This window comes from Triticum aestivum, chromosome 2B (genome assembly GCF_018294505.1).
Source record: "Triticum aestivum cultivar Chinese Spring chromosome 2B, IWGSC CS RefSeq v2.1, whole genome shotgun sequence".
NCBI classification, from domain to species: Eukaryota; Viridiplantae; Streptophyta; class Magnoliopsida; order Poales; family Poaceae; genus Triticum; species Triticum aestivum.
Window position 1 is genome coordinate 336529520 of NC_057798.1, and position 72089 is coordinate 336601608.

General features: G+C 46.9%; 1 protein-coding gene across 9 annotated transcripts; it reads right to left on the bottom strand.

Annotated features, from left to right (window-relative positions):
• Positions 1-2880: 2880 nt before the first annotated feature.
• On the bottom strand, positions 2881-44000 carry LOC123044879 (protein GRIP). Of its 9 annotated transcripts, XR_006420665.1 has the most exons (22): positions 43285-43999; positions 42194-42309; positions 41715-41884; positions 32174-32267; positions 31647-31733; positions 31470-31550; positions 31110-31235; positions 30480-30588; positions 30328-30407; positions 27987-28115; positions 27802-27902; positions 26661-26794; positions 26475-26572; positions 26272-26391; positions 23636-23663; positions 23448-23500; positions 20486-20639; positions 7361-7457; positions 7198-7245; positions 3992-4097; positions 3854-3912; positions 2881-3215 (listed from the first exon to the last, which is right to left on the bottom strand). XR_006420665.1 is itself a non-coding variant. In XM_044467751.1 (21 exons), exons 1-21 carry the CDS (start codon positions 43796-43798, stop codon positions 3235-3237), a joined length of 2454 nt encoding a protein of 817 aa, XP_044323686.1. In that variant the 5' UTR covers positions 43799-43999; the 3' UTR covers positions 2881-3234. The 9 variants fall into 9 exon arrangements, 8 of the variants coding, with proteins under 8 accessions (XP_044323686.1, XP_044323685.1, XP_044323687.1 ...); XM_044467751.1 differs by lacking the exon at positions 20486-20639 and having other exon boundaries at positions 2881-3306; positions 7329-7457; XM_044467750.1 differs by lacking the exon at positions 20486-20639 and having other exon boundaries at positions 7329-7457; positions 43285-43998.
• Positions 44001-72089: the final 28089 nt, after the last annotated feature.

The following is a 72089-nucleotide window of genomic DNA, read 5'->3' on the forward strand; positions in this document are numbered from 1 at the left end:
AGGGAAGAGATAGAACCAGTCACTTGTTGAAGACACAGGATTTGTTGGACCAGTTCCACTTGCTGTGACAACTGTACGTCTGGTTAGGGAGGCTGAGATTCAACTCAGAAGACCGCATCTTCACCTTATTCCCCTTGAGCTAAGGACACACAGTCCTCGCCCAATCACTCTGGTAAGTCTTCAAGGTAGACTTCCGAACCTTCACAGACTTCGTTCATTGGCAATCCACAATGACTCTTGGATGCTCAGAACGCTACGCCTAACCGGCTGAAGGATACACAGTCCTCAAGTGTAATAAGTCTTCAGGTCACATAGACAGAAAGACTTCAGTGATGCCTAACACTCTTTGGCTCTGGGTGTTTGGGCTTTGTCCACAGATGGCTCGATGGTTTGGCTCTGGGTGTTTTGGCTCTGGGTGTTTGGAAAAGCTAGGCTCGATGTCACCTGTGGAAGTCTTGAGATATGGTTATTGAGTTAAAGGGCATGCAATATTTTTTCTTCCGTTGTAACGCACAGGCTTATGTACTACAATAGAAGTACTCTAATGTCCTTTGGTGATGTAGACTGATCATATGTTCTCACTCATAGTACAAGATTTGTTTCATTGTCCATGGGTGGGCGGCGTCATTGGAGGTCGAACAAGATAAGTCTCTAGGATTCCATAGTCCACATTTCTCCCTTTCCATCCCTATAGAGTTGATTGGGTTTTTTTAGCATCTCCCATTAAATATAAGTCTGTTGTTTTTCGATTCATTGGTACTCCCTCCGTTCGAAAAAAACTTATCTCCAGTGAAACGAAGGACTGAATATGACAGTTCTGCAATTCAAACCATCGAGCCTAGCTTTTCCAAGATGCGTATTATTTAGTATGTCACTTTCATACGTCATTATTGCTGCTACAGTTTACATAGTCGACATATAAACTTTCATAATCCTACTAGAAGTTGTGCTTCCCTATTTTATACACCTTTTTGTTGTGCCATGCTTCCAATTAAAACATTGACTGCAACATGCTCTGGCGGATGTCTCAACTATGTAACGAAATGAAATGATTTGAATACAAATATTACAAGTCCTGTTTTTTTCACATGGATGGGTTCATGTTATTATTGTTTGGCAGATTAAGGTTGACAATTTTCCATTTCTATGATATTGTAATGGCCACAAAAATCCATTTAGTTACTTACAGATCTGAACTATAACATAGTGTGCACATTAGTTGGAGAAGGAACTGCCTTCCAACTTATAAACGATTTTGTCTTACGGGCCAGCCAAAAAATCTTCAACCCTCATAATTTTTCTTCAACTTATACATAATTTTTCTTCATGTTGAACATAATTGATGAGAGATTAATCAAATAATCATTTTTGTTTTAGGTCATTCTTATCGGGTTAGGAGTATAATGTTTTTTCCCGTTGCAACGCATGGATAGTTTTTTTAATTTTACTAATATTCAGTGCTCATTCTAGAAAACACACATAGGCCACTAAATACAAAATTTCCAGATTAGCATGATTCTAGAATGCTCATACGTGTACGACAGTTTGTACAAAAACCATGACCTGCGGATCCTACCATTTCTTTTCTTTTTTTGACTACCTTTCCTTTTTTTTTTGAACGGTCACAGGAAGAGAGAGCTTCCCCGCCTGAATATATTATGGCTCATAGTTGTTACTCCATCCGGTCAATAATATATGGAAATGTTAACGCCGACACGTGTGGGCGTTTGCATCTCGCCCACACGCGTGGATCCGCGTCCGTTCGCGAGCACACGAATCTTGACATATTTCTAGTGCCACGTAGGACTGGCCTGGTGTGTGGGCGTTCATCCGGTCGCCCACACGGCGGTTTCAACACACGAGAGGGGCTGGTGTGTGCGCATTCAGCAGTTCGCCCACACGTCATTTTCCATGCACGCACAAGGGCTAGTATGTGGGCATTTGTCATCTCGCCCACACGCTCGTCTCCTCTCCCACACCCAAGCTGCTAGTTGCCATATGTTTTGCAGCGCACATGGCAACTGCCCTAGTGTGCTTTATAAGCAGGTGGCAACTCTCTTTTTACCCGAGTTGTCATATGTTTTACAGGGTACACGGCAACTGCCTAGTGTGCACGTAAGCAAATGACAACTCTCTCTTGACCGAGTTGCCATGTGTTTTTGCATGGTACATGGCAACTGCCCTAACGTGCACGTAAGCATATAGCAACTCGTCCTTTTTACATGGCAACTGCCCTATCATGCTTGTGAGCACATGACAACTCTTTTAACTGCCTAGTGTTAGTATGTGGCAACTCCTAAAATTTTGAAATCATGGCAACTACAGTAGACCAGACCATACATGACAACTGTAATTGGGCAACCATGGCAACTGCAGTTGTCCGACATGGCAACCGTAGTTCAGCGACATGGCAACTGCAGTTAAACGAACATGAACGAAGGTCTGGACCATGGCAATTGCAAGCGCACGATGACTGTCACGCATAACGTGCGGGACCGCGAGGTACGAGGCCTGACATACGGGGCATGTGGGCATTATCTACTTCGCCCACGCACGCGCGTGAGAAAGATCGGGAGGGGAAAAAAAGTGTGTGGGCATTACTTGTTTTGCCCACACGCAGGTGTGTGGGCTGTTCCTCTTATACACCATACAAAATATATGGACAATCTCTCTAACGCCCACACGTGTGGCACTTAATGGCGTCCATAATATAAAACATTTTCATAAAGGATGTACTCCCTCCGTCCCATAATCTTAAGACAGAGGGAGTACATTACGAGAGGGGATCAAGACTAGAGGAGAGATAATTAAGCCAGGATCTGTCAGCGTCTCTTAGTGCAATGTCTTTGAATCTAAATATCCAGAGCGAGAAATCAAAAATAATGTTCCCTTTGAGAATGAATGCTTATATTGAAAGTACATACATAGATAGTTATGGTTTTCTATTTTTATAATATACACTGCTTTACGAAAGGTAAGAGATGAGAAACATGCAAACAAAAGAATCACAATCAGTAAAATCGCTGGGATTTTGAATCACCCCATGAATGTAAATCTACCTCTGCTAAAACATGGATAATCAAAACCAACATCTTGCACCGCTATTAGAATGTGAATCTTCCAAAGAATGAGTTTGGTGTCGATCCACCATCTGACAATGCTGTAGCTGGTAAGGAAGCGACATTTGAGAGGACGCCATGTTGGCATTTATTGAGCTGCGAAGGCTTAAGAATGTCAACTTGGCATAATTGGTATTTTAATATCAGTGTTATAACAGTCATTCCTGTTGCAGAGAATTTCCAACCACTGCATTAACAATATCATTGAAAACCTTATACGGGGCATGGAAGCAAGATAAATTCTTAGTACTTCTTGTAACAACAACAAAAGAAGCACTCCCAAAACTGAACCCATGACAGCAGGATGGAAGCAGTAATCCATAGATGATAGATCCAGGTCCTTGTTCAAGGTGATTAGGTGAACAACTCTACCATAATCATGATGACAATTAGTTAATGCTTATATGCTGAGAGTACAAGTTTGAGAAGGATGGGGTTTTCCTAAGTGTGGCTTTTAATATCTATATTATGCTATAGGAATTATAACTGTCCAGTCTAGAATGTACTCTACAATTCTACACTTAGACATGTCACATGATGCTTAACAGTGTTATCCGAATAAAACACTTCCCTGTGACCTTTTCAATATTTGAGTAACTTAACCATGTGCTACTATAATATAGGATCTAAGGCCTTCTAGAGCTAATTTGTACTAATTAAACACCATATCACAGGTTACAAGTTAGGACACTAAGATAAAACATTTTTTATATACTAGTACGAGTTACAAGTACCTCGTCAGGGCTGAACTGTAGTAGCATCGCAACCACAGGCAGCAAGGCCCCCACCTCCCCTGTGTAAAAGATACCAAGTCAATGTTTCATATCATCTGTCAATCAACAGAAAAATAAGCAATAAAAAGTTCCAGATACCTGTTTCAAGAAGCTTTAAGATCACATTTTTTAGGTATGTCATATCTACTCCTTCTCGCTTTTGTGATCTCTCCATATTCCGAAGCTCAGCCTTCAACATTGCTTCCTGAAATACAGAATTTCAATAGATCAGGCATCCAACTGAAGGCCTCGCACCAATAACAAGTCATGTAAAGATTACAAATTTCATCGGAACACAAAAAGGGTGAAAGATATTTTTGTTAAATATAAGGTCTTAGTTCTGTATTTTATTCAACTCATCACTGCATTGACCGCATAGCAAAAGGGGAAGGGGGCACAAACTATATAAATATAACTTTGTGAAATGCAGGAAGCATGTGTCTAGTTCAATCAATTATAAATGATTATACAGTACACAACACATGTACATAAACTGTTGTTACATGTTCATGACTTCACTGACTCCCATCGCTGGATTCCACGAGAATCCCACAGAACTAGGACTATTGTGCAACTTAATGGCCTAAAGACAAAGCTTCTATTAGCCTACTGCACTCCAATGTTCACGTGATAAAATAAGAATAGGACATCTTTCATACTTCTAAGAATGTATCACAAAGAATAATGACCAGAAAATTAATCACATCACGAATAATGTGACAACAGTTCATACCAAAGTTTTCACTATCAGTTTCAGCAAGGTTAGTTAGATAAATAAAATTTGACCAGAACAGCATCAAGGAACAGATGATATAGGAGCATGACTTCCATATCACTCGAGTGCAGCACACGAGTAATAGCGGTACCGGAGTAATAGTTACTGCAGAACTACTGTTGGAGACAAATAGGCTTGAGCGGTACTTCAGAATTAGGAACAACAGTATAAAAATATGATTAAATTCCACAAAAAACAACACATATAATGGAAAACTCCTAGGAGGTACAGAAGTGATGATGAAAAATGGGTAATCAGTGCACGTCCCAAGTCTGGGGGATGATGTCGCGAAGGCCAGCAGCTCCCGCATTGGCCCAGAGCGACGCCTCTTCCTTGATCTTCACAACAAGGTCTTGCGCCGAAGGTGGGGCGCCCTCAAAGACGCAACTGTTGCGGTGTTTCCAGATCATCCAGGGGGGTAACAAGGCCATGGAAGCTAGGCCTTTGCGCATGGACTGCAGCGTCCCCTGCCTGGCAGTGTGCCACCAGTTCAGGAGGGAAGGTTCATGGCGTGGTGGCGTGCATGGCATGCTTAGCCAAGCGATGATGGCATGTCAAACTTGCATGGAGAAGGGGCATCGAAGGAGCAGATGGTCCATCGTCTCGGGGTCCTGGCAGCACAGGAGGCAAGGGTCATGGTGCTGCAGCCCACGGCGTGCCAAGCGGTCGGCGGTCCAGCACTGGTCTTGGTCGGCGAGCCAGTGGAAGAAGCGTACCCGGGACGGTGCCCAACTCTTCCATATGAATTTCCAGGACTCGCTGTGGATTGATCTCTGGAAGGTAGCCCTGTAGCAGGACTTCGCGGTGTATGATCTGCTCGTGGTCGACTAGCACCCACCTCATCCGCAAAGAGCATACACCATGGGATATCTCCTTGTATATTCCTTGTGACCTCATCCATCACTAGAGCAAAAAAGATAAGGGCTCAAAGTTGACCCTTGGTGAAGTCCTATTCTTATTTGTAAGTATCAGTGTCGTCATCACTTGTTCGAACACTTGTCACAACATTATCATACATGTCCTTGATGGGGGTAATGCACTTTGTTGGGACTTTGTGTTTGTCCAAGGCCCACCACATGACATTTCACTGGATCTTACCTTAGGCCTTCTCCATGTCAATGAACACCATATGCAGTCCTTCTTTTGCTCCTTGTATCTCTCCACAAGTTGTCGTATACCAACAAAACAACTTTCATGTCAACCTCCCAGGCATGAAACCAAACAGATTTTTGGTCACTCCTCTTATTAAGCGGTGCTCAACAGCTCCCATAGCTTATTGTATGGCTCAACAGCTTAATTCCATAGTAATTAGCACAACTTTGAACATCCCCCTTATTCTTGAAGATTGGTACTAATATACTCCGCCTCCATTCTTCGGGCATCTTGTTTATCAAATGAGGTTGAAAAGCTTAGTTAGCCATATTAATTGTATTCAAGGCATCTCCACACCTCAATTGGGATACAATCATGACCCATCGCCTTGCCTCCTTTCATCCTTTTTCAAGCCTCCCTGGATTCGTCACATGTTGGTATCATCAAAGGAGTAGTCTAGCTCAATGGCGGAGCTCTCAGTCTCTCCACTGAACAGTTTGTTAAAGTACTGTCGCCACCTATTCTTGATCTCCTCGTCCTTCACCAGAAGTCGATCTTCTCCATCCTTGACGCATTTGACTTGGTTGACATCCCTCATCTTCCTTTCTCGGATCTTGGCCATCTTATAATATAGATGTCCCTTTCGCCCTCCCTCATGTTTAAATGCCGGTAGAGGTCCTCATATGCCCTACCCCTTAGCTTCACTCAGAGCTCGCTTTGCGGTCTTCTTTGCCACCTTGTGCTTCTCTATGTTGTCTGCACTCATATCCAGGTATAGGTGTCTGAAACAATCTTTCTTCTCCTTAATAGCCTTCTGGACATCATTGTTCCACAGATGTCCACCACCAGGTGTCTTTAGCTTCGCTTTGACTTTTCCCCTGGTTACCCCAAACTCCTCTGAAGCCACCTTCCAAACGCAAGTCGGCATCTTAATCGACATATTGTTTGCATCTCCTCCTTCCTCCCAAGAGTCCTCCTTAGTAACGCTCTCCTTGAAAGCCTGAGCTGCCTCACACGTAAACTATATGGAAAGCCTGAGCTGCCTCCCCCTCAAACTATATGTTATAATATGGTCGTAGATAATTGATTTCAATTCCTGCCCTGCCCACCCCGTGACTGATGACAATACACTCAATAGCATGCACCAGCCATGAGGGGTTCACTGATAAAATCCATGTATAATTTAGTGAAATGAAAACTTCAATGTGCAGTTTTGTGATAGTTCATTATACATGTAGTTTTGCTGATTTTACTCCATGAATAAAGTCAACACGCATACCACACTATATTTGGGAAATACGGTACACATTTTGCAAAACTAAATCATATTTAACATACCATGACTAGAATGATCATCTTGTATTTTTAAATTAATCAGCACATCCAATCAAGGCTACACAACTAATTTAGGTGTGAAAAGGGAAAGATTCAAAGTCACCTGTTGATCATGAAGACGGTTTTCACGCTCAAGATCTTCAACTTCTTGCTGAACAATGCAAAGAAAAATTTTAGTTCACACCAAAAATGAAGAACAGAACCACCGAAAATGTCTGCTAAGCTGAAACTGACTTGAAGCGCCAAGATATGCCTGTGTGACTGACCCAATTCTTCTTCCCTTTGTGCTTGTTGCCGTGCAAGAAGCTGAAATGTACACAATTGTAAGCTGAAAACTGTGAGATGTCGTATCCCAGTTGTTATCTGTTTTCATCAAAGTATTGTTGATTAGCGAGGTGTTATAACTTGAATGGGTAACTGAAAAGAAAGAATGGGTAAAACATTAGGACATCATCACAAGGGTGCAAAATTACAGATCAAATGTCCAATTAAATACATGTAACTAGTTCGGACTTTGGTTTCTTGGGAGTTTGCTGGAGCTCGTGTGAACCGGAGAGGAAGATGGCATGGGTGCTGCCATTCAAGATTAACGTGGTCTGGTTCGGCCCATTGGCCCTGGTGAGCTGCACCTGGGTTTGTTGCCAATAGGGTAACCTTCTGGCTCGCAAAACCAGTAGGTTCCAGTAGGGACTAACCCTTATGACCCCAGGGTCAAACCACATGCCAGCCATGTCAGATTTGAGCGAGAGAGGGAGAGAATGGTTTGTGCAACTCATACTGTTATTATTCAGAGAGATTACACGTATATGTAGTTACAGGATCTCAACTAACTCACACACTACCAGCCTGAAGACTAGGACCTAGATAACGTTACAAAGTACACCACTAGGAGCACTACCTATACATGCATAAACATACGTTCGCTAACACCCCGCCGCAGTCGAGTCGTCGTCGCCGGAAGAGACACAGAGACTGGACCTGAAAGCTTGGAACGAGCTTGTTGGCAAACCTTTAGTCATGATGTCAGCTAGTTGTTGAGTAGTTGGAACATGAACAACACGAAGCTCACCAAGGGCTACTTTTTCACGGACAAGGTGAATATCCAACTCGATGTGTTTAGTCCGCCTATGATGAACTGGATTGGTGGAGATGTACACAGCTGAGATGTTGTCACAAAAGACAACGGTGGCCTTTGGAAGAGTGCACCCGAGCTCGGCGAGGAGCTGTCTGAGCCAAACACAATCGGCAACTGCATTGGCAACCGCCCTGTACTCCGCTTCCGTGCTCGAAAGCGAGACGATGGCCTGCCGTTTTGAAGACCAGCTGACTAGAGCACCACTGAGATACACACAGTAACCAGAAGTTGATCGTCGTGTGTCTGGGCAGCCGGCCCAGTCCGCATCGGAATAAGCCACAATATCGGTCGACACGGATACAGGTAGGAGCAGGCGAGAAGTGGTGGTGCCGCAAACATACCGCAGGATCCTTTTGATGATGGCAAGATGGCAGTCCCGAGGATCGTGCATATGTAAGCAAGCTTGCTGAACCGTGTAAGCCAAGTCAGGGCGTGTCATGGTTAGATACTGAAGACCACCGGCGAGGCTTCTGTATTCGGATGGATCGGAGACAGGACTGCCAGAATCAGCAGCTACCTTGGGCTGAGTGTCCACAGGAGTTAACGCAACCCAGGGAACTTGGAGTGCACGTCAGGGGAGATACGGGCTGCCCACGAGGGTGGGGGCGCGCCCACCCCCCCGGGCGCGCCCCTGCCTCGTGGGGCCCCCGTAGCTCCTCCGACATACCCCTGCACCCATATATACTCTCGTACCCTAAAACTTCCAGAACGGAGATTAGATCAGAAGTTCCACCGCCGCAAGCCTCTGTAGCCACGAAAAACCAATCGGGGCCCTCTCCGGCACCCTGCCGGAAGGGGTCATCATCACCGGTGGCCATGGAGGAGGAAGCACAAGGGGGAGAACCTCTCCTCCTCTCTTTCGGTGGTGCCGGAGTGCCATCGGAAGGGGAATCATCACCACGGTGATCGTCTTCATCAACATCACCATCATCATCACCATCCTCATCTCTTTTACGCGGTCCACTCTCCCGCACCCCGCTGTAATCCCCTACTTGAACATGGTGCTTTATGCCACATATTATGATCCAATGATGTGTTGCCATCGATGTGTTGCCATCCTATGATGTTTTGAGTAGATATCTTTTGTCTTTGGGTTGATTGATGATCTAGATTGGTATGAGTTGTATGTTTTACTTTGGTGCTGTCCTATGGTGCCCTCCGTGTCGCGCAAGCGTGAGGGATTTCCACTGTAGGGTGTTGCAATACGTTCATGATTCGCTCATAGTGGGTTGGTGAGTGAATGAAACACAAACCCGAGTAAGAGGATTGTTGCGTATGGGAATAAAGAGGACTTGATGCTTTAATGCTATGGTTGGGTTTTACCTTAATGATCTTTAGTAGTTGCGGATGCTTGCTAGAGTTCCAATCATAAGTGCATATGATCCAAGTAGAGAAAGTATGTTAGCTTATGCCTCTCCCTCATATGAAACTACAATGATGATTACCGGTCATGTTAACAATTACCTAGGACAATTCCGCACACCGATCCACCATTATTCCACACTCGTTACTTATATTATTTAGTATTATATTCTAACTTTATGATAACAGCACCTACTTTTATATTTTAGCTCTCCGATATCATGCAAAGTTATCCTCTCCATACCCACAACGTAGTTTTATTTCTCGTTGCTAGTTGAAAGCAAACGTTCTGTGCGCGTAGAGTCGTATCAGTGGCAGATAGGGCTTGAGAGAATATTGATCTTACCTTTAGCTCCCTGTGGGTTCGACACTCCATACTTATCACTTCCATCTTTGGAAAGTGCTACGATGATTCCTTGCACTTGGGGATTATCAAGCTCTTTTCTGGCGCCGTTGCCGGGGAGCAATAGCGTGGGGTTGATATTCTTGTGTGTGCTTGTTTGCTTTCTTCATTAAGTAGATTTTGTTTTTCCTTTTTTGTTTCTGTTTAGTTGTGGGTGAAACATACAAAAAAAATTAAAAATAAAAATACAAAAAAATTATTACTTGCCTCTCATGCCTAAAAAGTTTTTCAAAAAGAGAAGCGATTGGAAGGTTTTGCATTGAAGAAGTGAGGGTCGACCTTGAGCACTTGTGCTCATGCTCACGGAAATAGTGTAGAATTTTTCATGGAAGTTTCTTTGTAAATAATTATCCCATTGTATATATTCATTGTATTACAAAAATAATGTGTCAAGCCTTGGTTTTAGGATGATTAGATTGCTTGTTTACTATGTGCAAAACAAAAACAGAAACTTAGGCTGTAGTGCATGAATTTACATTTTTAACTGGAAGGTCAAATGGTTTTGATTCTTTTTGCACATTACTTCTGTACAAATTGTTCAAATTGTCAAATTTAGTTTATAATTTTAGGAGTTACAGAAGTTTGCCAAACTTCCAGATTACTACAGACGGTTCTGTTTTTAACAGATTCTGTTCTGCATGTGTTGGTTGCTTATTTCGATGAATCTATGGCTAGTATTGTTGGGTATGAACCATAGAGAACTTGAAATACAGTAGGTTTAACACCCATACAAATAAAGAATGAGTTCATTACAGTACCTAAAGGTAGTGATTTGCTTTATTACACTAACGGATCTCACAAGTTTTTGTTAAAGTTTTGTGTGGATGAAGTGTCCGAAGGTCGAGGAGCTATCAATATGAGAAGAATAAAGAGAGGCAAGAGTTCAAGCTTGGGGATGCCCAAGGCACCCCAAGTAAATATTTCAAAGTATACTCAAGCATTTAAGCTTGGGGATGCCCCGGTTGGCATCCAATCTTTCTTCTTCAACAAATATCGGTATACCTTGGTTTTTGTTTTGCTCACATGATTTGTGTCCTTTGTGTTTTTCCTTTTTTTCAAGAACCATGCTAGCATGAGATAGCCCTTCATTGATTTATAGAATACTTCATGTGCTTCACTTAAATCTTTTAAGTATGATCTTATAGAATTGCTTTTTGTGCTTCACTTAAATCTTTTGAGTATGGTTTTATAGAATGCTTCATGTGCTTCACTTATACATTTTGAGCTTGGATATTGGTCAGTTGTAGAATGCTCCATGAACTTCACTTATACCTTTTGGAGTATGAATAATACTATCATTTAAAGTGGGTTTGGAAGAGTGTCAACTTTAGGAATTAGTGATCCCACTATTTTGGAAGATATTGAATTTTAGTGTGATATTTATGGAAGTGGATTCGGAAGAGTGTCAACTTTAGCTAGTAATGATTCCACTATTTCGGAAGAGGTTCCAATTGAGTATGAGAACAAAGTTGCTATTCATGATGCCTCTGAAAATTATTATGAGGGAGGAATACATGCTTGTAGGAGTTGCAATAATATTAAGTTTCCTCCCTATGTGCTTAAAGTTTTGAAAGTTATGCTTGTTTTGCCTTCCTATGCTAGTTGGTTGTTGTTCTTATAAATTGTGTACTCACAAAATCCCTAGGCATAGGAAGTGTGTTAGATTTAAATGTGCTAGTCATATTCTTCAAGATGCTCTCATTGTGCTTTAATTCCTATTTTTATGTGCACATCATTGAAATCATCATGCCTAGCTAAAAGGCATTAAAGAAAAGCGCTTGTTGGGAGACAACTCAATATTTACCAATACTATTTTTGTGTGTCTACATGATTAAGCTACTGTAGTAATCATGTTTTATAGCTTTTGTTTCAATAAAGTGCCAAGTAAGACCTTTGGGAAGACTTGGTGAAGGTTAAAGTGATCTTGCTGTAAAAAACAAAAACTTTGCGCTCACGAGAATAGATGTCATTTTTTACAGAAGAGTGCTTTTGAGTTGATTCTTTTTGCAGAAGATTAATAGACAAATTCCTCACGTCCACCAATTTATTTCATAATTTTTGGAGTAGCAGAAGTATGGTTATTGTTCAGATCATCACAGACAGTTCTGTTTCTGACAGATTCTGTTTTCATTGCATAGTTTGCTTGTTTTCTAGTTTCTATGACTTATATTTCTCAATATAAATTATAGAAATGATATGATACAGTAGGCATTGTGTAAGAACAATTATGAACCTTGTCTTTGACAGTACCCACTACCCAAGTGCATGGTTTACTCTTTAATTCTTTATCATACTAACCTATCTCACGAAGTTTGGATGAGTTTTGTGTGATTGAAGTTTTCAAGTTTTGGGTAAGATATCGATATGAGGAGAATAAGGAGTGGAAGGACCCTAAGCTTGGGGATGTCCGAGGCACCCCAAGGTAATATTCAAGGAAGACTCAAGCGCCTAAGCTTGGGGATGCCCCGGAAGGCATTCCCTCTTTCGTCTTCAAAACTATCGGTACACCTTACTCGGAGCTATATTTTTATTCGTCACATGATATGTGTTTTACTTGGAGCGTCATTTTCTTTTGTTAGTATTAGTTAGCTGCTATTTAGAATAGTGTTTTGCATCTTTATTTTCAATAAAATTGTCAAGGATAGCCTTTATCATGCTTATTTTGCTAGTATACATGTTGCTGTTTGAAAACAGAAAGTTTATCGTTGTTGCAAAAATTCCCTAAAAAAGTCAGAGCATGATATAATGTTGAAACTTTTTGCATAATGAGCTCTGATAAATATACTACAGTGGGAATTTTCTCTCACAATTTTTGAAGATAGGGAAGTATTGATACTCTTGCATTCTTTACAGGCTGTACTGTTTTGACAGACTGCTGTTATGTTTGCATATGTATGCTTGTTTAATGATTCTATTTGAGGATAGGAGTGTTAAATATGCAGAGGCATTTAGTATGCAATGTTGAATAATAATTTTAGTAAATTGTTACAGTAGAAAATGATAAGATTTTGCATTGGTTTATACTAACCTATCTCACGAGTTCTTGTTGAGTTTGGTGTGTATGAAGCTTTTGAGATTTAGGAAACCGGCGAATAAAAGGAATTAAGGAGACACAAAAGCTCAAGCTTGGGATGCCCAAGACACCCCAAAACATTATTCAAGAAGTCTCAAGCATCTAAGCTTGGGGATGCCCCGGTAGGCATCCCACCTTTTCTCTTCAACAACTATCGGTTAGTATCGGTTGAAACTAAGTTTTTGCTTCTTCACATGAGTTGTGTTATCATTGCAATGTCATTTTATTTTGTTTTGCTTGTTGTTTGAATAAAATTATTGGATCTGAAATATTGAATGAAAAAGAATTCTCCCATGGCTAGTTAATGATTATTTGCCTACTCAGTGCCCTTCACTCAAATCTTTTGGAGTAGTTTGTCCTTTACTCTTGTGCTTCACGTATATCCTATGAGTAAATGGGGAATGAATTGAATGTCATAAATCTGAATTTTTATATGTTTCATATGCTTATAACATGGTTAGTGATGACTTCACACATAGAAAGTATGAGGCATAAAAGTTGTTGAGAGTTGGCAACCGTAGTTTTGGTCATCGTTGCAATTAATAGGAAGTAATAAGGAAAGAGAGGTTCACATACAAATATATTATTTTAGACATCTTTTATGATTGTGAAGCACTCATTAAGTATGACATGCTAAAAGAATTGACGTTGGACAAGGAAGACAACGTAATGGTTTATGTTTTCCGACATCTCAGTTAAAGTATATTGTCATTGACCTTCCAAACATGTTGAGCTTGCCTTTCCCCCTCATGCTAGCCAAATTCTCAGCACCAAGTAGAAATACTACTTGTGCTTCCAAATACCCTTAAACCAGTTTTGCCATGAGAGTCCACCATATCCACCTATGGATTGAGTAAAATCCTTCAAGTAAGTTGTCATCGGTGCAAGCAATAAAAATTGCTCTCTAAATATGCATGACTTATTAGTGCAGAGAAAATAAACTTTGTATAAATTTGTTGTGGAAGTAATAAAAGCGACGGACTGCATAATAAAGGTCCACATACAAGGGGCAATATAAAGTGACGTTCTTTTGCATTAAGATTTTGTGCATCAACCTTAAACGCACATGACAACCTCTGCTTTCCTCTGCGAAGGGCCTATCTTTTACTTTATGTTTTTACTTTATGTTTGAGTCAAGGTGATCCTCACCATTCCCTTTTTCATTTTATCCTTTGGCAAGCTCCTTGTGTTTGAAAGATCATGATATATATATCCAATTGGATGTAAGTTAGCATGGGCTATTATTGTTGACATCACCTAAAGGTGAATACGTTGGGAGGCAACATAATAAGCCCCTATCTTTCTCAGTGTCCTGCTGAAACTCCATAACCACAAGTATTGCGTGAGTGTTAGTAATTGTAGAAGACTATATGATAGTTGAGTATGTGGAGTTGCTAAAAAGCTCTATTCTTGACTCTTTCTGATGTTATGATAAATTGCAATTGCTTCAGTGACTGATATTATAGTTTGTTAGTTCTCAATGAAGTTTCTGAACCATACTTGACATTGTGAATAGATTGTTACTTGATCATGAAAAGTTTTATGGATAAGCTGCTATTATGACACTTATTGATGCTAGAAAAAGTGATTGGAATTATCATTGATCAAACTTAAGCACTTACTAGCATTCCGCATCAAAAATTATCTTTTTATCATTTACCTACTCGAGGACGAGCAGGAATTAAGCTTGGGGATGCCTGATACGTCTGCAACGTATCTATAATTTTTTATTGCTCCATGCTACTTTATCTACTGTTTTGGGCAATATTGGGCTTTATTATCCACTTCTATATTATTTTTGGGACTAACCTATTAACCGGAGGCCCAGCCCAGATTTGCTGTTTTATGCCTATTTCAGCGTTTCGAGGAAAAGGAATATCAAACGAAGTCAAAACGGAACGAAATCAACTGAAGAAGTTATTTTTGGAAGGAAAGCAACCCAGGAAACTTGAAATGCACGTCAGGGGAGATACGGGCTGCCCACGAGGGTGGGGGGGGGGCGCCCACCCGCCCCGGGCGCGCCCCCTGCCTCGTGGGGCCCCCGTAGCTCCTCCGACGTACCCCTGCACCCATATATACTCTTGTACCCTAAAATTTTCAGAACGGAGATCAGAAGTTCCGCCGCCGCAAGCCTCTGTAGCCACGAAAAACCAATCGGGGCCCTCTCCGGCACCCTGCCGAAGGGGGCCATCATCACCGGTGGCCATGGAGGAGGAAGCACAAGGGGGGAACCTCTCCTCCTCTCTTCCGGTGGTGCCGGAGTGCCATCGGGAGGGGAATCATCGCCACGGTGATCGTCTTCATCAACATTACCATCATCATCATCATCCTCATCTCTTTTATGCAGTCCACTCTCTCGCACCCCGCTGTAATCCCCTACTTGAACATGGTGCTTTATGCCACATATTATGATCCAATGATGTGTTGCCATCCTATGATGTTTTGAGTAGATATCTTTTGTCTTTGGGTTGATTGATGATCTAGATTGGTATGAGTTGTATATTTTACTTTGGTGCTGTCCTATGGTGCCCTCCGCGTCGCGCAAGCGTGAGGGATTTCCACTGTAGGGTGTTGCAATACGTTCATGATTCGCTTATAGTGGGTTGGTGAGTGACTGAAACACAAACCCGAGTAAGAGGATTGTTGCGTATGGGAATAAAGAGGACTTGATGCTTTAATGCTATGGTTGGGTTTTACCTTAATGATTTTTAGTAGTTGCGGATGCTTGCTAGAGTTCCAATCATAAGTGCATATGATCCAAGTAGAGAAAGTATGTTAGCTTATGCCTCTCCCTCATATGAAACTGCAATGATGATTACCGGTCATGTTAACAATTACCTAGGACAATTCCGCACACCGATCCACCATTATTCCACACTCGTTACTTATATTATTTAGTATTATATTCTAACTTTATGATAACAGCACCTACTTTTATATTTTAGCTCTCCGATATCATGCAAAGTTATCCTCTCCATACCCACAACGTAGTTTTATTTCTCGTTGCTAGTTGAAAGCAAACGTTCTGTGCGCGTAGAGTCGTATCAGTGGCAGATAGGGCTTGAGAGAATATTGATCTTACCTTTAGCTCCTTGTGGGTTCGACACTCCATACTTATCACTTCCATCTTTGAAAAGTGCTACGATGATTCCTTGCACTTGGGGATTATCAACCCACGAACAACCCATCTGGCCTTGTACCATTCCAATGATCCGTCGGCCTTCATCTTATGCGAAAAACCCACTTGCCAGTCACCACATGATTGTGCGGAGGGCGAGGAACGAGCGTCCAGGTGGAGTTGGAGATGAGGGCATCATATTCAGCCTGCATTGCAGCACGCCAATTGGGATCACGAAGGGGAGAGATGGGTGTGGCGGCGAGGTTGGAGTCGGCATAGCGTGGATTAGGTTGGAAAATCCCGTGTCGGGCGCGCGTAATCATCAGGTGACGAGCAGGAAAGACAAGGGAGGAAGGTTGCTCGGTGGAGCTGGAAGAGGGATGGGTCGCTGGGCCAGATGGGGGCAAGGGCGGCCCACGCGCAGCGGGTGGAGAACGTGGGCCATGCGAAGAGGTGGGCGGGGATCCAATAGATGCGGGCGACGCGGCCGTTGGGGAATGGGGTGACGTGCATGGCGCCCATGCAGCGTGATCAACGTAATCCAGGATCGAGGGATCGGCAACCGAATCAGACGTGGGTGGAGGGGATGTACGCAGCATTTTGAACGGGAAAATTGTTTCCACGAAAGTGACGTGCCGAGAGAAAATAATGCGCCGCGTGACTGGATCGTAGCATCTATATCATTTTCATTCATCGGGGTAGCCAAGAAAAACACAGACAACGGAACGAGCAGAAAGTTTGTGAGGGGCTGTTGCGATGATGTTGGGGTAACATAAGCACCCGAACACGCGGAGTCGTCGAAAGTCTGGGACGTGTCCGTGAAGGAGCTCAAACGGTGTGGTAAGGAGATGGGGTTTGCACGGTCGCCGATTGAGGAGAAAGGTAGATGTAGCTAACGCTTCATCCCACCAGCAGGGAGGCATGGCGACATGGATGAGCAGAGTGCGGACGCCGTCGTTGTGTACGAAGGATTCGCTCGGCCTTGCCGTTCTGCTAAGAAGTATACGGGCATGTGAGGCGAAGAAGGGTGCCATGGGACTCGAAAAGCGCACGGTTCACGATGTTGTCGAACTCATGGCCATTATTAGTTTGCAAGGCTATGATGGTGCGTGAGAATTGAGTGCGAACGTAGGCGTAGAAGGCAGTGAGGAGACGATGAACCTCGGACTTGCGACGAACGGGAAAGGTCCAAACATAATGCGTGAAGTCATCAAGAATTACCAAATAATATTGATATCCAGACACACTAAGTACAGGACTTGTCCATAGATCACACTGACAAAGTTCAAAAGGAAAAGACGTTTTGGTGGTAGAAGAAGAAAAAGGACGCCTAGTGTGTTTGTCCGTTCGACAAGCATCGCAGTGCGTCAAGGAGCTTCTATTAAAACTAAGCTCGTAGGAGGAGGAGGCCTTCACGAGGACGGCAGCACGGGGGTGACCAAGCCGCTGATGCCACAAATCAGCGGTGACAGAGGCAATGAGGCAGTTGCGTGGGCGCACGAACGGGTAGAGCTCGCCGATGGAATCACATCGGAGAAGAACCGTCTTGGTGGCCAAGTCCTTGACAGAAAAACCATATGGATCAAACTCAACAGAAACGGAATTATCAGAGTAAAGGCACGAACCAAAACAAGATTCTTAATGAGAGATGGAGAAATAAGAATGTCAAGAAGGGAGAGGGGACGAGAGGTAGTAGGAAGAGTGGCAGAACCAAGACCAGTAACGGGCAAGGCACTGCCATCAGCGACGATGGTAGATGATGGGGAGGATGGAGGGGGAGGAAACGAGGTTATACCGGAGCCCGATCCCATGTGAGAAGATGCACCGCTGTCGAGGATCCACTCGCCGCCCAGAGTAGAGGGAGGCTGCAGCGACATCTGGTTGAGGGCGGCGATCAGCGCAGCTTGATCCCACTGTGGGTCGATGAAGGAGCGGCCGCCTGGAGAGCGTGCGGGGCAGCAAGGGCAGATGGGCGAGCGCTAAGAAGCCCTGGAGCAGACCACGCCTGGAACGTGCCGGCCACGGCGGGCTGGGGCGGCACGGGGGGGCAATAGCCCATGGGGTGACCACCGGGAGCGCCGCCGTGATGAGGAGCCCCGCCGGAGGAAGAAGCGCCGCCCGAAGATGAACTGTCGCCGTTGTTCTTCTTGAGTTTCTTCCAGCCAGAGTTGTTGGAGGGGCCAGGAGAGGCCGCACCGGCGCCGAGCGCGTCCAGGTTGAAGTAGGGGGCCGCGGCGGGTGGCGGTGGCGGTGGGGGCGGCCGCACCGCATAGAACGCCTGCGCCTGGGCGAGCAGAGCATTGCGGGAGGCCACCCGAGCCTGGCGAGCGAGGCACTGTTCCTCGAGAAGGAGCGGAGCTTGACGAGGGGGGGGGCGCCCGCACGTTATGTGAGGGATGGCATGCTGAAGGCGTTCGTCGAGGCCGCGAAGGACGTTCTGGACGAGGTCGCGTTCCTTGACGCGGCGGCCAAGATTGCGGAGCTGGTCAGCCATCTACTCAGTTTAGAGGTGTAGTCCACGGCCGAGAGATCCCCTTGCACAAAGCTGTGGAATTCGTCGCGGAGGTAAGTGGCGCGGGCATCTCGGTTGCTGCGAAACAGGGAGCGAAGGGAGCGCCAGAGCGAGTGCACCGTGTCGCGACGCTCCTCGACGATCTCCAGAGCCGAGGGCGTCACCGTGGCGTTGTACCAAGAGACCACGGCGAAGTTGTTGAGCTGCCAATCGGAGGAGACCTGCGCGCGGGAGCCATCAACGTGGTCAACAAGACCGAACTTGGCGAGCGCGGCGAGAAATTGACGACGCCAGAGACCATAGTTCTCTTTTTCATAGTCGAGAACAACGAGAACATGGCCGCGGATCCGCAGGGATTGGATGGTTTGGGTGGGAAGAGTTTGAGTTGCGACGGACAAGCCAAAATCCTCATCAGAGTCGGAGCTGCCGGAGGAAGAGTGGGAGGAGGAGCTCATGGTCGATGGAGGGCAGCGGAAGGAATGGATCTAAAGGCCTGATACCATGTCAGAACCAGAGCGAGAGAGGGAGAGAATGGTTTGTGCAACTCACACTGTTATTATTTAGAGAGATTACACATATATGTAGTTACAGGGTCTCAACTAACTCACACTACTAGCCTGAAGACTAGGACCTAGATACGGTTACAAAGTACACCACTAGGAGCACTACCTATACATGCATAAATACGCGTTCGCTAACAAGCCACACACACACTTCTGCAACACACAACCGCCGCCGCCACCGTCGCAAGATGCAGATCGCAGGTAGCCGGCCGGCCACCGGAGTAAGCACACTGGCACACCCCCTGCAGGTTTTTTACCATCTGCCTCTCCTCTCTCCCGTCGGCACGTCCCTGCTGGTTCCTCTACCATCTCTGCCTCTCCTCTCTCCCACCGACATGCCCACCTGCTGGTTCCTCTCCAATTCGCCTCTTCTCTCCCGCCGGTCTGCAAGTCTTTCCCATAGCTATTGACATCGACCGGCACGGGATGCAAATGGCAAGCCAAGAGCAGAAAGATGTCATTGACCATGAGGTGTTCGTTTTCTAAATTCAAATTCAGCACGAGCACCTTTTAGCCCTGTAGCCTTCTTTGTTTTGTCTTTCGCCCTTAATCCAGGTCATGATTTAGTTGTTGCACTCCCCTTTTTTAGCACAAGCACAAGCTGTTGTACTGGTGTATTGTGCACAAGCTGCAGGTGGTAGGGCTGAACCTAGAACCTAAATGTTACCCTTTACCCTACCAGGGAGGTGCAGGCCAAATCTTTAACCTGACATTTTCCAACAGGTTCTGAGGTCCAACCACTTGAATAGTTGAATATTGAGCTGCCATCCAAAGCCAACGAGCTGCAGCCACATCCGCCCAAGTAGCAGCTGCCCAGCGAAGCTACGATAGAACCAAGGTGGGGTACATTAGGCCTGGGCATTCGGTAGAAACCGAAATTTCGGTTAGTATATTTCAGTTTTTTTTTATTACTTCAGTTAGCACCAACGATAACCGAGAATAGCATCAAAAATAAGAAAACCGAAATTTTGGTTAACCAAGTATTTCTGTTCGGTATTCAGTTAATACCGGAATGATTGTTCAGTTGTGTGCCGTTAACCTCTTGCATCCCACATCATTATATCCAAGCTCTCTTCGCCTTCTATGTAGCCAGGCGAGGTGGGTCTAAAGAACGAACAGAAACACACATTCGTGCTGCGTTGGCCGCTGGGCACGCGCACGTACGCTACCAGCAAACAGGCTCACGCTTCATAAAAAAGCCCATAGAAGTTTGGGCCTTGCTTACAGCTGGTTGGATCGGTGCACGGGGGTGAGGCTCCTGTTGCACGCACGCTTAGTCGCGATGTGACGCGCAATATTTTATCCTGGCGTGGGAGAACAAGCTCGTTTGACTGCTCGTTCAACATCTTCAGATATGCTTGGTTTTTTGTTCGGTAGACCTGGGTAATATCAGACCGAGAAAACTTAGTTCGGTTAGCAAGTGTGAAAACCTAATTTTTCTGTACTAGCCAAAAAAAAACGAAATTTCGGTTTGTTCGATTTCGGCATCAGTTCAGTCTTCGGTTCATCGGTTTGTTAGTATAGTGGTGGCTGCATTTTACAAACTTGCTTATGTCCAGGGGACCAGGGTTCTCTGCATTTATAGCAGATTCCTTTCTCTATTGCTTGCTGTATAGTGGTGGCTGCAGGTGTGTTAGTATACCCAGTGTTTTTAGTAGTTTCAGCTGGGATCTGTTTCCTGTAAGATGGAGCAAAAGACCTAGCAGGAGTAACAGTGAGACAGGATTTTTCAATTCTTCTGGCAAACCACATAGCTTTTTGTATGTTGACTGGTTCCAAACATTCCAGATGACTCTGAATGTAGGGGTGCGGTCCAGAAATGAACTGTGCTTGTAGTATTTATCAGGAATGGCAGGGTTATCTCTCCTCATGAGGTTCATTTGTTGCTCAAAGTTGGAGATGTACTGTGCTACAGCCCCTGTTTGTTGCAGGTTATTGAAGGATCTCACATTTTCACAGATAGAATTGTGGCAAACCTATCAGTCAAGTAAGAACAGAATCTATGCCATGGTACATTCAGGACTGCGAACCCGGTTCCTCTCCAGCAATGAATGGACTCTCCCTTTAAATAAGACACAGCAAACTCTGTCCTTTGTTCTAAGGGAGTCCTGGCAGCATCGAAGTACTGCTCAATATTTTGAATCCATGAGTCTGCATCTGTCCCATCAAACTCAGCAATGTTAAGTTTGGCAGGTTTGACAGAAAGCAAGTTCCTTCTGACATCAGGTATGTTAGGTCTAGCTCTTTGGATCTCTCTTCTCTGTTGGTCTTCAGGTAAATCTTCAACAGTGAGCACATGTCGTGCAACCTGCGCTCGCTGTTGGTTTTGTGGAGTGTGAAAATCCTGCTTATTTGTGACATGATTTGGATGTCTCTAGGGACCTTTTGGAGTTCCATCCAAGTTCAGTTCCTTGCCAGTGTTCTTGTCCACCAGTACTGCAGACAGCCATTGCTACTGCATGTTTATCTGCTGCAAGGTGATTGTTGGGTAGCTGTTTGGGGCGCCCCTGTGGTGCAGCGATTGGTGTTACTTCTGTGCTACCATGGGCAGAAGGAGGGGCTCTTCTTCTTCCTCTCCAGACTGTCCCTCCGTGAGCTTCTGCAAACTGGCCTGTATTTTCTTGAAATTTCTCTGGATGCTAGCAAAAAATTTGTTAACTGTTTCGGTGAACTGACAGAACTCCTGTTTATCTTCTTCACAATTCTGTCTCAGAGTCTTGATATCCAGTTGTAGAGACTCCAATTCAAGAGATCCCGTGTCTTGGGTTTCATCAGGATTTGTCATCTTCTTGGTCACTGTCTCCTAGCACGGGGTGATGTACCACGTCTCGGGGCACAACTGGGTAGGAGAGGAAAAGACTTTACACCGGCTTACCGGCAACCAGTCCTCGCCTGACCAGTTCTTCCGCCGCCACGCCGACGCCAACGCCACCCATCACCAGAAATAGCACTGGAAGGGAGGGTTGGGTGGATTTCACACTGAAGCCCGAACCTTTCCTGCTACCGAGCTGTCTAACACCGCCGTTCGCTGCCATGCTTTCCGCCGCCGCCGTGGACCCAAAACCAGCTCCGATCTGGATCTCGCGACGCCTCCAAGGATTACAACCGCGCTCTGATTACCAATTGACAGGATCAAGCAAGGACTGTCACTAGATTCCGACAAACAGGGGAAAAACACTCAATTTCTCCGGGAATTTTGAGATCGATTTCAATCAGATCTGAGGTAGGTAGCTAGGGTTCGCCAGCCGGAACACGGCGGCTTCAAGGGCCAAGCCCAGATACATCTAGAATGCCCTCTCCACAAGCCAGAGGAGGGGTTAAAAAGGTTCAACGACGAAAAGGAAGACAGCGACATGTTCAGCACGCTACAGTGCTTGCGGTGAATTCAAAAGTAATTGTTACATCCACGTGAACCGTTCATCCGGAGATCTGCGGCTGAGGATGCGAGAGGCTTGAGCGCGAAGCGGTACGCGACTCCAGCTTCCGTTAGATCGTAGTTCGACGGCTGATAGGTGCTTGAACAAACTGAAACGGTACTGTAATATATCAGGCCCTTGTCGAGACAGGTGAGTGCCCTGGTGAGTGCAGGCTCAGCAGCGGTCCTGGTCTAGGTGGGCAGGGGCTGAGCTTGTGGAACCATGCTGGTAACCCTTGTGTGGCTACTCCTGTGGATCTGGTTTGTGTTGAAATATATTGCCCGCCGTTCTCTATCAGTTTGGAGTTTTGGACTAATTGGCTGGTGCATGAATTCAATAGTTTGATTGGATTAGCTGTGTGTGAATATGTGATGGATTCTTCAGCTAATTTGATTAAGCTGTGTGATAGATTCTTGACAAAGTTTTATTCGACTGTTTTTCCCTTGATGCCATTTTAGTTGATCATTTTTATGCAAATTGCAGCTGATGACCAGCTCTTCACAGTACCTATCTGCCCCACCTCTGTGGCCACGTGGCACACACACATGACCAATAACAAGACCTTGAAGTAATTAGTCGCCAATGTGAGATGGAGAACATCCAATGATATAGAGGTCGTGCTTAGCTACCCACTGGGTAGAGAATCCACTCGCATAGCCAAGTACGGGAACAGTGGTTAGAAATTTATAATCCACTAGATTTTTGCAACATTTTACTAACAATTTCCTACTGAACATTTAGGAGAATAGTTTATTTGAAACATAACATTACCAGAATTTGCTGCTCAGCCAATTCAATACTTAGTGCATCCTGTTTAACATATCCTGCAAATACAAATAGTGTTAACAGTGCAAAACATCCGCAAAAAAAAAAGTTAACAGTGCCAAATTTTAACCATTCAACTGATGGGGAAAACAAAAGAGATTAGGAAATGACATAGTATTGAGAAAACCAATTACCTGGACTTAGATTGTCACGTTTGCTGACCTGTAGCATCAATACAGTACTCTCATCAGCAGTTTCAAAACATAACTCCATATATTTACAAGTAAGGCAACGTCAAATATGAGAAGGAAACTCTCACAGTTGTGAACCTTGATTCACAATGGGATTAACTACCGTGCTGAAGATAGCCAGACGGCGTGGCTGCGACGAATTGGGTAGACATAGGTTGGGACTGTTACAGTATATGTGGATTGTACTAGCCCTTTCCATCAGTTCGGACTTTTGGTTGCGTTGGCTAGTGCATATCGGAGCTAAGGTCTTGAGTTCAAGTCCTGGTTTGCGCAATTTATTTAAAAATTGCTGATAGCCCCCCTTTGTGTCCACGTAGAGGCCTCTTGAGTCATACGTGAGTTTCTCGCGGCGTCGCTCTCTTCCGGTTGCACGTGTTGACTTGTCTTCCCCGTCACACGTGAGAGGGGGTGTTACAGTATATGTGGATTGTACTAGCCCTTTCCATCAGTTCGGACTTTTGGTTGTGTTGGCTAGTGCATGAAGCTTAACAGGGACAAGAGAATAAACTGGAGAGATAAGATTGATTGTTCTTGCTTGCCTTAACCCTAGATATATGTCATCCTTTTATAGTGGATGCTTAGGCCACTGACCTTTCGTAACACAATATGACTTCCTAATGAATTAGACTCCTAGTCCTAAACTTCCTAATACACTGCCATTCCCTAAAGGACTCTTCTCCTTTCCTTCCCCAGCACATGAACTGCTGCTGCTGCAATATCCCTGGCCCTCTTGCCGGCCGCATCCACCGTACTAGCGTCCACAACACTACACCCTTCCCAGACTAGCAGCTTGTCCTCAAGCTGCAGGGTGGCGGCCATGGTTGAAGTTCAATCACATCACGCTGAACTATTTGCTCGGCAGTATATTTTGTTGGATCAATCCCTTGGTCTTCCCTCGGCTCCTTTTCCTTTGTATGCACAATTGAACAGCAACCCCATACAAAATTTGAAGCACAACACCTCTGCAAGCTATTTTTTAAAAAACTGAAAACTGTTGAATGTGTGGCACATCACTGTTGGCCCAAGAGGCCCAGGTCCATATCCCATAGAGGTATTCGACCTAGAAGGAGAGGAGCTCGATCCTGCCTGGAGCTAAGCACCGCTACACCACACTGAAGCCACGGGATACGCCTCTCCTCCTCTCTTAACATGGTATCGGACCAGGAGGCGGCCTAGTGGCGGGCGACAGCAGGGCCCTACGGGAAGGGGGAAGGCGGTGGCGGACCTGCACGACGGCGGGGCAGCTGCGGCATGCAGCAGGCAAGCTCGGGCAGGCGGCTGGTGAGGAGCGCACGGCGTGGCTGCACGCGAGCTGTGGGGAACGCTGGTGGCTGTGGCCCGACATCTTCCTCCTCTTCTCTTCTCCGGTGGCTTGAGATTGACTCGTCTTGTTGCTGGAGCTGTGGTGTGTGTGAGGAACTGCTGGAGCTGCTGAGAAGGTGATGCAGAGTATCCTATGGACATCACCATGTCAAGAGTCAAGAGTCCATTTGGCAAGTGACACGTGCGACATCTACTTCAAGATAGTGTTTCTTGGAAAAAGTGCACTGACATAGCCACAGGCCTTGCCCGGGCACCAAAGACTGGCTGGCTCCAGCACTGCTGGAGCCCGCACCACAGGCACCATCTCCATCCCCATTGCAGATCTGGCGCCAGTGGTGAGTTGGCAGCCACATGCCAGATCTGCAACACTGGTTCAAACTTGCAGCCAGCCACCTCCTTCAATCCCAGGAAATATTAAGCCCAGCATCAGAATCTCCATCCTAATCCAACAGTGCACCTGAAACAGACACCTGCTGTGACTCCGGCAACGATGGCATCAATCTCACTTCGCAGTTACATGGTCTCCTCCATGTGCCGGCTTCAGCTCCGTCAGAAAGGACACGATCAAGTTGAGAGAGACTAGACCTCTTCGTGAGAACCTAGACCTGTTCGTGGAATGTGGGCATCAACCAGATTAGCTTCATGGGGAAGTTTCTCGATCGGAGGCAACAATGAAGGTGCGCAAGGCTCCGGTTTTCCTCGGACTCGAGGTCAGAGAGCAGAATGTGGTTCCACTCGATCAGAGCGAGCGAGAGAGAGAGAGAGAGGAGTAAGAAAAAAAATTCCAATTGCTAGGATCTCGTGTGGCATAATCTGATGGCTAATATGTTCATTTGTGTGATTTAGAGGAACTTCTGCCATTGAGCTCATGCATGGACAAAAGACGGTGCTTGTGGGCTGAGCCTTGAATGGATACATGGAGAAAAGACCGTGCCATGGAAAATACATGCAAAATGAGAGGTCAAGGGAACGGTATAAAACTTGGGATAAGGAAAGTGAACCAAAAAAAGTTTGGGGTCACCCGAACAACATCGATACTCTGAAGGGAGTAAAAAAGGACTTTTTATGAATGATGCAAATCACCAGCTAACAGTGGGTGCTTCTTAGTTGTTGCACATGAATTTCCAACAAGTATATAGAAACAAAAAAACATGTGAGAACAAACATAACAGTGAGTGCCCACCATTCATTCCTTTTTTCCTGCTTCAATATAGCAAACGAAGGTAGCAATGAATGGGCTTAATAGAATAACTCACTGCTGCTTTAGCCTCTAAAGAATGATGAAGATCCTTGTTTTCATTGAGAAGTTTAGCTATCTCCCGTTCCTTCTCTTCAATCATTCTATCAGAAATATCACGGAACGATTCATGCTCTTCCTAAAAAATCAAGAATATATTAAAATACTGAATGGAAAGACCACATTCAGTCATACAAGTCATGCCACAGGGCAGGAAACAACCTTCAATTTCTCATACTTCAGTGTCCATTCCCCTAGGTTCTTCTGAAGGTGGTCTTCAACATGGACATTGCTTTGACCCTTCATAGACTCACATTTTACTGCATTATCCATGTTCATACATTTGATCAACGAACCTCATTAAAGAGAAAGGGAAAGAACTCTGAAAATACACTGAAGTCCTCTTACATCTCCAGCTTTCCTCTACACTTGCCAATTTTTTCTCCCATGATTCTTTTTCTGAGAGAAATTGAGAGGTAACATAATCTAATTTTTTCATGACATTCTTCAGTTTTTTGTCCAACTCCGCAAGACCCAAATCCCTGGAAGGAAATTAAGTAAAGGTAAAATGTTTCTCAAACTAAAAACTGCTTGCAGAAAATAAATTGATGGTATCACCGTGCATCAGCTTACAGGAGTAGTGCCAAGGTAGACGGGTCTAAGTGTCTAAAGTAGTCTCGACTCATGATGACTACTATATGACCAATCTCAACTGGTCGACTGCCAGTCATAAGACCATACTTGATACAAATACCACACTGCTGGTCTTTTACAGTAAAAAACTGGAGGGGGGGGACAACAGTATATGGCTACATACTGAACCAGAAGCACAACATCTTGCTATTTCCGTTAAAAAAACATCTTGCTATCAGATTATTAGAGGCACTTGTAAGAAAGTACATGCTCAAGCAGAACCCAGAAGCAAATCATAACTTCATAAGCAGCTGATATGAGTACATGTCGCACAACTGATATGAGTACATGTACGCACTGCACATACTAGATCTGCTCATCTCTACATATTGCTAGTCTGCTACAGACAAGATACTACTGAACGCATTAGGTTTGATCCCCTGGGCTCGATCGGAGGCGTATCTCCTTCAGAGTGGGTACGGACCGACATGAACACACTCTATCAGTGCACAGCACAATATGTCAAGCGACTACTTATACTTGACTAATCAGCAACTCTCGACTAGCCCAATCAGTCGAGTCAGGATGTCCAGCTGAGACCCAAGTACTGACTCATAGATTAGTCAAGCGACTCTAGTAGTGCTCTGAATACCATTCGGATTTTTTTGTCACAATTAATAGTATTGCAACTTGCAAACAAGGTGGGCTGCTACTATACACAGGCTATGAAGTTAGTTCATTTTTTAAATAATACTCCCTCTGTAAACAAATATAAGACGTTTTAGATCACTAAAGAGTAATTCAGTAACCTCCCAAGTAGTATCTTAGAAGAATTTCCGGAAGCATAACCATTTTAGTTATGGACGTCATTTCAATTTAAGAACATCAAGAAATGATCGAAGTTAAGCTGATATACCTTGCCTCGATCTCTTCACTATGCCTGCATTGAGCAACTTGAAGGTCCTGGATCGCTTCATCTCGTTCTTCTAAGGCAGCTGCCACCTCCTTTTCAGCTTCCTACATTACAGCAATGGTGATTGATTAAATAAGTTGTGACATATTTGGTTACATTACACATCTACCAAACAATTGATGGCATACTCTTATTGCTTCTTCATGTGCTTTAAGAACATCTGAATTTTGAGCTGTGCTCAACTCAGCATCCTTCCTTTGCAAAAGTGCATGTGCACGGATCTTGTACGCGGAAAACTCACTTTCTAGTCGACTGATCTGCAAAGTTCAAAATGCTAAATTGTGAGTTCTTGTCATAAGTGCTAGTTACAGCATGTTTAAATGATGTCTTCGCATCTGAAAGTCAGTGAAGCTCTTAAACACAAGGCAGTGTCGTAATAACTGGGTCAATAATATATCCTATGCCATTTTAGGCTTAAAAAGAATCATCGCGTAACCAGAACACTGAGGAAAATAGACACGGTGGTTCCTCAGAAAAAGAAAAACTCCATACAAACAGGCAGCAGTCGACAGTGTCAGAACCGATCTACCGCGGCGGCTGTTGTCGGCGCTGTCCGGCCCACGCTCCTCTCCAACCTGTCGCCCACCACTACCACGACTCTCCCCTCCTCGCTGTCTCCCCCACTCCCTTCCTTCCTCTGCCTGACCACGACAAGTACGACACCGACGTCGTCAATCGACCGACACGTCTCCTGCTTCTCCTCTGTTGCAGTAGTCCGACCACCCATCATCAACACCACACACCCTCATCCTCGCCGTCCCCTCCGCCCCCTCCCACGACTCCTCCGACGACCTACGCATCGCAACTTTGCCTCCGGCGGCGTCCGTGCCCCAACAAAGCCCCTCATGCCTCCTCCATTTCCTGTTGCAACAGCCCCTGCCACCACTGCCCCCGGCTACATGCTGCTCATACTCAGCAACATTAGCTCCACCTACTACTAGCATGGAGCAGATTTCTTGTGATTTGCGTTTCTCCTGAAGGATATCTTTTGCTTCCAGAGCAAGCATTTGGCCTCTGTTTTTCCAGCCGCCGTTTATTCCATTCATCGATATTGTGATGTATAATGACTATGGAGTCATGCATAATTAAACATATCTTGCCCAGTCTCAAGCTGGTCTTGTTAAACGCTACTTCGACTTTGAAACCAGGCTTTACTTCCTTTTCTCTATCTGTTATTTAGTATAAAATCTTCTTGTGAGATCATCTGCTTTTTTATTAATCGAGGTGACTGGTTTTCATTGTTTGAAATAATAAATGCTTTGTTTGCGCTCTACTCTTATGAAAGAGCTCATGCTTTGTTCTCTAAGAGTTGACCCAATTGCGAGTATTGTAGTATTTTGTTTCCAGCGAGGAACTCAATGAAATACATGTGAGAAGTGACTTAATAGTTTCTCTCATGAAAATATTATCAGACTGACAGATTTGATGGTATCATATTCAGTATGTTTTTCGTTAACCAGAGACAAAGATATGTGATGTACTGTAATTGTACATGCGTAGTCTGATAAGAGTTATTTTGCATGAATAAAGGGAAAATATTTGGTCTGATAAACACCCTCAAATGTGTAATACAAGATCAATCACTAAGTGAGGCAATTTGGCTCCGTGGATCTAGGGAGCCTAGAACTTTATTTTATTTGAAAAGGATATTTAAAAATTCCAAGACAATTGATTTTTCCCTCCAGTATAGTTGTTCTCCACAAATATGTAAAATTCCATAAAATACTATATGATGATGTGCAGGCTACGAAAGAAATCAAACAATTTAGCCTCAAAACAACAAAAAAATCCTGACTAGATCCGGATGGCTGCTCTGGAGGCCAGGCCAGAGCAGTGTGAATCCGCGGCGACATGGTTGATGGATTTGGACAAGGTGCGACAACGTGGTGACACGGCTTAACTACTATGTTGTGATTCAAGAGGCTTTGTGATGACAGAGGGGATTAAGTCGTTGACTGCGGGTGCTGATAGGAGGGGGTTGTGCGGGTGTCCGTTTACAACGAGACAACTGTCCCTCCGGCTGTGAAACTATGAATATGTTTCTCCCATTGCAACGCACGGGCATTGTGCTAGTCCATACAAAAGAGTCAGCATTGTAATTACAAGGCAAGCACCAAAAATCTCTTCTAAAGAAGTGAGCCTAGCTCACTTGGGTGGGGAATTTGGGTTCCTACTTATTATACAGCCAGGGTCTCCGCTACAGTAATCTCTTATATATTCCATCCCCAACTTATTATAAATATCGCCAAACTGGGTGTCCGTCTCCTCTACCAAACTAACCATATGACCTTCGCAGCAAATCCAAACCACAGCAGATAAAGTACAGTGTTGCCACCGACTTAAGAACCAATGGTGGTGCCAGGAGGTAGGACCTGTGTTATCAGTACCTAACTTCTACGGAGTAGGGACAGAAAGCTTCCAGTGCAGGTACAAACTTTTGGATAAGATAAGATCTAAAATAAAATGCACCTCCTCCTTCGCAGAAATTAGATCCGAATCTTTGTTTTGGAGCAATTGATTTTGCATTGACAACTCTGATTCCAATTGATCTGCAGAATATCCAAATATCTGTATAAATGTATTACTCCAAAATCAAAATAGAATGTTTGGGGCAGACTTACTTCTAAATTTGGCAGATTCTATCTCAGATCTAAAGCGCGCACTTTCCAATGCTTCCAATTTTTCTCTAAGGGATTCACATTCGGCTTCCCAGCTTTGTCTTTCTTTTTCCTGAATGATTATCAGTTGGGACAATTTGGTTAGTGCCTCCAACTCCAAGACATCATAAAAAAAATGTGTTAACCATACAGCAGTAAAAGCTGTTTTAAGGGGAAGTTAACTAAAGCCTAAAATATTCTACTGATGCATGGTGACAAAAAATACTACCTACTCGACATTTTAATAAGTTGATTGAACAAACTCATAGGTGAGTTAATCTACAAGACAAAAACTAAATCAAGCCAGGCAGGTAGGTATACTCAGAAACAAGGTTACATGGACAGAACATGAAGTAACGGCAAGTTTTTGTGAACTATAGCTGTTCCAAAATTTGAACTTAAGGCTAACCACTAAAAATGATCAGCATATGTGAATAAATAGTATTTTTACCAGTGCAATTTCTGGATGCTCACTGTTTCCACAAGATAATAATCAGCATATGTGCTATTGATATTGAAGATGCCTACAAGTTTGGTGTCTAATATATTAAAAACTATCAATAGGAAGAGTTGGTACAAGGTAGGCTGACATACATGTTGGTCCTTCAAATGAGTAAGCTCGCCTTTAATCTCCTCCAAGGTAGCTTTAAGCCGGGCAGCTTCACCGGTTGATGCTGCTTCAATTCCGGTTATTTCTGAATCTTTCTTCGCGAGTACCATCTGGAACAGTTTAACTATAAATAAAATATTCCAACAGACAATGGATGTTCTATTTAATCCACCTCTTATTCCCAGCATGTTAAGGCTTATCTTCTTCAGCTAGAGAATACTTTGACAACAACGTATCGCATAAGAAAACAGTAATGTTTGAAAACACTTAAGTGGCAGACACAGGATATAACTTAGTGTATGATACAATGCTGCACAAAGATAACTTTTCACTCGAATTAATACCTGCAGTGATTGAATCGTTTCGGATGCCTTTGTCCTCTCTGCAGAAACCTCAGCTAGCTGTGCCTCCAAGCTCTCTAATTGCTTAAGAGAAGAAAGAAGCCAGATTCGATTACCCTAAATACTAATACTTCTGCAAATTCACATTTACAAATTTCCTTCCTGCTTCTCTTTCCTTACCTTGTGATGCTTAGCAGAAAGCTCTGAAACTGATGCATGCCTCTTTTCTTCAGCAGACTGCATTGATCTTTGGATTTGTTCTAGCATCTTTATAGACATCACATTAGTCCAGTTCAGATTATTTTAGCTCATAGAATAACTATTGTTAACTCCGACCATGAGCATCAACCATACACATCCGAAGGTACGCATATATTAATATCTTGTTTGGTTATTTCAGCATACTCAGAGTATGAGAAATAACTAAACAAATCTCAGCAGCACAACCAAACACGCAATTACTTTCACTTGATCAGCATTCAGCATCACCTATCCCCCATTTCCACCTTTGTAGGAGATCTTGGCAGTTGGCACTTACTCCTATGAAGTACTAATACGATTTTCAGAATTCAAAGTGTATACCCCTGCAACTCTTTTATCCTTCAAGATCATGTGACTGATTATGTTCTCTTCTGTTTTAAGAACATGATCACATGTTCCACAATTCAAACAAGAAATTATTAAGCCCTTTTTATACATGTAAGTACCTGCTCTTTTTCAAGCATTGACTGTTGCAATTTCTCAAGGGCATTATTCCTGGCCTCCAAAGCAAGCCGTGTCTCGTCAAAATTACATCTTAACCTACACATGATTTGCATATAGTAGTAAGAAAGATATTGTATAATTAGCATTCCTATTGCAGAAGATAAGCATGAGATTTGATGAGTTGGTTGCAACATTAAGGAGATCACTTACTGGTAACTGCTCGGTTGGCTGGTGAGTAGGGGATTAATAGGGGAATCAGGGAGTTAATCGGCTACTCAGTGACCCACCGAGTAGGGATTAATCGGTCAATATTTTGAACAATGGCTGCTTGTTCAAGAGTACCAGATATGAACATGTGGCACGTAATATATCCCCCCCCCCCCCCCCCCCCGAAACGCACACACAAGAACAAAAGTGGAAGGTGTTGTTAACTTCGCAAGATGGTATGTGCATAAATATTGCCAGCTGTGTGAACCATGTAAAGGGGTCCACTTTAGTCCCAAATATTCAACCCACGGTGCATCCTGCGCAGCATGCACTGCCACTGTTCTTATCTCCCTGCCCTGACCATCTTATTGAATGACACGGTGCTTGTATTGTTGTATAGTTCCTCTTGCAATCTTTCCCTAATAATAGTAAAGCACGGATTGACTTTGTCGGGTTCACCGTCACAATACGCTTTCTTTCTATGAATTTACGCTTTCAGTTTAAATTTTAAACATATATCCGAGGTGGTACTAATTAACGACTTGGCGTCTAAAATTCTGTCCGCACGCAGCCCACTTGGGAGTCACCCACCAATGAGCAAGCCCGGTAGAAAGTCACCTGGGCTGCGTGCGCCCTCGGCTACGTTTTTTCGGCCTGCACCCATCCGCCCCGCAGCTCGCACTGGGCCTCATGAAGCCGGCCCACCTACCCTGGGAAAGGCAAAAAAACTAAAATTGTGGCGTTACTACACGAGATCGAACTCAAAACCTGCCAGGAAGTTCGTAAGGCCACTGCCAACCGAGCTAAACAACGTTTGTGTTTACAATCACCTCGTTTTAGTACATGTCATAGCACCAATTAAAATATGTTGGTGAAAACTGCACCTATGTGGAAGCTGGCTGTTTGATAGAGAAATACAGGAAGATAATTCAAGGAAGGATTGAGAATTGTCGGAAAATTATAGGGAGAATATAAGAAGGGTAATTCAAGGAAGGATTGAGAATTGAGGACAAGTCAATAATATAGACCGATAGAAATAATAAAGGAAAAAATGAGAATTGAGGGAAAATTGTGCCAAATTTCGATACGTATGTACGTGGAAGCTAACAATAAAGGAAGGAATGAGAACTGAGGGAAAATTGTGCTAATTAAACAGATTCCTAAACTAGGAGAACCACCCCCGGAAAATCATGCCTATACGTGGTGGCTGCTAATTAAACAGATTCCTAAGACTGAATAATATTTGAAGCGCGCCAACCGAATATATGTTCAAACGTTAAGAAGAAAGTTATGTCCACAACTATATTGGATGTTTTTTCTCTCCACTACGTCTTCAGTATGACCGCGTCGACCAACCGACGCCTGTCACCTACATGCTCCTCTGCTAGACATCGTCACGTAGAAGCCAACCTTGCTCAGTCCAGTGCCACCAATCAAAACGCATGAGGAGTCGAACTCAAATTTCATGGTGTGTCCAACACAAACTACTCGATTTTTCCTACTATATTAGTAGGCGAATGATGATAAATCTTTGCTAAACCATCCAGTTCTTGGACCTGGCCAACCTTGCTTAGTAACAATTGGCAAGGCGGCTATCGACGACGAGGGTGGAAAAGTGGATAAGCGGAAACTTGATTCCGGTGTCATGTTCAAATAGAGGATGCTGACAGAGGGTGAGGTCTTAGTCATGTCGATTTGGTTAGGGGCATGGACATGAGGTCTTACGCCATGCTCAATTGGTTGAGTTAGGATGTGTGGTGTTTGTTTTCTCCCGTTGCAACGCATGGGCTTTTTTGCTAGTCATCTCTACCTCCTGCTGTTCTCTCAATGATAACGAGGCGGCTGGCCATAGGAGACGAGGCCTGCTGGGCCAGGGTCAGGTGGCAAATGGCGCCAGATACAGAGTGCATATTGACTATTCAGTTTTCGTGAAAACAGAGAGCAGAGCGTGGAGCCATGGGAGGTGACAGGGAACTAGAGAAGAATGACGAGTAGTGGTGAGCTGGCGAAATGGAATTGTGGAGGACAGGTGAAGCTGAGTGTTGTGTTTACATGGCGAAAGGAGAAGAAGGGTGGCCTCGTCGCAAGCAGTCACGCAGCGCATACATGTCCCAACAGAAGCTCTTTTGGGAGCAGATAGTGGCGTGCTTCAAGGACATGTAGAGCATGCATGCTGACACGCTGCAGCGCCGGCGGCAAACAGAGTTACAAGGTGGCGGCAAGCTCATCCTGTTTGACGTTCAGGCCATGCTCCCCTGCTTCATCGTCCTCTACATGATCAAGGCTCTAGAAAGTTTTATTAGCTAGCTGTGGTTTCTGTTTGTTAAGAGTTATATATATTTACCAGTGTACCCCTTTGTATTATCCCCCATTCTATAAGGGGTTTTCTGCATATTCTACCACATATATATACTGGCCTATGGCCACCTGGAAATACAAGTTGCTATTTCCCTAACATGGTATTAGAGCCTAGTTTTTTTCCCTTCCAGGTCGCAACTCGTGTCTCTGATCGATCTCGTACTGCTTCCCCTCGATCCAAATTCTCACGCCACCGCCGCCTTCTTGCCCATGCCTTCCCTTTTCCTCCTCCAAGACACAACCGTCATACTGTCCTAAATCGGCTAGCTTGACCACTTCTCTCCTCATACGTTTGCCGTCTCTGCATAGTCCTCCACCGCTGCGCCGATCTCTGCCTCGTCCGTCGTCAAGCTGTTGTTTCGTGCATCCACCTCGTCCGCCGTCAGGCTGTTGTTCCGTGCATCCACCTCGTCCGCCGGCTTCCGCATGCATGCTACTGCCCCGCGTACGCCGGCGCGGGCCGCTACTGCTCTGCTCTATTGTGGCTTGTTGGCCATGCTACTGGTTGCTACATGCCAATACGTGCTGCTACTAATTGTTGTTCGTGGTTGGTGTAGTGTCTGATTCGAAGTGCACGGATTGTTTCCTATTTCGATTCGGCCAGCCGCCACCTGTCCTCCTTCTCCATCGAGCAGTCTGCCCAGGCTATTGTGTTCTGTTCGGTTGGATTGACTGAGTACAAAAAAATTAAGTAAAAAGAGAGAAGAGAGAAAAGGTGCAATGTCTTCATTGGGCACGGTTTCCCTTCCTTGTTGCCCGCTGATTTTTTACGGTGTTCCCTACACTAATCATGTCTCGCACATGCGCCGCTCTCAATGCTTGGTGCTTGTCCGCCTGTGACGTCGTCCCCTTTGGCGTCTTCCGTAGGTTCTGCTGGTCGCTCTACAGGTCGCTCTTGGCGACCTCCGCACATGGTGATTGTCGCTCTACCTCGACTCCTCTGGCGACTTCAACGGCAGTCTTGGTGCATCTCGCTCCATCGACTACGCCTCACACACGCGCCTTCCCTTGGCCCTTGGTGCTTGTCTGCATGCGACCTCGTCTCATGCGTCGGCTTCTGCATAAGATATTGGTCATGCTAAACCGCCTCCTCCAGCGGCCTCCATAGGAGGCGGCGGCCACTCTTCTGCCGATGTTGCTACATCGGCTACGCCAGTTGTGTCCTTCAGTGAGCAGAAGATTGTGCGACTTCCCGACCAGCTGACTGCCTCCGGCTCTCCATTATCAAGTGCCTCTACGTCAACCTCCTCATATGAGCCCCTGACTAAGCAGGAGGTTGCGCGACTTCGATGCATGCTAGTTGCATCTTCCGATTCCCCATTGACAAGTTCTGTTGGTTCTTCTAGAGACTCTTCTGGTATTGTGAGACCACCTTGTACACAGGAAGGTACATATCTATGGATTCTTGATACTAGAGCATATTTCCATATGACTCAAGATTGTTATGTGGACCAGCCCATGTTAGGAAAGAGCCTTGTCAGTTTAGAGATTGTATTAGAGTTTGAATAGATTTCCGGCTTGTTGGCCAAAGCCTTGTCTATTATATAAAGGAGCCGACCCCTTGCCATTTACTTTTATCTACTTTTCAGTAATTAAGGTTAGGTCATAATTAGTTCTTCCAATTTGGTATCAGATCCATCTACGATGGCGGACAAAGAAATTGAGATCGAGGTTGTGGAGCAGATGAACATCATCACGAAGCAATTGAAGGCCTTCGCACTCCAACGAGCGGAGGATCAGGCGCTCCTCGCCGACATGGTGCAGCTCTTGACGGGACTCGAGCAACGGCTGTCTGTCATGCCCACATCTCAAGATTCCACGACTGTAGCAGCCGCCCATGACGCCACCTCCGCAAGCCCGGCCCTCCTCCCCAATGATGACTCGCCCCTGGTGCTCCCACTCGCCAACACCACCTCTGGTGTCCCCTTCTCCAGCGGGGAAATCGCTGCCATCGCTGCCACCGGACTTCCACCAGCCGGGCAGATTGCCCACCCCCACCACCCCAACCACCATCAGCCGCCGGCCCTTTTCCCACCTCCAGCAATCTCCTTACTCGCCACAGCCACCCCCTAATATCAATCTGGGCCACTTGGCACCTCACCCTATAGCCCAAATCCCACCCCCAATGTTGCCACCGACCTACCAGCGGCCGCCTTACCATCACCAGCAGCAACCCTACCATCAGCAGCAGCAGCAGATTTTCACCGCCGCCTCTACCGCCTTCATGTCTCCACCCATGAACCGATTTCATACGCCGCTATGGCCGCACCCCCTACACAACCCATCTATGGATCCACCCCGCCCATCACCTCCTTTCAACCCCTACCTAACAATCACCTCGGCTCAAGTTCCGGTTCTGGCGTTCACTTCCACAAGATCAACTTCCCTACGTATGATGGTTCGGTCGATCCTCTTGGTTGGCTCCATATGTGTGAGCAGTTTTTCAGTGGACAGCGCACGGCCGAAGCGACAAGGTCTATGCCCCATCTACTTCTAATGTGCCATCTTCCTCGTCTCAGCCAACTTATCGCTTGCGTGCTCATCCACTCCCGCTTGTTGACCGCCTTGGTTTTCCAAGCGCAAACGTTGTTGTTCTTGAGCCGCTTCTTATCGTGATGTTGTTCATCCCGAATGGCAATTTGCGATGGCCAAGGAGATTGATGCTACTGAGCGCACCATTACATGGGATTATGTTTCTCTTCTTTCACATGTTCATTCCATCACTTGTAAGTGGGCCTACAAGGTTAAGACTCGCTCTAATGGTTCTCTTAAGCGCTACAAAGCTCGTCTTGTGGCTCGTGGCATTCAGCGCGAGCATGGTCGTGGTTGCATGAGACTTCTCCCCATGTGGCCCATATGACCATTTTTCGCACACTTCTTGTCGTGGCCTCTGTTCGCCATGGGTCTATGACTCAGCTTGATGTTAAGAATGTCTTTCTTCTTGGCGTCGCCTCTCCTCGCAGCGCCGCTTCTTCTTCTACCTCAAGCTGCCTCGCACAGCTCTCTCTTCTCTCTTCTATGGTTTCTCACAAGAATACGTGACCAGGGAACACACGCACACACCTCACTTGGAGACTGCTAGCTTTGCTTATATCTCCCGGTGAGAGCACGGGCGCTACATCTTTTCCCTTAGCCCACTCGGCCTCTCTTTCATTTACTCACTGCAACATATATACACATGAGATGGCCACACGCACGCCTATCCCGGCCGCCACACTCCGCCACCATACCACGTACGAGCACGTCCAGCTAACTAATCCCTGGATTCTCTCCTTTATCTAGTATGACCCAGCTGCCCAACAAACAGCCCATGCATGCACTAAGCCACTAACTAATCTATGCATGCAACTAACTAATACTAGTAGCTTTGCATGTGTAACGTGAATCACATCTCGATGTCGTACACAGCCGCAGCTCCTAGTGGCATGACTCAACTATATGCATGAAACAAAATATGATGAAAACTAAATAACAAGGTTAACTCTAACAATCACCCCCTTAACCTTGTTATTACTCTCTTGATGCCCGCGATCGTCGATGTCATCGGTGCAACACGTAGACGGCCGCCGATGCCATCTTGTCACCTCGATTGCCTCCGTCGCCGCTGGCCTCGATGAGAGGGACGCCTCACATGCCTTCACTGCAAGTGTGTTGCCGCGACAAACTTGCTGCCTCATGTTTGCCACTGGTGCCGCAACTCGCTGATGATTCACCTCCATGTCGACGACTCGAACATCCGTCGTCGCTGGCCTCGATGAGAGGGACGCCTCACATGCCTTCACTGCAAGTGTGTTGCCGCGACACACTCGCTGCCTCATGTTCGCCACTGGTGCCGCAACTCGCCGATGATTCACCTCCATGTTGTCGACGACTCGGACATGGAACTCCTCATGGCAATGGCCTCCGCTCCATGGCCATCACCTCCTTGCCGCCGGTGGCGCAACTTTCCGGGCAGCATAGCTTCCTCCATCGCTCGTGACGCAGCTCGACGATGATGGAGACACGCACCGGCCGCCAGCAGCATGGCGCTGCCAACGGCGTCCACCTTGCACCGCCGACCTCCACCTCACATGGAGTCTGCCGCCACCGCCTCAAATCGACAAGGCTCTAATGCCAATTGTTGGCGCCGCCTCTCCTCGCAGCGCAACTTCTTCTTCTACCTCGAGCTGCCTTGCATAGCTCTCTCTTCTGTCTTCTATGGTTTCTCACAAGAACACATGTGGCCAAGGAACACACGCACACACATACACCTCACTTGGAGACTGCTAGCTTTGCTTATACCTCCCGGTGAGAGCACAAGAGCTACATCTTTTCCCTCAGCCCACTCGGCATCTCTTTCATTTACTCAATGCAACATATATACACAGGAGATGGCCACACGCACGCCTATCCCGGCCGCCACACTCGGACACCGTACCACGTACGAGCACGTCCAGCTAACTAATCCCTGGATTCTCTCCTTTATCCAGTATGACCCAGCTGCCCAACAAACAACCCATGCATGCACTAAGTCACTAACTAATCTACGCATGCAACTAACTAATACTAGTAGCTTTGCATGTGTAACGTGAATCACATCTCGACGTCATACACAGCCGCAGCTCCTAGTGGCATGACTCGACTATATGCATGAAACAAATATGGTGAAAACTAAATAACAAGGTTAACTCTAACATGTCTTAATGGTGAGTTGGGTGAGGAAGTTTACATGCAGCCACCGCCTTGGTAATCTGTTCTTGACGGCATGGTCCATCGTCTTCATCGCTCTCTCTATGGCCTTAAGGCCCCTCACTCGTTGTTTAAGCGTGTTGCCTCTGTGGTGACTGCCGCTGGTTTTTCAGCAAGTGGTCATTATCTTGCAATGTTTGTTCACCTTTCTGCTCGTGGTCAGACTCTTCTTCTATGTTCTGATGACATGATCATCATTCGCGGCGACCCTGAGTGTATTGTCTTTGTGAAGGACGTCTTAGTGAGCGGTTTCTAATGTCTGGTCTTGGCCGTCTTCGCTACTTTCTTGGGATTGAGGTCTCTTCTACCTCTGCTAGGTTTTTTATTTCCAAGAAAAGTGTATTCAGGATCTTCTTGCCCGTGATGCTCTTACTGATGAGCGCACTGTTGAGACTCCCATGGAGCACAATGTCACCTCCGTGCTACTGATGGTGACCCCTCGTCTGATCAAACACGCTAACGTCATCTTTTCGGGGGTCTTGTATATCTTGTATATCTAGTTGCTACTCATCCAGATATCTCCTCTCATGTCCATATTTTGAGTTTGTTTGTCTCTGCTCCCACTTCGGTTCACTATAGTCACCTCCTTCGTGTTTTCAGAGTTACCGTTGGCGGATTTAGGCCGAAACAAGAGCACAATACGGCTTTTATCTCTCCAAACTCAGTGTTGTTGATCCGCTATGAGTTTCAAGGGGGGTTAGAGTTATATATATTTAGTCGTGTACCGCTTTGTATTTTCCCCGTTCTATAAATGGTTTTCTGAAGGTGGGCCTTGGCGCCTGTGAAGCTGTTGCCTTGTGACCATGAGGTCACAGGTTCGAGTCCTTAAAACAGCCTCTTGCAGAAATGTAGGGAAAAGTTGCGTACAAAAGACCCCAAGTGGTCGGACTCTTCCCCAGACCCTGCGCAAGCAGGGTTAAGTGTACCGGGTTGCCCTTTTTTGTAAGGGGTTTTCTGCATATTGTACCACACCTGTACGTTATATATACTGGCCTAGGGCCACCACGAAATACAAGTTGCTACTTCCCTAACACCGTTTATCTGAATCCAGATTGACTCAGTTTACCATTATGTCAATTACCACTAGTAAACACTACTCCCAATCCCTCTGTCCCATAATATAAGATCATTTTGCAAGCTAACATAGTTTGCAAAACAATCTTATATTGTGGAACGGAGGGAGTAACTGTAAGCTAGGCTGCTTGCTCCATCAGTCTTAGCGTGTTCCTTTCTTGTTTTGCTGCATGATGTAGGTGACCACCCAACCTCCCAAATCCAGGGTCAGAGAGGATATTGACTGCAGCAACCAAATTTGGAAGCACCAAAGGATCCGAGACTGTCATCAACATCAACGACCAATTCTTCTCCAAATCCAGCCTGCCAGCTAACATCGCCATGCCACCTCCACAGATTAATGGACTCTCACCACTGGCTTCTCTTTCCCTGGATCACCTCGTGTGCAGGCTTGCTTGGTGCCTGACATCGTGGCGGTGCGGAGAGCAGCAGATTTGGAAGGTGAGCTTATCGACCTCAAGTGCATTTTACTCTTTAAAAGATAGAATCTTATTTAACTACGCAAGCTGGGCGGATTGGGCGCTAATTATTTCTTCACTGGGTTTGTTCACAAAGTAAAGTAAAAATTGGTGGCGGCTGATCCACCAGTGTGGTGGCTGGGCCAGTAGGTCAACAAAGTTTCGTGCTGCCTATAACTAGCAGTTGAATGGCATCTCTAGTAGTTGGGAGGTTTTACTTGGTTTATGGTGGGGCGGCTCTATATAAGAGAGGTTGCAACATTATTATTCTTGTTTACGGATGCAAGCTGGGCGTGTTGGGCTGATCCACCCAAATTAGTTGCTCACTAATTTAAGAGTTTTGTGCACAAAGTGAAGTAAAAATTGAGTGGGAATTGATCCCCCAGTTGAGTGAACTGGGCCAGTAGGTCAACTCAGTCTCATTCCTAACCTCATATCTAGAAGTTGAAAAGGCATTTACAGTAGTTAGGAGGTTCTAAGGCAGTGGGGCTCTATATAAGAGGTCGCCATATTGTGACTGAGATTAAGCAAAAGATAAATCAAGTACATTTCCCAAGTCCCTCAAATCCCTGCTACGTCTCTGTCCTTTAGCTAGCTATATATTCTAAATTGTACATCATTAAATAGATGGCCCCCTCTCCATCTGACGGCTAGCACCGTTGTACCTTAAGTCATGTACACGACAACATTGTACAGTGAGACCAGTACATATACTCACTTGTTGTTCACAGTCCGCAGTTGCTGTCTTTCAGCATCCATTGCCCGTAAAGCCTCACTAGCCTGGTGACGAGCACGTTCCAGTTCCTGTTGTGCCGCTAGCTGTAGAGAAGCAGTTTCCATAGCCTTCTGATTAATTTCATTAAACCGAGCTTCCAGATCATCTTTTTCCTGTTAAGAACACAAAACCGTGTCACAAATGAACAAGAAACAACAACTCGTGGTTATATTATCTCGAAACCAACTCATGGTTCTAGCACGTGGATAGCTAACTTCTATGCACCCCTGTCCATGGCTAGTTCTTTGGCGATATTCCAGTCCTTCATATCTCTCTTCACAGACGTCATTAAAAAAATCAAAAATTATAACTTGCGCAAATTTGAGCGGACAGTGAGTGATTTCCAAACTGAATGCATAAATATTAGGAAGTGATGCAACCACTATTCTCAAGTTAATGTACAGAAAGCTCGAAGTGGTTACCTTCTGTATATCTTGTATACGGTTTTTCGCACGCTTGTGAAGCCTCTGGAACTTAGTATCCAACTCAACATATTTGTCATCTCGTTCCTTTAGTTCTTTTTCAATCTTCAGTTGAGCTACATACATGGGAACGAATGATGATTTAGATTCTAAAAAAGGGAAATGTGCAACGACAGGAAGCAAAAAAGCGCTGGCCACATTACACATAAAAAGGTGCATTCTGATCAAGCAAAAAAGGTCCAGAAGTCGATATTGCCATTATTCAGAGAAGCATAATAATCTCAAGCTAAATGGTTTAAGTTTGAAAAACTGGAGCAGGAAAAACTAGCCTAAATGATAACGCCCACACGTGTGGCACTTATCAGCATGGCCCAAACGCAGTCGATGCCGTTCGATCCATTTGCATGAATATTGAAGCAGTTGACATCTGGGTCGAGAGCCACTAAGCACCCAGCGTCGTGTGGGCGTTATCATTTAGTGCCACATGTGTGGGTGCCCCTCGCCCGAACGGACACATGACGATCGCCCGAACGTGTGGGTGAAACTGCTCTTTGCCCACACGACGCTCGCACGGTGATAGATGGCAACTAAAGTTGTGCATATTTGGCAACTAGTTAATCACACACAACAACTATATGGTTGACCATACATGGCAACTATGGTTTAACCACACGTGGCAACTCCAATTAGTTACACATTGTGCATATGTGGCAACTACTTAATCACACACAACAACTATGGTTGACCATACATGGCAATTATGGTTTAACCACACGTGGCAACTATATTTAATTACACATAGTTGATTACACACGCATTCACGCTCACGGGGTGGGGGTGCGCAGTTGCCACACAGGGTCGTGTGGCCGTCATAGCTGCGCCCGAACGCATGGGCAGTTTTAATGTTCGCCCACACAGGACCGTGTGGGTGGGCTCCTGGGTACGACCGGATGAGTCATGTGGTTGTCCATTGTACCACATGTGTGGTAGTTATCGGCGTCCAAGACTAGAAGAATCGGGCCGATCAACCACGGCATTCCAAGTTCCGCAACAAGACCGATATCAAAGGGTCGGGGAGGGTAGCAACTAACCTTCGTTGAGCTTCGCCGTGAGCTCCTGAACCTTGCCATCCGCCTCGGCGTAGGACATATTGACGTGCTCGAGGGCCGCCTCCGCTACCTTCTGCGTCTGCTTTTGCTCTTGAACCTCCTTGCTAAGCCTTTCGACCTGCTCCTTCAAGCTCCTAACGAGCTCGGAGTCATCCTCGTCTTCCCTCCCACTGCCTATTCCCACCTCGGCGCTATTCGCCAGCTGCTGAGCACCAGCGATCTGAGACTTGAGGTACTCGTTCTGGATGCTGAGCTCCGTGACCGTCCGCTCGAGCTCTTCGCGTGTCCGTTCCGCCTCGTTCTCACTCGTCCCTTGGTCTTCTCCCGCTACCGCGTCAGTGTCTGCCCTCTCTTCGTCCACCGGCGCCGCACTCTCTTCTTGCGACGGATCACACGCCGCCTGTTCCGGAGCCGGTGGTGCGGTGCCCTCTTCGGAATCCATCCTTTGCGAGCCGGATCTGGTTTTGCCCCGCCCGCGGGGTCGAGGTCGGGGCATCGGGTGAGATCGGAGAGGCTGACCGTCGAGGTACTGGACTGGATTGGCGAGAGGTGGACTAGATTAGGGTTTACGAGCGAAGCGAAACCCCGGTCTCCAATGGCCCGGTTGAGGCAGGGGAGATTGGCGGGTTCGCCGTTGGTGGCAAAGTGGGGAGGAAAGTGCTGTTCGGGAACGGAGATGGGTGTCTCAGCCGCGCCACGGTGCTGACGTGTGGGCCCAGGACTAGAAGAGAGTGGCAAATAAAAGGGCAATGACCGGCGCCAGATCCACAACGGTGCCCTCGGGAACCGTCGAACTGGCTCACGCATAGCCATCTGATCAAATTCATCACACGCTGTTTATCTTTCCCCTCACCCTGACATACCTCCTCTTCCCTCCCTCCCGTACGCCTCGCCTTTTTACCGTGGCCATGCCCACCGGCAATCTCGACGCTCCCTCCTGCTTGCTCTCTCGTAAAAATGAATAAGTACCCCAGAGTATAAGGGTAAAGTGATAAAGACCGAACTTCGATGGCGAGATCCAATCTGTTGTTGTGGCCCGATCTTTCACGATACTCCACCACCAGCAGTAGCAACCTCTCGCCCTTGCACGCGGTGTACACGAAGTAGATGGTTTGAACCTTGCGGCCCAGCACGAGAGAAACCAATCTTAACGAAGGTACTCACGCGCAAAACAATTTCTACGAAGAGAAATCGACACAGAGGTTTTCTAAAGATCCCTCCAAAACTTGATAGGGGTGTTGATAGAGGCAAAGGTGTCCCGTCTTTTAATGAGATGGTGGCTATCATTTTCTGTGGGAGTCGACCTTGACAATCTGATGTGGAGCATCCCTCGACTACTCGCACCGACACTTCATCACCAACGCAAGCTCCAAGTGGACCAATGACACGAGCACGTGCACGCGCCATCGAGAACAAGGTTGATTCTCTCCTCTTCGAGTTTCGCTCGGTTTCACATGAGAGTTGGATTCTACCGTCATCGGAAACATTGTGCATGCTTAGGTACCAAGAAGATGATAATGAGAAGGAGAAGACGGAGACTCAAGTGACCACGAAGCAAGGGAAAAGAAGAGAAGGAAGGAGAGAACAAGAAGAAGGAAGAAGGAGGAGAAGGGGCAAAAAACCCTGGACATCCCGGGTGCCCGGCCATGGCAGCCCCGGGTGCCCGGCCCCTCTCCTGGGCTCAGCCCAGCCGGCCCCGGGTGCCCGGCCCTTGCTCAGCCGCCCGCTGGGAGCCACCCCGGGTGCCCGGCCCTTCGCCCGCATGCTCCTATCCTGGCCGGGTGCCCGGCCCCTTCCCCTCCAGGTGCCCAGCCCCGCCTGGGCGCAGCTCCCTGACCGGTCCGGGTGCCCGGCCCCTTCCCCGTGGCTACGCGTTTTTAGGGACTTTTTGGTCCTTTGTATCCCCTCTCCCTAATATTTCGTCCCTAGACTATATAAGTGGAACTCCTAGGTCATTTGTGGGTTAGCAAAGGTTAGACTAAACATTGTGAGCCTTTGCTCCTTGTATCCCCTCCTCTTAGGAGATCAAGCCCCCACCTAGGGAAGAATCCATTGGATTTAAGGCCTCCTCTTGGAGAAGATCATCAAGACCTCACATAGTGGGAAGAATTTATCAAGTGCTACTCTCCTTGTATTGATCTTGTAATCTTGTGGATCTCATGTATGCTACTCTAGTGGATGTGATATTTGGGTTTGTTTGAGAGATTTGTTCTTGGTGTTCTTGAGTGTTTTCCTCCTTTTCCCCCTCCAAGTGTGAAAAGATCCTTCCTAGGGTTTGACCCTACAACATCTTGGTATCATGAGCAAGGTTTATTCACATCTTGGAGTCCCATCCCCCCACTTGCTAGCTTGATTTTGTTGTTTTTCGTCCAAATCCGAAAATCCCCACAAAAATAGCCCCAAAAAAACATTTCTTGCAATTTGTTGGATCTTGTGATATTTGGTTGTTTTGGTCCATGGTTTTGATGTTTGGCAAGTGGATCTAGCCCCTCCCCAACAATCCCCACCCTTTCCACCACGAAATCCACCGAATTTGGCCTTTCCCCAAAGATTTCCGCCCAAATCGGCCACCACCGGGTGCCCGCACCTCGAACCACCGGGCACCTGCACCGCGCCCAGCTACCCCCGGGCACCCGCACCTCACACCCCCGGGTTGCCCACACCCCCCGAAATCAGCCCACTACCAACACCATTTTGGCCATAACTTCCACCTCCCAAGCCCGTTTTTCGTGTTCTTTAGCTCGTTTAGAAGCTCTTGACATCCCCCATCCACTCATCCCACTACCACCACCATTAACCCCTATCCAAAAAATCATCACAAAAACACCACCTTCCGCATTTGACCGATTTTGTGTTGCCATTTGCGTTTCCTAAGGTGTTTCGGCTACTTAGGAGTGCGTGACATCTTCGTCACCATCATCGACTCGGAGTCATCTTCATCGTTAACCGTAGGAAAGGACGGTAACCTCGACGACACTTACTCCTTACCTTGCTTTTGCATTGATAGACCGAGCCACTTTGCGTCGCTTACCCATTGAGACTAGCAAGTTGAGAATTGCCGGGCCACGCTATTGTGCACCGTAGTGATCGTGTTATCATCTTAGTGCCATAAGTCTCTCCCGTGCATATCATACATACTTGTCTCATATCTTACTCGGCTCGAGCATCAAGCATAGAAAAAAGAAGAAGAAAAGCTTTTAAGCAAAAGAGGAGCAACAAAGAGCTTGTAAGCAATAGAGTGAGCCATTTACATACCTATATCATCTTGATCATCGCATACATACCATAGTTGGGATTGAAGATGACACGGTTCTCTCGTAGGTAGGTGCACAACCGTATCTTGCCCATTTGAGCAATCGAGCTAGTGTCTCTCGAGCATTCGCACAACAAGAGCATTTTTTGTGCTTGCACATTTTGAGCTCACCCCTTGGTTGTGCGGATCCCATCTATCTTCCGTGCGTGTGTACCTAGTGATACCGTTGGGTTTGATCTATTTGCTTTACTTGCATTTTTGTGAACCTTCTCAACCTTATCGATATCTTGACTAACATTTGCTTGAAATTTTTGCCACCATCCTAACCGAGCTACTCCATAAGCCTCTTACTTGTAGGTGTGAGAAACAAACCCGGTTCCAATTCTCCTATTGTGGCATTACATTGAGTGACACTTGTTACATCTTCAATCCTCGAAGAAGGTAACTTTGGTATTGTTCTCTCACTTTCCTACTCACCCCACTTGGTTATGATGGATAGCGCGTCATCGAACCCACTTTTCGAGGAGCAAGGTGATGATTCCGGATATGTCTCCAAGAACCACTTCTTCATCGCGCAACGAGCGCTTCATCAAGAAAACGCCGCATTGGGTCAATGCTTCAAACAACTCGCCTCCGATCTTCGTCAAAACATCGACGACAAATTCAACACACAAATGGAAGAGCTCCGCAACATGATCGTTCGACGCCCGTCTTCCTCATCGGCTTCTTCAAGACGGCGCCACTCAAGTCACCATACAAGTCGGCAATCTTCGGACTACTCCTCTTATGATGCAAGTCCACCACGAGCTCGCCCTCCTTTACGTGCTCACCAAACTCAAGAAAATCCATTCCATGGCAATGGATGACAAGACCGAGTTCGAGCACGTGAACGGATGCGACACCAAGTCCCTCATGGAGCAATTGAGCAAGAGCAAATACCTCCACAAGTACCACTTCAAGCCCCTCAAGACGATGATGCACTTCGACAAGCACAAGAGCAACGTGAAGCTCAAACACTTGAAGCACAACAAGCTCTATGCGAGGCCACTAGAGCCGTTGAAGTCCGCAACCGCCAAGTGCAAGAACAAGAGGAAGCTCTTCGACGCGAGATACAAGAAGAAGCCGCCCGACGCGAAGAACAACAAGAAAGGTGCAACCAAGCGCACATTCCTCGCCCTCCTCCAAGACAAGAGCGACACCAAGTGGAACAAGTGCTTCAAGACCCTCCTCCATGCCAAGAGCGACATCATGAGGAACGAGCATTTGAGGACTTTCCAAGGCAAGAGCGATATCACAACCGCTATCAAGATGAAGAACTCCGCTACGGCAAGCTCAAGTTCACCATGCCAAAGTTCTCCGGAAGCAATGATCCCGAAGAATATCTCTCTTGGGCATTGAAGGTGGACAAGGTTTTTCGCCTCCACAACTACGATGAAGAAAAGAAGATAGCAATGGCCTCCCTCGAATTCCAAGACTACGTCCTCATTTGGTGGGAACAAGTGATCGAGCGACGACATACAAGGGGCGAACCACCAATCACAACTTGGGAAGCCATGAAGGAAGTCATGAGAGCCCGCTTTGTGCCTACTCACTACACTCAAGATCTTTTCAAGAAGTTGCAACTCCTCAAGCAAGGCACCAAGACGGTGGAAGAATACTACCAAGAAATGGAGATTGCCATGATACGAGCCAATGTGAAGGAAGATGACGAGCAAACAATGGCACGCTTCTTGAACGGCCTCAACCACCCAATCAAGTGGATCGCCGACTTCCAACCATACTCCAACCTTCTTGAGCTAGTTCATCAAGCGACCAAGGCCGAGCGACAAGTGCAAGATGACTTCAAATACGCCAAGTACTCGTCCAAGACCTACGGCTCCTACTCTCAAGCTCCCGCGACTTCGGCACCTCCTACATCAACTAGAGCATCACCCAGTACCGGCGACAAGTCAAGTTCCAAGCAAGTGGCACCTTCCTCGACTCGTCCTCCGGCAAGCACCTACAAATCCAAGAATCCTTCATCTTCGGCGCCTCCCGATGATCCCGTCAAGACAAGTTCAATCAAGTGCTTCACATGTGGCGGCCGAGGCCACAAGTCCTTCCAATGCACCAACAAGCAAACGATGATCTTCAACGATGACGGCACATATGACTCAATGAGTGAAGAAGAAATGGAAGCCATTGAGCACGTGGCCATGCACCGGCGCGTGAATGAAGATGAAGATGACCAAGTCTTTTGTGACAATGATTCAAGTCCCTCTCTCGTGGTCTCCAAGGTCTTGACGCTCCAACACCACCAAGAAGAAGACCAACGGTGCCACATCTTCCACACCAAGGTCGTCATCAACGGAAGGTCCGTCAAGGTCATCATCGATGGAGGTAGTTGCCATAATTTGGCGAGTGAAGAACTATGCTCCAAGCTTCAATTGGTCAAGAGTAAGCATCTGCGCCCTTACAAGGCTCAATGGCCAAGTGACTCCGGCACTATCCGAGTTGAGCATATGGTCCAAGTCTCTTTCAAAATTGGTGCATATGAGGACACTTTGGAGTGTGATGTGGTCCCAATGACCGTTTGCCACCTCCTTCTTGGTCGACCATGGCAATTCGACTGTGGTGTTATCCACAATGGGCGTACCAATCACTATAGCTTCAAGATGAGAGGGAAGGAATATGTGCTACGACCTATGTCTCCTAGTCAAGTGATAGCCGACAAGCAAGCCACCCACCATGGAGAGAAGAGTGAGAAAGTGATCCACCCAAACGTGAGTGAGAGCCACAAGCCAAACTTGAGCGCTGAGGGAGTCCTGGATTAGGGGGTGTCCGGATGGCCGGACTATGACCTTTGGCCGGACTTCCAGACTATGAAGATACAAGATTGAAGACTTCGTCCCGTGTCCGGATAGGACTTTCCTTGGCGTGGAAGGCAAGCTTGGCGATATGATATGAAGACCTCCTCCCATTGTAACCGACTCTGTGTAACCCTAGCCCTCTCCGGTGTCTATATAAACCGGAGAGTTTTAGTCCGTAGGACGAACAACAATCATACCATAGGCTAGCTTCTAGGGTTTAGCCTCTTTGATCTCTGGTAGATCAACTCTTGTACTACCCATATCATCAATATTAATCAAGCAGGAGTAGGGTTTTACCTCCATCGAGAGGGCCCGAACCTGGGTAAAAACATCGTGTTCCTGGTCTCCTATTACCATCCGCCTAGACGCACAGTTCAGGACCCCCTACCCGAGATCCGTCGGTTTTGACACCGACATTGGTGCTTTCATTGAGAGTTCCTCTGTGTCGTCACCTTTAGGCCCGATGGCTTCTTCGATCATCGACCACGACGTGGTCCAGGGTGAGACTTTTCTCCCCGGACAGATCTTTGTATTCGGCGGCTTCGCACTGCGGGCCAATTCGCTTGGCCATCTGGAGCAGATCGAAAGCTACGCCCCTGGCCATCAGGTCAGATTTGGAAGCTTAAACTACACGGCTGACACCCGCGGGGACTTGATCTTTGACGGATTTGAGCCACGGCCGAGTGCGCCGCACTGTCACGATGGGCATGATCTAGCTCTGCCGCCGGACAGCGCCCAGAGCGCCGCTCAGGTGTCTGCTCCGACCCTTAGCTCGGAGCCGACCACGCCAGTCGGGGACGGACGGTTGGACGCCGCCCCAGGAGCCGCAATCTCTACGGTGATCGAGCCGGATACCAGCCTAGTCCTTTGTGAGGCCTGTGACTCCAAGGTGTCGGACTCCCTTCTGGACTCTGAATCTCCCGCACCCCTTCCGATCGAACCCGATTGGGCTCCGATCATGGAGTTCACCGCCGCGGACGTCTTCCAGCACTCGCCCTTTGGTGACATCCTGAATTCACTAAAGTCTCTCTCTTTGTCAGGAGAGCCCTGGCCGGACTATGGTCGGCGAGGTTGGGATGCGGACGACAAAGAAATTCGAACCCCTCCCACCACCCACTTCATAGCCACTGTCGATGATCTAACCGACATGCTCGACTACGACTCCGAAGACATCGACGGTATGGACGCCGATGAAGGAGACAATCGAGAACCAGCGCCTATAGAGCACCGGACAATCACCTCATCACACGATGTATACATGGTGGACACACCTAAAAGAAGCAACGACAAGGATCAAAAGGGCACAACCAGGGATCGTTCCCTCTAAAAACAATCAAAGCGGCAGCGTAAGCGCCGCGCCAAGCCCTACCTCAACAGAGACCCAGCCATAGAGTAGGGCGAATCAACAGAAGACGAACATGCCATCCAGCAACCGTCCAAACAGGGTGGACAAACCGAACAATCCGTCCCCGACAAAGATAATAGTCCAGACGACCTCACGCCGGACAAGTCGCTGGAGCACCAGAACCTCCACCTAAGGCTCGTCGCCGCTGCGCGTAGCCTGAAAAAGCAGAAGTGGAAGCTCAAAACAGCGGAAGACGCACTCAGAATCAGATGGGGCAAAGTACTCAATACCGCACACAAGTACGGCAACAGTCATCACACAAAGAGCTATCCGAAGCGGAAATTACTACCGGAATTTGATGAATAGGCCTTAGAGCCCCCATAGTCAAAACACAAGGAAGCCACCAGGTCGGATAGACGACCCCACGATCGACCTCAAGCGACAAAGGGCGTCGCACTCAATATGGCACGCGATCCGCCCAAGGATTCGCATCAAAAAACCGGTCCAACCAGATCCATCTACGGGCCAAGAAAGCAAGCTCCAGCGAGCAATGCAACGCAAAAAATATCCGAACATCGCGGCACACCTACGTACAGGGGCGCCGCACATCCCCTATGTTTCACCGATGAGGTACTGGATCATGAATTTCCAGCGGGATTCAAGCCCGTAAACATAGAAGCATACGACGGAACAACAGACCCTGGAGTCTGGATCGAGGATTATATCCTCCACATACACATGGCCAGAGGAGATGACCTTCACGCCATAAAATACTTACCCCTTAAGCTCAAAGGGCCAGCCCGGCATTGGCTTAAAAGCCTTCCCGAAAACACCATAGGAAGTTGGGAAGAGCTCGAGGATGCTTTCCGGGCAAATTTTCAAGGGACCTATGTCCGACCTCCGGATGCAGACGATCTGAGTCATATAACTCAACAACCCGGAGAGTCAGCCCGGAAACTCTGGAACAGATTTCTTACTAAAAAGAATCAGATAGTCGACTGTCCGGACGCCGAAGCCCTAGCAGCTTTCAAACATAGCGTCCGAGACGAATGGCTCGCCAGACACCTCGGCCAAGAAAAGCCAAGAACAATGGCCGCATTAACAAGCCTCATGACCCGCTTTTGCGCAGGAGAGGATAGCTGGTTGGCAAGAAGCAGCACCAGCGACCCAAGTACATCCGAACTCAGAGATGGAAACGGGAAACCGCGCCGTAACAAAGAACAGCGCCGGATCAAGGATAACAGCCCGATGAGCACGGCAGTCAACGCCGGATTCAAAAGCTCTCGGCAAAATCAGAAAAAGCCGCCCCCAAAGATGACAGGGACGAGCTATCTAACCTCAACAAAATCTTGGACAAAATATGTCAAATCCACAGTACTCCCGGGAGACCTGCAAACCACACCCACAGAGATTGTTGGGTCTTCAAGCAGTCCGGCAAACTCAACGCCGAACACAAGGGGCTCGACACACCAAGCGAGGATGACGACGCACCCCACAAGCAGAACACCGGAGAACAAAAGAAGTTCCCACAAGAAGTCAAAACAGTAAATTCACTTCAGGTGACAAAAGGGAAAAACAGAATGGCGCCTACGAAGATACGCGCCATACGGCCTGCCCCAGAGGAGCCCCGCCACTGGTTGTTACAACCAATCACCTTCGATCATCAGGATTACTCCAGAGGTATCCGGAACGCAGGCTGGACTGCCTTGGTCTTGGATCCGATTATTGACGGACTCCAATTTACACAAGTCCTAATGGACGGCGGCAGTGACCTAAACCTGTTATATCAGGACACAATCCGCAAACTGGGGGTAAACCCAGCAATAATTCGCCATGGCAACACTTCCTTTCAAGGAGTCACGCCGGGCCCAGATACCCAGAGTATGGGTTCCCTTTCGTTAGAAGTCATGTTCGGCTCACCCGACAACTTCCGAAGCGAAAAGCTAACCTTCCACATCGCCCCATTCATAAGTCGCTATCAAGCGCTACTGGGACGCGAAGCTTTCGCCCGCTTTAACGCAATACCGCATTATGCATCCCTTACACTCAAAATGCCCGGTCCACGAGGCATCATCTCATTAAAGGGAAATATCAATTGATCCCCGAAGTACGGATAATGGTGCGGCCGCCTTGACAGCCGCACACTAATCCAGCTTTACTACCCCGGACACGGCTCGACGAGTCCGGCGTAAACATACAAAGGCTTAATAGCCGCATAACCCTGTACAAGGGGCTCCGCGTGTTTACACCAGGAGACAATACGGCTCAATTTACTCATGTCTCTGTATTATATTTTGTTTATTTTAATATAGATTTCTCGCACGATTATTTTTCACTAAGTTCCTCTCTTTCGCAGACGAACACCGTGCTACGCCCGTCCAGGATACGGCACAACGGAGACACAGGCGCAGACGTGCAGTAGGGACCCGTTTTAAGGATTCTTTTCAGATTAAGACCCTGCGTAAACCTTTTTTACTGTCTCTTGTTGATAACATCCCCCGGTTTTCGCTATAACCGAGGAGGAGGCTGGCGTCTTGGCATGTGGCCACGCCAGAATTTTGCGCGTTCCTGGGCACCAGGGGCTTCTTACCAAGGGCTTTTGTTCGGCCCATTTTCATAAAGACCGAATACCTTAGGGAGTGTTCGGCGTCGCGAGTTTGGCCTTATATGCATCAGCTCCGAATCATGTCTTTGGTCAAATGTTGGGTTTGCCCGGCTCCTGTGTTTTGCTGCCTTACGTTCCGCTCTATCGGCTAAGGCGGCACCAGGAGAACTACTGCGATTGTGCCCCGGTTCGGCCAGGCGAGCACCTCAGTAGAGAAAGCCGAAAACTGACTGTCATGATATAGCGAGAGACTGGTCAACCACTCGATGACTTTCGGAATCTTTAGGATTCCTCCGCATTAACGAAGGGCCGCTTCCCGGTCAGGCACACACGCGCCCCGAATTCGGGCGAGCGCGGTGCCCCTAGGGGCTATTCAGTAGCCCCACTGTCAAACTCCTATGGCTAAGTGAAAGTGATAAAGCATTATAGTCCGGTTGCCTAGTTCGCTGCGCTATCACCTCCTTTATAGGACCAAGACGTTGGATTAAGTGTGAAAAGGCGCCTTTTTGCGAACACCCCCGCATTATATGCGTGGGGGCTGAAGCCAACGACTGCCATCTTTCAGGTTATATACACATATACATTAACGGCCGCACAGGAGGCATTATAATTCTTGCAAGCACAAGTATAAAAAGCTTTTATATTCTATCAAAATATTTGTTTTACAATAGCATATGCTATTCGAACACAACATCCTTCGAGCACTGCGCTTTTATTAAACGAGCGCCCTGAAGAACTTCCTCAAAGTAGTGCTCAGCAGGTACTCGGCTTTCGTCCGAATCCCGGGATGCAACAACACTGGCCTTCATATCCGCCCAGTATGTTTTGACACGGGCAAGAGCCATCTGTGCACCCTCTATGCACGCCGACCTCTTCATTGCATCAACATGCGGCACCGAACCAAGGAACTGCTGCACCAAGCTAAAATAACTCTTCGGCTCTGGCTCTTCCGGCCACAGACGACTCGCAACATACCTCATGGCGAGTCCGGATAACCTGTTCAGCTCCGCCCAGGCGGCCAAACGGTCGGATACCGAAAGTGGGCGTTCTGGATTGTGGAACTGCGACCAAAAAAGTTCTTCCAATTCATGGTCACCTCGACCCCGGAAGTGTTCGGTCGCGTCTGCCGCACTCGCTGCCAAATCCAGATAAGTGTTCTCCGCACTCCACTGCCGGTCTAACGGAGCATACTTAGGATCCCCAAACTTCATCCGCAGCATATAGGGCTTTCCAGCCGTGATATCTCCGGCCTGACGTAGCTCCTCCTTCATAGCTCTCATTGCAGAGCGAGTATCCTTGGCCTCGGCAGTGATCTTTTCAAGGTCCTTCTGAGCCGCCCTATATTCTTGTTCAAGAAATTTACAGCGGTCGGCAGCATCCTTCAATTTTATAGCCATCTCGGCTATTACTTTCTTGCTCTGGCATTGAGAAGCCTATTCGGCTTTTAGCTCTTCAGCCGCCTTAACGGCAGCCGCATCACTTTTCCTTGCTTGCTCCTTGGCTCGGGCAAGTTCCGCCCGAAGGTTCTCCACGGCAGCAACACCATCTACATTAAGCACATATCTTATAAGGCACGAGCATCGAACTCCTCTTATCATATGTCTTTGGAACATACCTTGTGCCTCGTCTAGTCGCTTATTTACAAGCGCGGTGTCGACATCTGCTATGTCAAGTTGCCGCTTTAGCTCGGCAGATTCATCAGTCCGGATAGCCACCGAACGCCTCGCCACCTTCATAAAAAAGGTGACATATTATACCTGGGGTTATGATCCTCTGTGCGCCGTCACTTTTGACAACACACAGAGTCTCAGGGGCTACTATTTATATAGGGCGCATTTTATATATGCGGCTCTACCAAAAGGTACACCTTTTCACGTACCTCAAAGCCTGTCAGTAAACTCCTGGCGGCCTCGTACAATCCGCTTTCCGCGGATGAAATCCTTCCAATCACCATGTTCATCAACATACGGTGTTCTTCTGAGATAGACGCTCGCCCGAGCAGATCCTTCAGCCCCTCCGACCGCGCACCAGAGGGTGCCGGACTAGCCTGACGACCTTTTTCAGGGTCCGGACTTGGAAAACCCTCCGAGACGACACCTAAGGGCCGCCTGCCTCGTAAGACGGTGCAGCTAGGGGAGGCGTTTCGCTCTCCATCATCTCCGGACGAAGATCCCCTGAGGATGAGCTCTGCTGAGAAGGGTTGAGATTCGAACTGCAAGGTAATTGAGGGAGTCCTGGACTAGGGGGTGTCCGGATAGCCGAACTATCATCATCGGCCGGACTCCAAGACTATGAAGATACAAGATTGAAGACTTCGTCCCATGTCCGGATGGGACTTTCCTTGGCGTGGAAGGCAAGCTTGGCGATATGGATATGTAGACCTTCTTACCATTGTAACCGACTTTGTGTAACCCTAGCCCTCTCTGGTGTCTATATAAACCGGATGGCTTTAGTCCGTAGGACGAACAACAATCATACCATAGGCTAGCTTCTAGGGTTTAGCCTCCTTGATCTCGTGGTAGATCTACTCTTGTAACACACATCATCAATATTAATCAAGCAGGACGTAGGGTTTTACCTCCATCAAGAGGGCCCGAACTTGGGTAAAACATCGTGTCCCTTGTCTCCTGTTACCATCCGCCTAGACGCACAGTTCGGGACCCCCTACCCGAGATCCGCCGGTTTTGACACCGACATTGGTGCTTTCATTAAGAGTTCCTCTGTGTCGTCACCGATAGGCTCGATGGCTTCTTCGATCATCATCAACGACGCAGTCCGGGGTGAGACCTTCCTCCCCGGACAGATCTTCGTATTCAGCGGCTTTGCACTGCGGGCCAATTCGCTTGGCCATCTGGAGCAGATCGAAAGCTACACCCCTGGCCGTCAGGTCAGATTTGGAAGTTTGAACTTCACGGCTGACATCCGCGGGGACTTGATCTCCGATGGATTCGAGCCACAGCCAAGCGCGCCGCACTGTCACGACGGGCGCGATTTAGCTCTGCAGCCGGACAGTACCGTGGAGGCCGCACTCGAGCCCGCTCCGATCTTCAATTCGGAGCCGGCTGCGCAGATCGAGGACGGATGGCTAGACACCGCCTCAGGGGTTGCAACCTCTACGACGATAGAGCCGAACACTGACCTTGTACCTCATGAAGCTCGCGACTCCGAGGTGCCGGACTCCGAACCTCCCGCGCCCCCTCCAATCGAATCCGATTGGGCGCCGGTCATGGAGTTCACCGCAGCGGACATCTTTCAACACTCACCTTTCGGCGACATCTTGAGGTCGCTAAAGTATCTCTCGTTATCAGGAGAGCCCTGGCCGGACTACGGTCAGGACGGTTGGGATGCGGACGACGAAGAAATTCAAAGCCCACCCACCACCCACTAAGTAGCCACTGTCGACGATCTAACCGACATGCTAGACTACGACTCCGAAGACATCGACGGTATGGACGATGATGCCGGAGACGACCAAGAACCAGCACCTACCGGGCACTAGAAAGCCACCTCATCATATGACATATACATGGTGGATATCCCAAAGGATGGGAATGGCGAAGCAACATCGGAGGATGACCCCTCCAAGAAATAGCCCAAGCGCCGGCATCAGCGGCGCCGCTCTAAATCCCGCCACAGCAAGAATGAAGATTCCGGCACCGGAGATAATAACACACCGGACAACGCCGAAGATAACCCACTCCAGCAAGATTCAGCGCAGGAGGACGGAGACGCCAACCCTCATGAGAGAGCGGCAGAAGATGAGGTAGAGGATTATATGCCTCCCTCTAGAGACGAGGCAAGCCTTGACGATGACGAATTCGTCGTGCCTGAGGATCCCGTCGAACAAGAGCGTTTTAAACACAGGCTTATGGCCACGGCAAACAGCCTCAAGAAAAAGCAGCAACAGCTTAGAGCTGATCAAGATCTGCTAGCCGACAGATGGACCGAAGTCCTCGTTACCGAAGAGCATGAGCTCGAACGCCCCTCCAAAAGTTACCCTAAACGCAAGCTGCTCCCCCGATTAGAGGAGGAGGTGTATGAACCTGCATCATCAGCAGACAATATGGCTGACCGACCACCCCGTGGTCGCGACAGAGAGGCCCCTAGGGCCTTCACTAGAACCGTACCCCGGCATCACTCGAAAAGCACAAGGCCACAGGGGAACGCTCCGGACTTGCGAGATATATTGGAGGATAAGGCAAGACAATCAAGATCGATCTATGGATCGCGTGGGCACCCCATGATACGTGACGACAACCGTCGCGCCGGACACAGTAAGTCTGGCCGGGCCGAACAAAATAGACAAAGCTCTTTTGAGCTCCGTCGTGATATCGCCCAGTACAGAGGCACCGCACACCCACTATGCTTCACAGATGAAGTAATGGATCATCAAATCCCCGAAGGGTTTAAACCCGTAAACATTGAATCCTACGATGGCACAACAGACCCCGCGGTTTGGATCAAAGACTATCTCCTCCACATCCACATGGCCCGCGGTGACGATCTTCACGCCATCAAATATCTCCCACTCAAACTTAAAGGACCAGCTCGACATTGGCTTAACAACTTGCCAGCAGAGTCAATCGGGAGTTGGGAAGACCTAGAAGCCGCATTCCTCGATAACTTCCAAGGCACGTATGTGCGACCACCAGACGCCGATGACCTAAGCCACATAATTCAGCAGCCAGACAAATCGGCCAGACAATTCTGGATACGGTTCTTAACCAAGAAAAACCAAATCATCGACTGTCCGGATGCGGAGGCCCTAGCGGCCTTCAAGCATAACATCCGCGACGAGTGGCTTGCCCGGCACCTAGGACAGGAAAAGCGGAAATCCATGGCAGCCCTCACATCACTCATGACCCGCTTCTGCGCGGGTGAGGATAGCTGGCTAGCACGCATCAACAACCTCAGCAAAAATTCTGGCAGTCCGGATATCAAGGACCGTAATGGTAGGTCGCGTCGCAACAAAAACAAACGCCGCATTAACGATGATAATAGTGAAGATACGACAATCAATGCCGGATTCAGAGGCTCTAAACCCGGTCAGCGGAAAAAGCCATTCAAAAGAACTACTCCGGGTCTGTCCAATTTGGACCGAATACTCGACCGCTCGTGCCAGATACACGGCACCCCCGAAAAGCCAGCCAACCACACCAACAGGGACTGCTGGGTATTCAAGCAGGCAGGCAAGTTAATTGCCGAAAACAATGACAAGGGGCTGCATAGCGATGACGAGGAAGAGACCCGACCGTCGAACAACAGAGGACAGAAGGGTTTCCCCCCACAGGTACGGACAGTGAACATGATATACGCAACACACATACCCAAAAGGAAGCTGAAGCGTGCACTCAGGGACGTATACATGATGGAGCCAGTTGCCCCGAAGTTCAATCCATGGTCCTCTTGCCCGATCACTTTTGACCAAAGGGACCACCCCACCAGCATCCGCCATGGCGGATTCGCCGCATTGGTTTTAGACCCAATCATCGATGGATTTCACCTCACCAGAGTCCTGATGGACGGCGGTAGCAGCCTGAACATGCTTTATCAGGATATAGTGCACAAAATGGGCATAGACCCCTCAAGGATTAAACCTACCAAGACAACCTTTAAAGGCATCATACCAGGTGTAGAAGCCAATTGTACAGGCTCAGTTACACTGGAAGTGGTCTTCGGATCCCCGGATAACATCCGAAGCGAGGAGTTAATCTTCGACATAGTTCCGTTCCGCAGTGGCTATCATGCCCTGCTCGGACGTACCGCGTTTGCAAAATTCAACGCGGCGCCGCACTACGCATACCTCAAGCTCAAGATGCCAGGCCCTCGAGGAGTCATCACGGTCAACGGAAACACTGAACGTTCTCTCCGAACGGAGGAACATATAGCGGCTCTCGCGGCAGAAGTACAAGGCAGCCTCTTAAGGCAATTCTCGAGTCCGGCCGTTAAGCGGCCGAACACGGCTAAACGCGCCCGGAGTAACCTACAACAAGACCACCTGGCACGTTCCGAGCACGCGTAGCAGTGCGGCCCCAACCCCAGCCCCTGCAAAACGTCAAGACAGGCCCTTCGCGTACATCATTACGCTCTGAAGATACCATGGGCATGGGGAGAGGGGCACGACCACGATAGGCCCAGAATGCGGCTCAACCACACAAGGGGCTCTCAAGTGTGTCGTTCTTTTTTTTTACTTTTACCCACAGGACTCCGTTCGTCAGAGGCCCCGTCCGGCAGCAGACCTGCCGAACTCACGATGCAACAGCCAGGGAAGGAGAAAGGCTACAACGAATATCCATGTGGTCTCCATTACGAGCATTAAATCTGTTTTATACACCATTCCGCAGCCCACCCCCTGGAGGGGGCATGTTTAATAAGTCCCACCCCTTGCTTATCGCACCATTTGTATCGTTCTGCCTTTACAGCAGTTTTTCTTGAATAAGTAATGCAGCAACTTTTTGCTCCCAATTGCATTTCTTTCTTATACATATGTTCATTTATGACATGTTGCATCCATACATTTTGGTACGGCTAAATACACCAGGGGCTTATGTTTCCCGCATCATGGTGTGATAAGTCCGAACACTTTCACAAGTGCGGCACCCCGAACTTATATCATTATATGCATCGGCTCCGAATCATGTCTTGGGTCAATAGTTGGGTTTGCCCGGCTCCCATGTTTTGGTACCTTATGTTCCGTTGTATCGGCTAAGGTAGCACTGGGAGAACCACTGCGATTGCGCCTCGGTTGAGCTGGGCGAGCGCCTCAGTGGAGAAAGCTAAAACTGACCGTCATGATGAGGCGAGAGCTGGTCGCTGTTCGAGAGGTTTTTTGCGAGTCCCTAAAGACTTACGCCGCTTAGAGCGAGGAGCCGGCTTTTGTCCGGCCCAGGCGTGGATAGCGCCCCAAATTCGGCCTTCCGAAGACTAGGGGCTTCGCCGAAATTTAAAATTATAGAATTCTATGGCTAAGTGAGAGTGTTCAAGCATTATAAGTCCGGTTGCCTTGTTCGCTGTGTTGAGCGCCTCCCTAGATGGACCCAAAAATGGGAACAAGAGTGCTCAAGTTTATCCCGAACACCCCAGCACTCGTGGCATGGGGGCTGAAGCCGACGACTTGCCATCTCTCAGATTTGATAAATAGCCGCACAGAAGGTAATATTTTAAATTAACAAGCGTTGCTTAGCGCATATGAACTAAGTTTTCAGCGCACAGGATAACAAAATGCGAGTCTACTCAAATATTACATCTTTGGAGCACTCACCCGCAATAGTGCGGGCACCCTTCAGGACACTCTTATAATACATCTCCGGCGTGCGGTGCTCCTTGCCCTGTGGTGGCGGGTCCGTCACAAGCTTCTGGGCATCCATCTTGCCCCAGTGCACCTTTGCGCGGGCAAGGGCCCGACGGGCACCTTCAATACAGGCAGAGTGCTTGATGACTTCAACCCACGGGCATGCATCCACCAGCCGCCGCACCAGGCCGAAGTAGCTCCCAAGCATGGCCTCCTTAGGCCACAGCCGAACTATGAGGCCCTTCATGGCCTGTTCGGCCGCCTTGTGGAGCTCGACCAGCTGCTTCAGCTGGTCGCTAAGGGGCACCGGATGTCCGGCCTCAGCATACTGAGACCAGAAGACCTTCTCCGTCGAGCTCCCCTCCTCGGCCCGATAGAACGCGGCAGCATCGGACACGCTGCGAGGAAGATCTGCGAACGCTCCTGGAGAGCTCCGAATTCGGGTAAGCAACAGGTAATTAACACTCACATGCTTACTTTGCATGAAAAATGCCTTACCCGCTGCTATTTTCTTCAACGCCTCGATTTCTTGGAGGGCCTTGTAGGCTTCGGCCTTAGCGGCTTTGGCACTCTCAAGAGCCGTTGCAAGCTCAGACTCTTGAGTCTTCGAGTCACGCTCCAGGCTCTCATGTTTTTTCACGAGATCCTGGAGCTCTTGTTGTACCTCCGCCACCCGTGCCTCCTGCTTCTCTCGCTCGGTGCGCTCCGCGGCCACATTGTGTTCGGCCGCGGCCACCGCCTCTTTCAGGGTCGCCACCTCGTTAGTGGCCCCTGCAATACCATGTTATCCTTGTCATTCTTCTTGCAACCAAAATCCTTTTCTGTAAGGTACAATTTTAATAAGGTGTTACTCACCTTCCTTGTCCTCGAGCTGCTTCTTGGCACGGCCGAGCTCGTTCTCGGACCGCTCGAGGTTTTGCTTCAAAGTATTGACCTCCGCAGTCAGTGCGGCAGAGGTCAGCAGTGCATCCTGCAATCCCATATTGACATATTTTTTATGACTCCTGCGTATATCTTTTAAGATCCTCAGTCCGGCTTTTTCCGAACACCGAACCGAGCATCAGGGGCTACTGTCTATGCGGTACTATTTTACATTTATCAAAATTCTTACCTCAAAGCCTGTTAGAAGGCTGCTGCAGGCTTCGGTCAGCTCGCTCTTGGCGAGCTGAACCTTCTGAATCACCGCACTCATAACAGTGCGGTGTTCCTCTTTGATGGAGGCGCCATTGAGCGCCTGCAGCAAGCTATCCGGTGCCTCCGGTTGGACGGAGGTGGTCGGCGTCATGGTCTTGCCCTTCTTATGAAGGGGCTGCCCGCCGGACTCTGGAGCCACTATGATTTCCGGGGCCGAGTCCGGCGCAAAGTCCGGGAGGTTGTCTTGCAAACACCTCCGGGGCCAGCTCCTCCTGGTGGGTCCCTTTCCGGGATCCCACCTTGGCATCGTCCGCATCACGGGGGGTGGAGGCGGTCGGGAGAGAATCCATATCCGACGCCCCCAAGGACCCGCTCGACGAAGCAGGAAGATCATCCTTGGGTGGACTACAGGGTTGTATGCGGCATTAGAAAGACATTACGTTGCGAAAAGAAAAACCATTAAGTTATTCGGGAGTCCGGATACTTACGATCTCGCCAGGGGCTTGGCCCTTGGAGGCCAGTCCTTGTCGTCGTCGCTGGCGTTGGCAGAACGGTCCGGGGAAAGAGTTTTTCCCTTCTTGGACCCTTCGGCCTCCCTCGTTGGGGAGGCCTTCCTTTTCCTCCCTCCCCCCTGAAAGTGCGTTATGTCGACTAGAGGGGGGGTGAATAGGCGATTTTTAAGAATTCTTCACTGAGGAATTTGCCGGTGAGGAAATTCCTTAGCGAAGAACTGTTAGCAGTGGAATAAGTACTCAGAAGTAAGCATAACAGAATACAAGCATGGTCATCATGATGAAATGAAGACTAGCACAGAGTACAGAAAGCGTAATCACAGGATAACACAAGATGAAGACAAACAGACTGAAGAAATTGAACTGAGGAAATTGAGAAAGTCTTCAGTCAAAGTCTTCAAACACAGATATGAACAAACACTCAACACAGTAATGAGGAAATGAAAGGGTTGAGGAAATAGGACCAGCTAGGTTGGTTAAGACAATGATTTGGTAGACCAGTTCCAACTGCTGTCTCAGTTGTACGTCTGGTTGGAGCGGCTGAGTATTTAAACTCGAGGACACGCAGTCCCGGACACCCAGTCTCTGAGCACGCAGCTCAGGACACCCAGTCCTCACCGTATTCTCCTTGAACTAAGATCACACAGATCCCGTCCAATCACTCGTGGTAAGTCTTCAGGCGACTTCCAAACCTTCACAGACTTGGTCACTCGGCGATCCACAATTCCTCTTGGATGCTCTAGACCTTGACGCCTAACCATCTGGAAGAAGCACAGTCTTCAAAGGTAACAAGCGTCGGATCCACGCGGGATCAATTTCTTCAGTGATGCTCAATCACTTTGGGGTTTGTAGGTGTTTGGGTTTGGGATTTTCCTCACTTGATGATTTTCGCTCAAAGTCCTCGGAGGATGGGTTGCTCTCAAATGACAAGTGTCAAGTTCTCTCGGAGCAGCCAACCAGCTAGTGGTTGTAGGGGGCGGCTATTTATAGCCTAGGGAGCAGCCCGACATGATAAGACATAAATGCCCTTCAATGATATGACCATTAGGTGGATAAGATATTTTGGGACAGCTGGCGCGCAGCACAGCAACGGTCGGAAATTTGACTCTCAAATTCCTCAGGGCTATCACGTTCCTCACTGTGTAGGTAATTCGCACTGGCGGATTCCTAACTCCTCAGTCAGAACAAATTCATCAGTGACTAGAAGAACTTCGTCTCTGTTACTAAAGAAAGTGACTGAACTGTACGAGATTTCCAAAGGCTTCACTCGAAGGGATTGGTAGGTGTAGGATTTTGAGTTGAGCATCACATGGAAATTTTTCCTTAATATTTCCTCGACTCCCTTTAACAGTACGGTGTTTCCTATGACTCAAGAAAGAGAAAATGAAACTACGAAAACAAAAGTCTTCACGCTTCATGTTCCACTAATGAATACCAAGTCTTCAAGGTCACACCAATTTCTTCACTTTCAAAGTCTTCAGAAAGTCTTCAGAATATCAAAGTCTTCACTTGAAGAACTTCATTTTTAGGGGTCGACTTTCTCTGTAAATATCAAACTCCTCATAGACTTATAGACCTGTGTACACTCACAAACTCATTAGTCCCTTAACCTATAAGTCTTCAATACACCAAAATCACTAAGGGGCACTAGATGCACTTACAATCTCCCCCTTTTTGGTGATTGATGACAACATAGGTTAAGTTTTCAACGGGGATAAATATATGAAGTGTATACACTAATATTGAGGAATTTGATTACAAGATATAGAAGAACTCCCCCTGAAGATGTGCAAAGTGAGGAATTTGCTTTTGAGGCATTGCACATTTGAAGAGTTGAATCATGGAGATCTCCCCCTATATCTTGTAATTCATACACGCATTTGATATATAATATGAAGAATTTGAAATGCATGATGAAATATGGTGCCTGATGAGATTCAGCATGCGTGCAAAGTCATTAACGAGGAATAAGCATGCAAAGCATAGTGCAACAAAAGTATCAGCGCACCATCAGGTTTAAGATTACAACTCGATCCAAATAAAAGTTTCAGAAGAACGAGAGTTGTAACTTAACAAAAATTGCCCTTAAATATAGACCCGCTTGAAGACTAACTCAGATTTCTCCCCCTTTGTCATCAAATGACCAAAAGGATTGAAACTGAGGACTAACGCCCCTGAAGAATTTCAAGTCGATGGAGGAGCGCCAGCGTTGTCGGGGTTGTTTGTTGGAGCAGGGCCTGCCGCAGTGTCGTCCAAATCTTCATACTCATCAGTGTCACACGATGAAGAATAAGAGCTGGCCACCAAGGAAGGAACTTTGACTTTCTTGAATTTCTTCGGTGGAGGTGCAGACCAGTCAAAGTCTTCCTTGAGACCCATATTCTTCAGATCTGCAGCGCTGTAGACATGAGAGAGAACAACCCAGGTGCGGTTGAGGGTTTCATGGAGGTAGTAGTGGTTCTTCTTCACTGCATTGTGTGTTGAGGTCATGTTGTGAAGAATTGAACCGAACTGACGCTTGACCCATTTATGATTGCGATCAACCTTCTGATGAAGACTGAGGAGTAACTCACGGTCAGTCATTACCCTGGGTGCTGTGGCTTGAGGATTTTGCTTGGCTGAGGTATTGGCAGCAGAGTCATGTGTGGCAGAATCGTCATTGGTAGAGTAAGATGCAGCCTTGCGAAATTGACCATCCAATGGACGAATGCCTTCATCGATCATAGCAGCGGCCTTGCCTTTAGCATCAGCTGATGAAACTGTCCGTTTGAGGACTTCAATGGGAGGCAAGTAGCTACCGTGATTCAGAGTGCCAGCTTTGTAATTCAGTGAAGATCTTGCCCTGATGAATCTCATTATCCAAGGAGCATAGGGCTTCAACTCGAATGGTGACATAGCAATATTAGCCAGAGTCCTCATGAAGAAATCATGGAAGTTTATGGGAACACCATGAATGATGTTGAAAAGCATATTCTTCATGATGCCAACGACTTCTTCATCATTTGAGTTGTGGCCTTTGATAGGACTCATTGTCTTCGTCAGAATTCGATAGACAGTCCGAGGCACATAGAGTAATTCCTTGACGAGGAATTTGGTTCTTGGGGCCTGCCTTGGCTTCAATGGCTTCATCAGCACTTGCATATAGTGATTTGAAAGTTCTGGTTCGTTGTAGATACAACGAGCATCATCAAGTGGAGGACTGAGTGGTAGAGCACAAAGCAATTCAGTTGCTGGTGCCTTGTAGTGAGTATTTTCAGACATCCAGTCTAATACCCATGAGTTCACATCTTCAGCGTCTCCGGTGATGTGCAGAGTTGCATAAAATTGAAGAATGAGTTCTTCATTCCAGTCACAGATATCAATGCAGAAATTCAGAAGTCCTGCATCGTGAAGAACACTGAGGACTGGCTCAAAGCCGGGCAGAGACTCCATGTCCACATGAGGAATATGTGCATGATCGAAGACTTTGTCTTTGTTGAAGAGCACTGAGGAATAGAAATTGGCTTGGCTGGCAGTCCAGAAACGCCTATTCCTTATGCGAGCAGAATCATATGGATTATAGTCAGTGAAGAATACGTGCTCGGCAAAGAAATCTTCAGCCTTGAACTTTTGTTTGCTTGAGAGCGGATTCTTTTGCTTGGGCAGAGGGGTGTCTGTGAGTTGCATCACCACCTCAGGAATCGCGAGCTCAGGTTCTTCAGGCTGAGGAATTTCTTGTTCCTCAACAAGTGCAGTCTAAGGATCAGCAGCAGCAGGTTTATCAGCACTAGTGGCTGGAATTTCTTCATGCACAGAGAGAGTGGGTTGAGTTTCTTCAGAGCCCAATTGAACTGTTGGTGCAGGGGACTGAGGTATCTGTTGGAGCTGGGTGAAGGAGTATTGGGATGCTGACTTTCCCAAAAGTCATCATTCATCACAGGTGTGGTGCATCTTATATCCACATCTTCATCTTCAATTTCCTCAACACCAGCCTCTTCAGCTGTGAACTGAGGCATAGGTGAGAAAATGACTGGCGTTGAAGGGATTTCGTCCACTTCAATTTCTTCATCAATCTGCTCTGACGAAGCAGCAGAATGATGTTCTTCATCAGATCCAATGGGGATCTCATAGTCTTCTCCAAAAGGAACAAGGTCCTTTGACGGCATGGAGGAAATCGGAACAGCATCAATTGGATTTTCAAGTGAGCTGGTCATTGGCGTCATTTTCTTCGCAGCCGAAGAATTTGACATAGCTGATGCCTTCCTTTTCTTCACTGCAGCTTGCTCTGCAGCCTTGGTTTTCTTCACATCAAATGCACATGGAAGAATTGGAGTTGGTGTAGGCGCAGGAGGAGCTGAGGAATCTGGTTGAATTTCTTCATGTGCAACTGGTGCAGTTGTCCTGACTTCTTCAGTTTCTTCAGGCGCACCACTAGTGGATGCCCTGGCAATTTCTTCAGCGGCCAGAATGGGATCATCAGCCCTGGAACTGGCATTTTCGTCAGCAGCCTAAACTTCATCAGCGGTGCTGGCATGTTCTTCAGTCGGCTGAGCTGAGGCTTCAGCCCGAGGAATTTCATGTTGCGTTGAGGCTGCAACATTTGTGAATTTCTTCGTCAGGTTGACGAATCTGACTTCGGCCCCTTGCCAATCAGCATAATAAGCATCGAAGTTTTTGCTGAGGTCTTGAATTTCAGTCTGGACCTTGAGAAGTTCTTCAGGTGTCATTTTGACAACGTTTTTCTTCAGGAACTTCTCCTTTCTGTATTGAGCTTTCTTGATCTCTCTTGCCTTTTCAAACTTCCATTTCTCTTCAGTGATGAAATGGGTCAGCATGTGATTTTGACCAGCGGTCAGATGAAAATCAGGCACGGGGGTGTTTGGGTCCTTATGCCAGAGATCAATATAATCGAGGATTTTCCTTGGATCCAACAACAGTGGCACAGATGTGCCTTTGGCTCTAGCGGCCTTCACCTGTCTGTCTCTGATGATTTCTGCGAGTTCATCATCAGAAGCTTCATCATCAGATGGCACATGGAATGCGACATGTTTCTTCTTTGGACTTGGCCGAGGACCTCGTCCAACTGTTGCTTTGGTCTTCAGCAGAGTCGGGCCAGATGATGAAATTGGTGCAGCTGAGGAACTTGTTGTGACACCAGAGGCAATCGAGAAACCAGCAGTCCTTTGACATGTAGTCAAATGCATAGGAGCTGAGGACTTTGTTGGAACTGCTGAGGACTTGGGTGGAGCAGGAGCAGTGTGAGGAATTTGCCGTGAGGGCGCTGCTGAGGAACTTGGCCGTGAGGGCGCTGATGGTGAAGCACTTGGCTTACGAGCGGGCTTCTTTGGCATGGATTTCCTCGGTTGGACCGAGGCATCAGTAGCAGTAGCAGTGGAAGAATCCTCATTGAATTTCTTCACTGCCTCCTTGGCTTGTCTTGCCAATTTGGCTTGGCGCTTAGCCCATTCTTCAGGAAAGTCCTCACCACGTTTGATGCTTGTGGGATCAGCTACTTGGCCAGGTGCCAATGGAGCTCTTGGGCATGGAGGATTGAGGGCGAATTTCTTCATGTACTTTGGAGTCACATATCTGTATTCCCTCCATTCCCTTGCCCATCTCCGTTCAATCTTCTGAATGCGCACCTTGCGCTGATTTTTGTTTTCTTTGCCATATTTTGCTTCATCAGGTGTGCAATAGTCATCATAAATTTCCTCAGGGATTTCAAACGCAGTCATAACTTCAGGTTTCTTTCCTCCTTTCTGTGGCTTCTTACCGTCTGCCATATTCTTCAATTGAGGAATTTGAACAATTGAGTTCTCTGAAGAAGTATGCAGTTTTTCTTCGAGGAACGCTGCAAATCAGTTAAGTTGATGAGAACCTAGTGATTCAGTAGCAGACATGAGTACCTGTGAACAGAGTACAGATGCGAGGAATTTGGAGAGGTCATATGCGTTCTGAGAAGGTTTTTGAAAAGAACAAGTTTTGAGGAATTTGACCAGATGAACCTTGAGGAATTTCACTAAGCGTTCTTGTCTTAGGTTCCAGAGTTGTACAGATCGAAGATCCACACAATTAGGGAATCTTGAAGAAAATGGTTGCTTAGAGAAACAGTTCAAGATCATATGAAGCGTGTGGTGTTCGTATGTGTGAAGATTTGAGGAATTAAACACCTTTGAAGATTTCCAAGAAAGCTTGAGAATCAAAGCGAGTAATAAAAGCAACTTTTAATTACCCGAAATGAAGAACACGACGAACTGAGAAGAACAGACGGGAAGTTCGTCAGGTTAGATCTTCCTTGCCCTAACTCGGCGGAGGAAGACAGCTACGGTCGCGGAGGAGTGAAGATTTCCGCGGTCGACGTGAGTACGGCGGCGACGAGGTCGAGGCAGCGAAGCTCTTCCTCACCGGCGATGATGGAGTAGCGGTGGCGCTAGGGTTTGAGGAGCTCGAGCAAGAGAGAGAGATCGAGCGGAGTAAATGAAGTGAGGAAGGAGACAGGGGTATTTATAGACACGGTGAAAAACTGTTTGCCCGAAGATTTAGGATGAACCTGCCCCTGCCCTTTCTCCTTCACACGACATGTGTCACCCACGTACTGTGTAGTGGAGATCGTGTACGATCATGGGTGAATAGAATAATGCATCATGGGATGCGGAACATTTTGTGCGGCAAAACCGAAAATTTGGATAAGATTTGTTTTAAAGTTTTGTTCGCAATTTCTTCAGCTGACAAGGACACAGTGAAGATTTTGAACGAGTTTCAAATAGAACGCACATGAAGAATTTGTGAATAGATTGGGTTGAGTATAGCATAGAGGGGGAAGGGTCCGATCACATTCACTTAGCAAAAAAAACAACCTGAAGAAATAGCTATAAGTGAATGCTGTAGAGGACATAAACTTATATATATATATATATATATAGCCAATGAAGAAAAATGAAGGAACCAGTGAAGATTTTTGAAAAGTTGAAGAATTTGATAAACTGAAGAATTTCAAAACTGAGGAAAAACTCAAATTGAAGATTTTCAACTTTTTGAGGTGGCGTGACCCACCGTATAAGAATGATGATTTCAGACACCGCGTACAATTGTCGTAGGGTTCTGAGAATCAAATTCTTCATTAATTTCTTCACACTTAGAGTGTTATTCTTCATTGATTGAAGAAAAAAGTTTCTTCATGTGTTGCACATCTAAATCATCAATTCTGCATAAGTGTTAGGATGTGTGTCCTTTTCAAAGAACATTCGAAGATTCTAAGATATTTAGTTCACACCGCAACTTGCTAAATCTCTTCTCATCCAAGGGCTTAGTGAAGATATCAGCTAGCTGTTCTTCAGTCTTCATGTGCTCGATGGAGATGTCGCCCTTCAACACATGATCACGAAGAAAATGATGACGAATCTGAATGTGCTTTGTCTTCGAGTGCTGAAATGGGTTGTGAGCAATCTTGATGGCACTCTCATTGTCGCAGAGGAGAGGCACATTCTTCACGTTGACGCCATAGTCCTTGAGCGTTTGCTTCATCCAAAGCAGTTGAGCACAACACGATCCAGCAGCAATGTATTCAGCTTCCGCAGTAGACAGTGGTACGCAGTTCTGTTTCTTCGAGGACCAACAGACCAAAGATCGTCCGAGGAAATGACAAGTGCCAGAAGTTGACTTGCGGTCCACACGATCTCCAGCATAGTCAGAGTCAGAATATCCAATGAGATCAAAGACAGAGCCCTTGGGGTACCATAATCCTAGTGTTGGTGTGTGAGCTAGATATCGAAGAATATGCTTCACAGCCTTATGGTGTGATTCCTTCGGTGCAGCTTGAAATCCGGCACACATGCAAACACTAAGCATTATATCTAGCCTAGATGCACATAAGTACAATAAAGAACCAATCATGGAGCGGTATACCTTGTGATCGAAGTCAATACCATTTTCATCAGTGCATAGTTGGCCTTTTGTGGGCATAGGAATTTTGACGCCTTTGCAATCTTGCATGCCGAATTTCCTCAGTACATCTTTGAGGTATTTCTCCTGAGATATGAATATACCATTGCGCTGTTGACAAATTTGAAGACCTAAGAAGAATTTCAACTCTCCCATCATAGACATTTGATATTCTTCACTCATCATATAGGAAAATTCATCACTATAACGTTGGTCAGTACAGCCAAAGATAATATCATCAACATATATTTGGCACACAAACAGTTCACCATCATAAGATTTAGTAAAGAGAGTAGGATCGAGTGAACCGGGTGTGAAGCCATTCTTCACGAAGAATTCCTTCAATGTATCATACCACTCCCGAGGGGCTTGCTTGAGGCCATAGAGGGCCTTATTCAGTTTGAAGACTTTGTCAGGATTCTTTGGATCTTCAAAACCTGGGGGTTGAGCAACATATACTTCTTCCTCAAGCTTACCATTGAGGAATGCACTTTTCACATCCATTTGATATAAGATGATATCATGATGATTAGCATAAGCAAGTAATATGCGAATAGCCTCAAGTCTAGCAATAGGTGCAAAAGTTTCATCGAAATCAATTCCTTCAACCTGTGTGTAGCCTTGAGCTACCAGTCGTGCCTTATTCCTTACCACAAGGCCATTTTCATCTTGCTTGTTGCGGTAGATCCACTTTGTGCCAATGATATTATGTTTGTGAGGATCTGGGCGTTTGACCAGTTCCCAGACATTGTTGAGCTCGAACTGATGTAATTCTTCTTGCATAGCCTGAATCCACTCCGGCTCCAAAAATGCTTCATCTACCTTAGTGGGCTCTGTGATAGAGACAAAAGCATAGTGCCCACAAAAGTTAGATAAATGTGAAGCTTTTGAGCGTGTGAGAGGACCTGGCACTTCAATGTCATCGATGATCTTGTCAACTTGTACTTCTTTTGCTACGCGAGGATGAGCTAGTTGACGTCGAGGTATTTGATCATTTTCCTCAGCACCATGGTCTTTAGGTGCAACAGCTCGATGTTCTTCGCGTACTGGAATGAATTCTTCAGCTAATTCTTCAGTAGGAATGACATCCTCAGTTGCCTTGAACTTGATAGAATCCTCAGGTGCTGGTTCATCTAACACAGAAGGTAGGTGCTCTCTTTGCGAGCCATTAGTTTCATCGAACCACACATCTACAGTTTCAACAATCTTGTGAAGAACAATGTTGAAGACTCTGTAGGTGTGCGAGTCCTTTCCGTAACCAAGCATGAAACCTTCATGTCCTTTCGGTGCAAATTTAGAATTGTGGTGAGGATCTCTAATCCAACATCTAGCACCGAAGACTTTGAAATAACTCACATTGGGTTTCTTGTCAGTGAGGAGTTCATAGGCCGTCTTCTTGAAGAATTTGTGAAGATATACTCTGTTGATGATGTGGCACGCAGTATCAATTGCATCAATCCAAAAATGATCAGGCGTTTTGTATTCATCAAGCATAGTGCGAGCCATTTCAACAAGAGTTTTGTTCTTGCGCTCCACGACGCCATTTTGCTGAGGAGTATAAGGAGCAGATAATTCATGAGTAATACCAAGTTCATCAAGATAGTCATCAAGACCGGAATTCTTGAACTCAGTTCCATTGTCACTTCTGATGTGCTTGATTTTCACACCAAAGTTGGTTGAAGCCCTCGAGGAAAATCGTTTGAAGACTTCCTGCACTTCATGTTTGTAAGTAACAATGTGTACCCATGTATATCGAGAGTAATCATCAACAATAACAAAACCATATAGAGAAGCAGCATTAGTGACTGCTGAGTAATGATTAGGTCCGAAGAGATCCATGTGAAGCAATTTGAATGGACGAGTAGTGGTCATGATAGT

What these genes read in the sequence shown, in the direction of transcription:
- LOC123044879 (XM_044467750.1), bottom strand. Translation starts at nt 43,798, where the DNA reads ATGCCCCGACCTCGACCCCGCGGGCGGGGCAAAACCAGATCCGGCTCG. An exon ending in TTTCTGCTAAGCATCACAAG is followed by an intron (nt 31,551 to 31,646) that starts GTAAGGAAAGAG and finishes TCTTCTCTTAAG; the next exon opens with CAATTAGAGAGCTTGGAGGC. An exon ending in CTTTAGAGGCTAAAGCAGCA is followed by an intron (nt 23,664 to 26,271) that starts GTGAGTTATTCT and finishes TTGATGCTACAG; the next exon opens with GTCAGCAAACGTGACAATCT.